The 72,089-nt window shown below is 34.1% G+C and overlaps 3 protein-coding genes and 1 pseudogene across 3 annotated transcripts; 3 read left to right on the forward strand and 1 right to left on the reverse strand.

The window, feature by feature from the left end:
• Positions 1–8,916: 8,916 nt before the first annotated feature.
• LOC137809008 (uncharacterized) lies at positions 8,917–9,639 on the forward strand. Its single transcript, XM_068610149.1, has one exon. The coding sequence runs from the start codon at positions 8,917–8,919 to the stop codon at positions 9,637–9,639; it is 723 nt and encodes a 240-aa protein (XP_068466250.1).
• A 2,192-nt stretch (positions 9,640–11,831) lies between these two features.
• LOC137809005 (uncharacterized) lies at positions 11,832–12,395 on the forward strand. The gene has a single exon (XM_068610148.1). The coding sequence runs from the start codon at positions 11,832–11,834 to the stop codon at positions 12,393–12,395; it is 564 nt and encodes a 187-aa protein (XP_068466249.1).
• A 33,738-nt stretch (positions 12,396–46,133) lies between these two features.
• On the forward strand, positions 46,134–46,688 carry LOC137809003 (uncharacterized). Its single transcript, XM_068610146.1, has one exon. The coding sequence runs from the start codon at positions 46,134–46,136 to the stop codon at positions 46,686–46,688; it is 555 nt and encodes a 184-aa protein (XP_068466247.1).
• Positions 46,689–56,731: 10,043 nt separating this feature from the next.
• Positions 56,732–58,624, reverse strand: LOC150028986 (uncharacterized; annotated as a pseudogene).
• Positions 58,625–72,089: the final 13,465 nt, after the last annotated feature.

Raw genomic sequence — 72,089 nt, forward strand, 5'->3', positions numbered from 1 at the left:
GCCTGTAAGATTACCAAAAAGTTCAGATTGATACCAACTTCTTAAATCAAATTAATTGGAAAATAAGATAAATTCTTCGTTCTGCTGCAAACCGATTCTGTTTAAATTTTAAAAAACAAATATGCGGTTGTTGTTTTATCTTCAATTATGGGAAATGAAACACCTAAACCCTTTCGAGTGTAAATTGATGGATAACACATGATTTCACCAAGCTCACATTTCTCCTTTTCTCCCCCACCAAAATAACAACCTGAAAATGCTAGCATATCCGGTTCAAGCCTGTCATAAATCAATCATGAACATTGTTGCCAGTGGCAATTATTATGACTTCCAAACTTGTGTCATTTATAATATTTCATAATTTTGAGAGAAACAAGAAGTTGAACATGATATCATGGAATTTGGCGAAGGAGAGAACAGAGACCTTATCGTTGATGAGGGTGTCATCGCGGTTGTAGTGGACGGAGGTGACGGGCATGGAGTGGTCGTTGATGATTTGGAAGCATTTTTCGATCTTCAAATCCGGCATAATCAACCCTTCTTCATTCAAGAAGACCTAGCCGCCACTGCAACAACAATTTTACCAACCCTTGCACATTCCGCCAGAACCCTCCCTTCACAATACGACATCCTCGACATCGTCAGCCACATCAACATTCTCACCGACTACCTCAGCCTCTGGCGGCGATGGCAATGGCGGACAGGACGAAGGACGATAATGAGAAGGGTTAGGGTAATGAGAGGGAGAGAGAAGACTTAGGGTTCTAAGAGATGGCTCGGAAAAGAGTTTGAAGGAATGCTCAATGTGAATCGTGAAAGGATTTGCAGTAAGGAGAGTGAGAGGATAAGGGTGAAGGAGTTAAAGTGTGAGGTCTCTAACGGGGAAAATTTGGAAAAAAGTAATGGTATGGAGGGGAAAAAAGGCGGGATAATATTTCTACGGAGAATTGTGACGTTTCTAAAAATGTTGTATTATGTGGATAATTGTGGCGGTTTTTAATAACCGCCATATTAAAACCGCCACAATTTACAAGTTTTTTAGTAGTGTTAGTAAAAAAGTATATTTTTTATATAAATTTTATACCATAATTAAATTTATAATAAATAACCAACTTTATAAATAAATTTAAGTTGAAAACAAAAATTTAAATTATAAAATTATTTGGAGCTATTGATAATTTCTTTTTATGAAAAATTATTGAATTTAAATTTAAAGATATTGATAAAAAAAAAGCCACATCACAAAATAAAATAAAGACAATGAAGTTATACTATGGTGTAATTTGTTTGGGTTTTTAGGTATCTAAAATCTAAACTAAGTAAATTAGGTTAACCTGAGTTTTCTTTATTTTTATTGGTAATTGTTCCCGTCGGTTGACGGGGTCGTCTTTATGCGTGGCTTGTCCTTACGAGCTAGGGCACCTTCATTCTACTCCGTTTGTGAGTACCTGAAAAGAAGTGAACAAAGGGGCGCCCTTGCGACCGTTTGCACTCCGGCAATCAAGTCAGCTAGCGAGAAACATCAAAGGGGACACACCTCCGTATCGAAACACTGTGACTGGATGCTCTGAAGGTGCTCGAAAATACTGAGTAACTAATAACTGTGTTGCCCTAATTGTTTGTGCGTACAATGGGTGCATCGTGGAACAACTAGGGTTTGTGACTCTGTGTAAACTGTGAGAATTAAGTCAAAACTCGGATCCCTTTCAAACATCCCAAAACCCCCTTCTTATACACCTCCCTCATTTAAAGCGCATTAAAGCGTATAAAAAACATGCCTTGAAACGTTCGAAACTTAACTGAAATAACGCGTACCTTAGCGAACTTTTAGGAAAGCCTCGATGTTTTCAGTGCTTATTGCCACCTGTTCTTCTGACTTGATTGCTACTCTACACAGTGGGCCTCACAGCGCCGTAACCCAACTTAGGGTTATTCCATTGTGTGAGTCCTCTTTCCTCAAAGTGCATCTGGCACGGGGGATGACTTTCTGGGTGTCAACTCATGCGCCCCAGCCTCTAGTCATTCGCCCTGGGAGTGAATCTACCTTTCTCTCGTACCATGCACGTGGTTCTCCCCTGGGCGTGGCCCTCTCATGGGTCGTATCGGCCCCAGGGTCTCCCATCAGTGGCATGGGTACTTCACGAGTCAGGTTACTCCCTACTGGTACTAGAACTATGGCCTTGAAACCACCTTTCTCTTCTTTTTATTACTGTTTTGGGCTACGTCTTAACCCGACGATGCTTCAACCTGGCGATACCCTCTTCTGGCAATGCCTTACTTTGGCGACGCCTTCTCTTGGCGACACCTCGTCTTGGCGACGCCCCCAAGTAGTCAGTCTGTTGACTTCCTTCCTTGGACTCCTCGAGTGGTCCCACTATATATTGACTTGGACTTAATCGTTGACTTTGACTTTGGTTAACGCCCGGGGACAGGACGGTTCATTAATTTATTTCAAATTCAATACTTAATCATGTTTTAGTATATGAAATTTAGAATAAATTATTTTAATTCTCAAAATTTTAAATTCAATCCCTCAATACTAAATTTGAAAGAATAAAATGTTTTTTTAAAAAATCCTCTTTAGTCCTTAATCAGGAAAATTAGAAAGACTAATAGAATTTTTTTAAAATTTAAGGGATTAAATTTTTTTTATTGAAATTTGAATAACTAAAACACATAGTTTACATGATTTTATGAATATACTTTAGTAAGCATTGTTTGTATCTTGTGACATTTTTAATTGTGGATAGTTTTTGTTTCTATGGAAAGTAGTAGGCCATAGGTTGGATGAGGCCCATACTTGGTAGCTGGGCCGCTTCTAGAATAAATGATGGACCACTCCACTTTTAGTCTTAATTTCATCAAATCATTACGAGGTTGTTTCTATTCTCCTGCTACATAGCAGCTGAAGAATTAAAAAATATCTAATAATGTTAAATTATAATTGACATTGATAAAAAAAAACTTTACATTAGTCTTTATTTTTTAAAAAGTATGTTTTTTTATTAAAAAAAATATTCTTTTCATTCATTTCCTTTTGCTATTGGTAAAACTCAACCCAATAAAAATTCAATCAATTTAATAATAATAATAGTAGTAATAGTAAATGATTTTAGGTGTGCTCCACATTTGGGTTATATCAAATTACTAGTTTAAAATATTAATAATATATTAATGGACTATTTCTCTCCACCTATCTATATAAATAAATTAACAGATTGAAAGATTAACTTTTTTTAATAGTGAAAATGCTATGATTTAATTGTAACTTGGTGTACTTAATTTGCAATACCAAAAAAATTGATAAAATTCACAATTATTAATTGTTAGCGTGATACAAATAGAAGCCTATTATTTATTAGGAATAATTTCAAAATTAATAAAAGTTATAAAATGTGTATATTTTGAAAATAATGTGTATGGTATTAATATATTTTTTCTTAAAAAACATGATTAAATAAATGTGGATTTAATAAAACTGAGAGATGAGTGAGGAAAGTAAATTATTTATGACGAAAATTCCTAAAGTGATGCAACAGTGGAGCCACCCAGCAGTAGCTTTCCCTGACGTGAAGTGGGAAATATGGAAATCCATTACACAAAAACAAAGGAAATAAAAGTAAAAATACAAAGGAGATTGCAAAGGTTTAGGGTTGAGAGGAATTAGAATCAGAAGTAGCTATTGCCTAGGAACAACTCATGTGGCAGGCAAGCCAAAAAGCCATGCCTGGAATCACTTCAAAAAGCTTCAACATTCATCATCTCTTGTTTCACAATTAACATCTCATACTTATCAAAACCTATACATAGCCAGCTAAGCATTTCTCTTTGCATTCTACACTCTCTATTCTCCTACATCACCATTTTTGGTCAATTTACCTACACTTTCTATTCTCAACCATTCAAAACATTGTTCTTCTCTTTCCACCTTCTATGCTTTTTCCTCCCACCATATGTCAATATTTTTCAAATACAAATCTTTTACAACTCAACCCTAAAATTTAGTAGATTTAATTCAAAACGTGGGAAGATCTAGTGTGACCCTTCATGCATGCTTATCACATGGTGAGGTATTAGAAAGTAAAATAAGAAATGATAGAAAAATGATGAGTTAGATGCATATAAAGAACACTTTAACAATATGAGCAATATAGTTGAGGTGTTAGATTGGGTAAAATCTTTTTACATTTTGCAGTTTCCACTTCAAGGCAAGTACGATAAAAAAAGAGTGTTATGAATGGGCCATTTTGACAACAAAAGAAGCATGTACAACCACCATAACATATATATCTGTCCTCCCATCCACACATATATATTGGAGTGACTTAGCTTTGTTCATGTGCGCCATATACTTTATTCTGCTTTAAACACAAACTACCCGACACAATCAAGTGAACAAGATGAAAATTATACCCTGTATTTTTTCTGTCTTGGCTGTTTCTTCAACAATGACAGCTCCATGCATATGTGTTTTTTTTTTTCCTTTTTTCAGTAGTTTCCGAGTTCCAACATGGATGTTCCATATTATGCTGCTGAATTGAAGCATCAAATACCCTCCCGTTTTCTTCCTCCAAACAAATGGAGCACACCATGTGCATAATCTCAGCTACCCTACGTAATTAATAATGTTCACTCGGTTTAACTCAACCTCCAAAACTAATCTTCACACTTTAGATCGAGTATTTCGACCTTATATAAGTAGTAATTAACATTAATGTCATATTGGCATCTAATTTTAGGAATCTTTCATAATCTAAAACTATACTCTATCTTGGATCCTACCTTGCATACGGACAAACACTCCCAACAGTGATTATTATCCTAGAAAGAGAAAACCCAGCTTTGTGTTTGTACATTTATTCTTGATGTTTCTCTTTCACGGCCAGGTTCTTTCTGTAGGATAGGGAAGGATCAATCAATTCTGAGCCATATATAGAAGAGTTTTTGTTGCATTATTTTCAAACCTCAATTTAACGGTTCACATAGTTTGGAATTCCTAATTGAAAACCAAATAGGTATCTAATAAAACAACGAATCTGCTATTTTTTCTTCTCTGGTGTAGACCCAGCATGCACCTACCTACCTGCACTTAACTTAAATGTCTTACACAAACCTACCATATGATTATTAGTTAACAGCTGTGTATTAGTAGTATGGTTTGAGACAACAAAGTAAAGGTTTGGCTTGATTAATATTAATTTCTTACAGCTAATTAATTACGTTTTCTATGCATGTTCTAGAGTCATGTTTCAATAAAATCTTGATCCCTTTGTTGCCAACAATGAGAGTTAGCTCAAATGCTATATGATCTGACAACGTTAACGAAAAGCTCTTTTTCTTGTGGTTTTTGGTTGTATCAACTACCCCAATTTGTCACTTTGGAATTGGATTTCGTAATTTGTTTTCCTTTTCTCCTTTCTAATGCTTTGTCAAGAAAAGACAGTGTTGGATGCTTGTAAGTAACATATTACTTAAATTCTCTTTCATTTGTATTTCACATTTTTTTGTATCTCACAACTTTCAACCAATATATATTGTTGTCAATCGTATAGTTGATTTGTGACTCTTTTCCTCGTTTGGGAATGAGTGTGTTAGAGAAGTATGCAACAAAATGTTTGTTATGTATAAGGAATGAATTACTCCTGAAATGGTTCTATTTATTTATTTGTTATTGTTAATAAAAAAAATGTCTTTGTTGGAAACATAAGAAATGAGAGAATGACATCCTCTTGAGCACTATAAACCATGTGCAAGAAGAATGGAAGCAGTGGTGTACAGAGATTTTGAGGGAGAAAGAAGAAGAAAAGTGAAAAATATTCTCTATTTCGCATTTTATTTTCAAATTTGTGAAATTATGGAAATGCAGTTTTTTCATTTCTTAGTGACATGACCTTTCCTGAGTGGTGCTCAAATAAAAGCATAATTTCATGTATGACTCTTCACAAGTTTCTTCGTAATGACTTTTGAAAAAAAAAATGATATGAAATGCATTTTTTCATAAATTAAAATTAAAAAGAATAAAAATTAATTTATATATGAATTATATTTAACTTATAGAAATACTCGTTTATTTTTTCTATTTGTTTCTTTTATTATAAAAATTATCGTGGAATTTTATTTACACATATCCTTATATAAGACATATTTAGTTTAAAGAGAAGAGTTCATTGCTTAACAATACCCACTAACATTTTTAAATCTTCTTAAACTTTATAAGGGGCTTTGTTTTACTAGTCAAACTTTTTAAAAGACCAAAATGTAGCACAATCATGTAAAATGACTAAAACCAAAAGTCCAAACTTTGACATAGGATTGAAGGATGTAGGAGAAGATTGAACGTTTCAATTTGGGAAGCTCTGCACTCATCACTAGTAAGTACAAACAAAAATATGAATTTATAAAATATTGGTTTAAGGAAAAACATTTCTACTTCGATTATTTCTGCAACCAAATAAAAAATATATATTATATTAGTTGTAGAAAGTCACCATCAACAGTGTAATGTCTTGCGTAAACTACAAAAATTATCTTTGTAACTCATGATGTAGAAATTAGATTTTACATTATAGTTGAATAAAGAGCTCCGGCGAGGGAAGGAAGTTTCGCAGACTGGCGGACACTTCGTTTTTCTTTATTAACTTTCCTGAATATTTTATGGAGAGAGATCTTTGGAAGGTTTTCCAAAGGTGGGGAAGGGTTATGGACGTCTTTGTTTCAAGAAAGCTCAATGCAAGGAATAGGAAGTTTGGTTTTGTAAGGTTCCAAGGTGTGAAGGATGTTTTTTCTCTGGAAAGAGAGTTGAGTGCATTCTGGATTGGCACTTGGAAGATGCAGGTGAACCTTCCCAAATATCAGAGGAAGGATGGACCAAGGAAGCAAAGGAATGAAGGGTCTAGATTAGGGTGGAACCCAAAACTGAGCACAACGAGCGGGAAGGGGAAGCAGACGGAGCAAGTTTCGTTCGCTCAAGTTGTTTTAGAGGGGGTAGTCAAGATCGGAACAGGCGAGAACGTGAGTAGCTCTCTGGGGGGTCAGGTCGATTATCAGTTTACAGTGGAGGTAGAATAGGATGATTCGTTAGAAGGAAGCTATGTTGGTAGTTTGAAAGAGCTTCCAAGCATGCATGTGATTAAGGAGAGCTTTGTGATGGGAGGTTTCAGCCTAGTCAAAGTGAGATATCTTGGTGGCAAGTTTGTTCTGCTTTCATGCGATGATGGAGGGAGTCTGCGGAACATCATAGCAGACAACAGGCCATGGTTCGACGAAGTTTTCTCAGCGGTTACCCCCTGGGATGGTTCGTTCGAACTGACAGAACGTTATGCATGGATTCGTTGTAGTGGAATCCCGTTACAGTTCTGGTGCAATCACAACTTTTCCAAAATAGGGGCCGTTGTGGGGGAGGTGGTGGAGGTTGACGAAGCAACTAAGAGAAGAGAAACAATGGAGTTTGCTCGGTTTAGAGTTAAAACAACGGTCAGAACAACAGTCAATATGGAGAAGGAGTTTTGTATCAATGGAAGGTCGTGTAAGGTGGCCTTCGTTGAAGAGGTGTGCGTCCCAGAGTGGAGACTTGGCAAGTGGGATGGCGGCGCTTCAGAGGTAGACATCGAAGCAAGCTCCGAAGAAGGAAGCGTAGGCGCTAGTTTGTGCGATTCTGTGGGGTCGGAGCTTGGGATGGCCGAAGATGGAGGTGTGGGCGCCGTCGGGGAAGGAGGAATGGAGGATGAAGAGACGGTTCAGGGCAAGTTGGATCCGGTTTGTCTTGGTAAGGGGCGCCAACTACATGAGGGATTGGTTCAAGATCATTTAAGAGGGTCATTGAATGTGCACGGTAATTCTTTGAGAGAGAAAGTGGTTTTAGTGGGTGGGCACGGTTCTCTTAGCTTTTCAAAGAAAGAGAAAGTGGAATCCTACGTAGAGGTGGCTAGTTCCAAGGAGACCAAGTCAGCAGATGAAAAGGCAAGGAGTAATGGTGGTATAGGCGTGAGTAGGCGCATTATGAGTGGTTCCGAGAGGGCTGGAGCGCCGTTCCAAGCGTTTCAAGCGCCGTTTCAAGAAGTAGGAGTGCAAGAAGTTAATGATTGTGGGCCCTCTTCTTTAAAGGAGTGTTCCCTTATGATTGGGTGCGTGGAAAATGGTGTTTTACGAGAGAAAAGAGAGGTGGGGAATTTAAAGTGTCAAAGTGCACTTATGAAGTCGTTCAAAAAGTTTTTGCGCGTCTAGGATGGTAGTCACGAAGAAGAAGAAGTAGGAGCCGGGATTGATTCAGAATAGACGAGTTTCGTGAGTAGGGTCGATGATTAGGTAGGGACAAGACCATCTTTGTACGAATTGGAACAGTCTGGGACCAGTGTGGCTAGAGATGGAGTTGACGAGCATTCGTTAATACTCGTAAAGATTCTCCCAAAGTCTCCAGTAGTCCAAGGTTTGACTGATAGCGGATCGGCAGACCCTAAAAAGTTAGATGAAGCGGAGGAGGCAAGGCGGTCAGAGGCGTCAAAGTCGAGAGAAGGCGGGTGCGCTTTCCATCCGGGAGGGCAGTCTGAGGTTTTGGGGGCGGGTATGGAAGATGAAGTGGAAGGTGGGGGCAACATCGTTGATATGGAGGGCAGGTCGTCGGGCTCGGATGGAGAAGTTGTAGGAAGACAGTCCTTAGTGGATCAAGTTTTTTTGGTTCACCAAATAGGCAGTTCGTCGAATTCGCTATTCACTTCTGACAGTGCAATTGAGAATTGTAACAGGATTTTTTGGGTGAAGACAGATAAGAATATGGCTGCAAGTGTCTGAGAGTAGGGAAAGAAGCTGGGTTTTCGTTTGCTGATCGAGAAGAGGCAGTTTTAAATGGTATTTATTCGTTATCTAATCAAGGCGGAGTGACTACGAGAAGGATGTGGAAAGAGAGGAGCAAGCTTGTTAATGAAGATTCTTAGTTTGAATATTAGAGGGGTAGGCGGGGCTGTTAAAAGGAATTATGTCAGGGATTTGATCAGTAGGGAGCAGGTGGACATGGTGTGTTTACAAGAGACAAAGTGTTCGGATTTTAGTAGGGAAAAGGTGTGTCTTATTTGGGGAACCAACGAAGTGGAATGGGTGGAAAACAAAGCAGTTAATAGTGCAGGTGGGGTGATTACGATGTGGAGCAACAAGGCATTTCAGTTGTCTAGTTTCGTAAATGGAAGGAACTTTTCGGTGTTAGAAGGGGCTTGGAAGAGGGGCTTTGGAACCCACGTAACCATTGTGAATATTTATTGTCCAGGATCTTTTCGGGAAAAGAAAGAGATGTGGAATGAGATAAGTAGTATTAGACAGGGTCAGTTAACGAAGGCTTGGTGCATCATTGGAGACTTTAATTGTATAAGAAGGCAGAAGGAAAGGAAGAGTTTGGTGTCGTGCTCTGACTACTCTAGAGAAATAAAGGGGTTTAATGATTTCATTGAAAGCTCTGAGTTGGTCGATATTCCGTTGGTGGGCAGGAAATTTACTTGGTTCAAGCCCAATGGTTTGGTGAAAAGCAGGATTGGCAGGGTGTTGGTTTCTAAGGAGTGGTTGGAGTTATGGCCAAACAACCAACAATTTGTCTTAAATAGATCAATCTCAGATCATTGTGCTGTTATTCTGAAGGAAGTCTCAGTGGATTGAGGTCCGAAGCCTTTTAGGTTTTTGGATGTTTGGATGAAGGATAGTAGTTTCAAGGAGTCTGTGAGTTCGAGCTGGTATGCTTACAAGGTGACAGGAGGGGGAATTTTTGTGTTTAAAAAGAAGCTGAAAAAGTTAAAAGCAGACCTAAAGGTGTGGAACAGGGAAGTATTCGGAGATGTGAATCAGGCTAGTAAGGAAATCTAGAAAAGGTTAGACGAGTTAGATTCTCGCGACGATGAAGACGGGTTGATGGAGTCAGAAAGGGATGAAAGAAAGTCTCTCTTTGCTAAACTAACCGAGTCCAAGTCCAAACAAGAGGCGATCTTATTTCAGAAAGCAAGGCAGAATTGGATAAAGCAAGGGGATCACAATACAAAGTTCTTTCATTCTGCAGTAAAGTGGAGGAGGGCAAGGAATCAGTTACATGGAATTATTGATAATAATAAATGGTGCAATGATAAGGAGGAGGCAAAGGATAAGGTTCGTAAGTACTTTGAAGAAAGGTTTGCCCGGAACGATGTTTGTCAGGTCACATTGGATAAGGTTAGATTCAATACCATATCGGAAGCTGATAATGTTATGTTAGTCAGCGATTTCTCAGAAGAAGAGGTGAGAGATGCGATCTGGGGGTGTGACAGTTCAAAAAGTCCTGGTCCCGACGGGTTTAACTTTGGTTTTATAAAATCTTGTTGGGACATTCTGAAGAAGGATGTGATGAACGCAGTAAAAGATTTTGCTGGTTTTGGATGTTGGCCAAGAGGATCAAACTCATCATTCCTTTGTTTGATTCCAAAAGTTGAAAATCCTCAACAGATGGGGGAGTTTAGACCTATCTCGTTAGTAGGTTGCCTGTATAAGATCATCTCTAAGGCGTTTTCCTTGCGCCTGAAAAAGGTGATCGGAAAAATTACTGACATAAGACAATCGACTTTTTTAGAAGGAAGAGGTTTGTTGGATAGCGTGCTTATTGCAAATGAGGTTCTTGAGGATTACAAGAGAAAGAGAAAACAAAGTATCTTCTTTAAAGTCGACTATGAGAAGGCATACGATTCGGTGAAATGGGAATTTTTATATTACATGCTAAGGAGGTTGGGTTTCTGCGCTCGTTAGATTCGATGGATTAAGGGATGCCTGGAGTCAGCATCGGTGTCGGTCCTAGTTAATGGAAGCCCTACTAGGGAGTTCTTTCCTAGAAAGGGTCTTCGTCAAGGCGACCCGCTTGCTCCTTTTCTCTTCCTTATTGTGGCGGAGGGGTTAGCTGGGGTGTCAATGGTAGCAGAGGAAAAGAAGCTGATTGACAGTTTGGAGGTTGGGAAGGATAAAGTAAAGGTAAATATGTTATAGTATGCGGACGATACCCTGTTCTTTTGTAAGGCAAATACCAAAAGTGTCTTTAAAATCAGGGCGATCCTGCAGTGTTTTGAGCTCTCTTCTGGGTTAAGGATTAATTTTGCGAAGAGTAGGATTGGAGGGACGGGGATGGACCAGGTCACACTTCAAAGATTTGCAGCGATTCTTAATTGCGATACGATGGTTACTCCGTTCATTTACTTGGGTCTGCCAGTTGGAGGGAGTCACAAGCGCGTTGTGTTTCGGAACGAGGTGATTGAGAAAGTGCAGGCTAGATTAAGCAGGTGGAAGGGAAGAAGTTTGTCGATGGCTGGGAGGATTTGTCTGATTAGGTATGTGCTTTCTTCTATTCCGTTATTTTTTATGTCGTTGTTCAGATTGCTTTCTGGGGTGGCAAGGAAGTTGGTCAAGTTGCAAAGGGATTTTCTTTGGGGTTCGGGTGCAAACGGGAGGAAGATCGCTTGGGCTCCCTGGAACCTGGTTTGTAAACCTCGTGAGTTTGGGGGGCTTGGAATAATAGATATGAGATTGTTTAATTTGGCTCTATTAGAGAAGTGGATATGGAGGTTGGGCTCGGCTGAGGTAGGCCTTTGGAAGGAAATCATTTTTTCTAAGTACGGTGGGTGGAGATATCTGGGAGAGGCAGGTAATGGTAGGAGTTGTTCTCTTTGGTGGAAGGATTTGAAGGAAGTTTGGTCTTCGGAGGGGTGGGGGAGATGTTTCGAAGACAGTTTTGAGTGGAAGGTAGGTGATGGGAAGGACATTTATTTCTGGAAGGATAGTTGGTTGATGGGTGAGGCGTTCCAAGACTTTTTTCAATTAGCTCTAACAAAAATGCAAAAATGTCGGAACTTGGGTCTTGGTCTAATGGGAGATGGGTTTGGGGACTTGTTTGGAGAAGGCCTTTTTTCGAATGGGAGAAGCCGGCGGCGGATCAGTTGAGTCAGCTCCTGCTTGGGGTTGAGGTTGCCATAGGAGAGACTGATAGATGGTTTTGGAAGGGTGGGGGTATTCAGTCTTTTACAGTTAGCTCTGCTTACAACCTTATCAGGAAGGATAATGAGGTGGTTTCCTCGCAGGTGTTTAGAAAGTTGTGGAGGAGTAAGGCAATTCCATCTGCAATGGTTTTGGCTTGGAGGATGATGGAAAACAAGCTTGCTACTAGGGTCAATCTTAGTAGAAGAGGGGTGCAGTTAGAAAGCTTGAGGTGCGTGTTGTGCGGGAAGGAGGAGGAATCGAGTAGGCATCTGTTCTTTGGATGTTTGTTTGCTTGGCGTGTTTGGTGTTTATGTTTTAAGTGGCTAGGAATCCTGTTTGTGACTCATATTGAGCCAAGGTTCAACTTTGATCAATTTAGTTTGAGCTTACCTTCGGAGACGGGTCTGGTTGTTTGGAACACGATCTAGGTAGGGGTGATTAGTGAGATTTGGAGCCACAGGAATCGTATAATTTTTAATAGAGGAGTGGCAGACGAGTATGAGGTCTTTGCGTTGGCACAGGTAAAGGCATGGTCTTGGGTCTCAACAAATTCCCGGTTAGTTTCGTTCTCCTATTCTGATTGGTGTTTGGCTCCTTTGGAGTATACGAGGTTAGTTTCTTGAGGTTTTTTCACTTGGTTTTTTAAGGGTAAGAAGAGTTGGGTTGGATTTTGAAAGTTAGTAGCTGTATAGCGTTATATGTATAAGGGTTGAACCACCCCTGAAGTGGTTCTATTTTATTTATTAATTATTGCCGATAAAAAAAACATTATAGTTGAATAAGGAATTCATGAAATATTTGTTATGGATTACAAAAATCACTTAAATAGAATATCTTATACATGTTAGAATTACTACAAGAAAAAATAGCTTAAAGTCGACAAACAATTGTAATAAATAAAAAAAAGCTCAGCGTTAATTAAAAATTATTGTTGATTTTGTGTTACATAAACAAGAGATACACTAATTAAAGTATTGAAACTAAGTTGGTAGCATTAATTTTGGAGACCAATGTAATTTTTAATTAAAACAGTTCAGTATTAATCATACAAATACTTTTTATTTTAAAATTTATTTAACTTAACATCAGCTTAGTTGATACAAAATAAAATTTATGTGTAAAATTAAATTAATTTGTGTTGATTTGACCAATTTTAATCACAATAATTTAAAAAGAAAAGTTTCTCATACAATGTCTCCAAAAAAATTGTAGTGGATGAAGGAGATGAGGGGAAGACTGTGAATGAAAGATATATGTATAAATGAAGGTGATGAGAGTAGATAAAGGAGATGGTGTGGATAAAGAAAATGAGTGTGGATAAAAGAGATGAGTATGAATGAGTGTGGTTGAAGGAGATTTGTGAGAAGATTTACATAGAATGTGAGAAGATTTACATAGAAAGTGAGAATAATTGTGAGTGAAAACATTTGTCTCTTTTAAATCTGAACCTTTGGAATAAAAATAATTTATGATTCCTATTCCTTACAAATATGCAAAAATTTAGAGTATTTAAATTAATGTTAAATAAGTAATAAGATAAATAAAATTATTGTCTTAATTACTATGGAAAAATTAGGTTTAGGGTTACTCATATTTTTCGTGAAGGGAATGTGTGTGCTGATAAGTTGCCTAATTTATGATTTATTCATAAAGAATCCTTTTATTGGTATAATAGGCTTCCATCTAGTCTGTTCTCAGAATTCTTTATTAATAGGTATAGTCTACCTATATATCGTTTTTGTTAACATATGAGTTTTGGTCTAGTCCTACCATATTTTTGTATTTTCTTTCTTTTTCTTTTTTTAATAATACTTTTTTCATGTGATGACAAATGATTGTTGTTACTTGAGGTGTCAGCCTAACTGAGATGTCAAATAGCATAGTGATGCCTAACATGAAAGCTTTTTATAAAAAATAAAATAAAATTATTATCCTCTTAACCGACACTAACTTAAAAATATATAAACAATATTAGCGTCAATTATGTTGATGCTAACCTCGTTTATTTTTAATATTTATGTTAGTTAACATCGGTTAAGTCGAAGTTAGTTTGACACTATCATAAATAGTTTTACTTATTCGAAAGAGTTAAAAGTAGTTATTGTCATCTTGCCAACTCTATTAGTGTCAAACATTAAGTACATTTTATTAGCATCGGCTTAACTGACACTAATCTGACATTAACATAAATATTTATTTATTAAAAAAAGTTAAAAAATAGTTAACATCAACTTAAAATTGGCTAGGTCGAATCCATCAACAAATAAATTAGTTAAGAAATATTTTATGTTTTTTAATTTTTTTATAAAAAATTTAACCTTTAACGTCGTGTTAGAGTCAACTCCGACTCTAGTAGCATCACAATTTTGCTTACACTAATATTTGAAAGTTAATTTGATATTTTCTTGTAGTTAATGGTAGTTTAGTCTTCATGTTATTGTTGTATTTACATATCTATACATTTGTGTTGTCTTGCATCTTTAAACTTTCTATTAAGGCTATTAGAAACTTTATTCCTCTTCCTTTCCATGTATCATCATCCTTTGTTTAATTTTCATCATACTATCTAGAGTTTGGTTTGTGATTGGAAGCTATTGTAGCATGGTACAATCTTAGTGAGTAATTTTTTTTTCCTTATCCAGTTTGTGACTCTGTTTGCAATCTTACTCGATTTATGCCCTTTCTCCATCATCTCAACTCTTTTTTCTCTGGTTTTGTTTCAGTTATCTACTATAAGAAATTTCGAAAGTTTCTTGTTACTCAATCATATGTTATCTATACATCATCCTTAAAAAGTGTGTCTTCCTCTAATTCATCAAGTATGACTCATTCCTTATGGATCCTTTATTCTCGTGCGCCACATCACCTGTCATATGATCCTATGTCTTTTTGTCCTTAAATTTCATCTCACCTATACCTAATATGACATTGATGGCTCCTGAATGTCATTAGCAAGTATTGGATTTACACTACTGCAAAATGATTTTAGACAATAGTTTTTAAAGCCCTTAGGCAGTGTTTTAAAATCATAGTCTATGTGTATGTCGTCTACAATTTTGAATTATAGACGACGACTAACCAATTGTAGTTTATAACACAACTATAGATAGCGGTTATTAACAGAACCACTATTGATACCATTTTCTGGATCTTTTATATAAGGAGTCATCATAGACTACAATTATATCTAAACTCGTAGTCTATGATCCATTATAAGCAGCAGTTTTATCCATAACCACGCCTATAGTGTCTCATAAACTACTGTTTATGTTATACCCGTAGTCTATAATGAGTTTTTTTTATATATAAAAATCAGTTTGTTTAATGAGTTTCCTCTTCTTATTTAATCTATGCATTTTAAAAGCTCAGTCAGAAAATCAAATTCACATTTATTCAAACAATTATATATATATATATATATATATTTTGATAAATCATTTATATCCACAAATATATATCTACTCCTATCTATTTGGATAGATAATTTCTTATACATTAGAAGCATGCAATATAACATAACACTTAAGAAGATATAAACTTATTCATCATCTATCCTAGAATGTTATTGAACCTGATAAAATATGTGGCCAAACATTCCTCACATAGTCCAATGAGGCCGAATTTAGTGGTTCAACATCCATAAAATACTGCAATACATAATAAGTAGAAATTACTGTTTAAAGTTCAGATAGTTTATTATAAACAATAATTTAAATATACTCGCTTCCAACCTCCGTTAATGCCAAGTGTTATAGTGATAGTCATCCATTGCATAACATCGTAGCCACACTCATACCCTCTCGGTTGTTTATTACACTACAATTCAATATTAATTAAAAGTTAATATTGATATTTTGACAAACAATGAAGAGAGGAAGACAAAAAGTTAATTAATGAAAATTACAAACATTTAGGATCAACCATGTAAGCTTAAGACACTTTGAACTTTGTTGACTTCTCAGTATGATATATTTATGGCATGAGTTAATTAAAAAAAAAACTTGTTAGAAGAAGTTTAAGTATTATACACAAGTAAATTGATAATGTAACTACATATCCACTATTTGCTTAAAACATGAACTTTCTAAAATAAAATAATATTTATCGAGAGTCGAACACCCCCGGATCCAATACCAACATGTATAACACAATTTGTTTAAATACATCAAATCCAATATAAATCAATCAATTATAATTTACAAATCTAACTTTACAAATATAACTAATAATCTAACTAATTAATAATTTCAACCTAACAATTCCAATCTAACAATTTAAACAAAAAATAAATTATACTTATAATTTAAAATATAATAACCTAATTAAAAATAATAACTTTACATCAAATTCAATATAAATTAATAATAACTACAAAAAAACATATAAATTAACATACTCATGAAAAATAATTATTATAAAAACAAAAATATTTAAATATTTATATAACAATATAAAATAAAAAAATTTACTAAACTGATGGTGGTGGGTAGCGGTAGCACGGGAGGGACAATGCAAGGTGCGGAGGAGACCAAAAAGCAGTAGAGAAGTCTAGGAGATGGAAGCCCAAGAAGGAAGCAACATAGAAGAGCAATGAAAGGGAAAACGAGACAACGACGATGTAGGGAAGAAGGAAATGGGAGGAAGAGAATGAAAATAAACGCGTAATGAGGCGTGCATTTCCCAATAGGGTTAAAATAAACAACACATAGACAACGATTTTACCTAATAATCGTAGTCTATGCCAAAATTTGAACAATAGACTACGTTTTGTCCAAAACTGTAGTCTATGTCAAGCTTAAACCATGGTTTATATGAACAACCATAGTCTATGCCTAAAATTTGAACAATGGATTGCAGTTTTATCTTGAACCCTATTATTAGACGACACTACTACTTGAATCAGCGTCTATAGACATTGTTAAACGCGCTTTTTGCACTAGTGCTATCTCCATATCTACTTTGTCCCTTTCATATGTCTACTATATTCCCAATCTTACTTTGAATATTGTCTTTGTTGGTCAATTATGTGACTTTGGTCACTCAATTTTGTTTTTCTCCACAAATTGTTATGTGCAAGATCCTCAATTCGGGAGGTTGATTGGGACAAGTTGTAGATAGATGGGACTTTATATATTGGATGAGTTGAAGGTTCCAACTATTGCAACCTCCACTTTTTTGCATTTTGAATTCTGCACTATATATCTTCTATTTATGACATTCTCATCTTGAACATGTTTCTTCCTCTAGGTTAAAACACTTAGTCTGCACTAGAGTTTTAAGCAAGTTACAAATCATTGATATTTCTTATTGTTTTGGTTGTAAAGTTTCCCAATTTATCATTTTACCTTTCACCAATAGTGTTTCAACCTCTCATGCACCTTTTGACTTTGTTCATTATGATGTATAGAGTCTATCATCGATTCTGACAAAAGGGTGGATTTCGCTATTATGTCTCTTTTATTGATGATCATACTCGTTATTGTCGGGTTTATCTTTCCAAGTACCTCTTGTGATTGTTGATCCTTCATCTTCTTGGTATCCTCCAAGTGTTTGCAAATCCCCAAATCACATGATTTTTTAATTCTTTTTATTTTTCTTCCTTTGTTTCCTTCTTAACTACAATTCATATTTTGTTTGAACCCTCTTCCTATAAAGAGGTTGTCCTAAATCCATTTGGAATATGCTATGTAAGAGGACTTGGTATTTCTTCCTTTAGAAAATAAGTCATTGGCTCTCGATGGGACTACAAGATTAAATCGAAGTCAGATAGGTATATTGAACATTCACTACAAGAAAATCATAAAATATAAACTAATTTTAGAGACAAAAAATAATTAGTTGCTATAGTGACTAAATTAGAGACCATTTTAGAGACTAAAAAAACCTTTGGTTTCTAAATTAGTTTCTATTATTGTTAAATGGTTTCTAAATTGGTATCTAATTAACTACCAATATTTTTGCTACCAAATTTAGAATCTAAATAATTGGTAGTTAAAATCTTGGTAGCTAATTAGATACCAATTTAGAAACTATTTAACAATAATAGAAACTAATTTAAAAATCAATTGTTTTTTAGTTTCTAAAATGGTCTCTAATTTAGTCACTATAACAACTAAATATTTTTGGTATCTAAATGGTTTCTATTTCATGATTTTCTTGTAGTGATTGCACTAGCTGAAGGATTCTCGCAAAATATAGGGAATAGGTTATGCATAAACATTTACCTTATTTATGAAGAGGATTACTGATGAGTACAAGAAAATCATGAAATAGAAATTAATTTTAGAGACAAAAAAATAATTAGTTGCTATAGTAACTAAATTAGAGACCATTTTAGAAACTAAACAAATTTTGGTTTCTAAATTGGTTTCTATTATTGCTAAATGGTTTCTAAATTGGTATCTAATTAGCTACCAAGGTTTTAACTACCAAATATTTAGATTCTAAATTTGGTAGCAAAAACCTTGCTTGCTAATTAGATACCAATTTAGAAACCATTTAACAATAATATAAACTAATTTAGAAACCAATTGTTTTTAGTCTCTAATTTAGTCACTATAGTAACTAATTATTTTGTCTCTAAAATTGGTTTCTATTTCATGATTTTCTTGTAGTGATAATTTTATTCACACTTAATAGCTTTAATCATAGATTCGTTGACTGTAATCATGAATAAATCTATTATTTTAATTAAGATTCATCAAATTGATTTTATTTGGGCCTTAACCGTTATTTTTGTTAGTTTTGTATTTTTAGAGTAGATGGTCTAATATTTCTAAGGATAGACGATCTGAATGAAGCGTTTTATGACTATAACTGAGCCAAATATGTGAAAGCCCAAGTTGATTCTTTGAATCAAAACAGAAAACAAAATCTAAGGAGAAGAATAAAAGAAAAAAATCTACAATATACCATAAACAAAATTAGAAGCAAATCCTCAACAAAATAAAAAAAAAACATCGTAATAAAACTGGAAATAGAATAAGGTACTGAATAAATTAGTGGACACATATTTCATTAATGAGATTCAATTGTCTTTGGCTAGCGCATGTTTGGTCAATTCAATTCTATTTAGATGATTGAATGAATGATATATTTATTAATTGATAAAGAATTCATTGCTGGAAAAGCTTTAGAGTCAACTTGTTTTTGTTTTTTTGTTTTATATTCTCTACTTTATTTTTTTTGCACAACAATCTCAACCCCTTTTATTTTCATTATTATTTCTAACTCTTTTAACTGTAGATAGAGATGACAATGTGGGCTGGCCCGCCCCGCGTAGAATATGTGGGTTGATTTTATTGGCTTGCATGAAGGTTAGTTTGCGGGTCTACGGACCAATTTGCGGGTCTACGGACCAACTCGCATAAGAAATACTTTTTTTTAAATTAATGAAAAATAAATTTTTCTATATCAATTTTGAATAAATTTAATTTTTTGTCTTATTTAGATGAATTAGGTAAATGGTTTCACAATATTATTTGTTGAACAAGGAAGTTTTGATGAATTCCAAATTTGTCAGGAAGACCTGTTGTTGTGTGTGTGTCTAGTTAGGTAGATTTTGTATTGTTAATTTGCATCCAGTTATTGTCCAAGTTAATATGATTTGAAATCTCGTTTAAATGTTTTGTTTTTCAAATCCGTGTTTATTTTAATTAGTTGATTCATATTTTAATCAGTTGTAACAACTTTTGTTTAAGTCTAGTGATTACAACAAGTATTTTAACAAATTAATTTATTGTATCAATCGGTTAAAAACACTTAAAGGTTTTTATAGAATTTAAAAAATATTTTTTTTCTTTTTGTCTTTTCTGTTAAGTCAAATCAACAAGTTATTTTGATAAATGAACCAGTTTTTTATATGGTGATTTCAACATCAAATGAAAACAATCAGTTAGTTTCAAAAATCAATTAAATGATTTTAACATAATACTGTTATGTTTTTCAAACTATTTTAATTGATTTAAACTGATTTCATCAAAGGATCAAACTGTTTTAACAATCTTTCAAAAGTCTATATAAAGATGTTTTTCTGATCATTAAAAAAAAGAATTGCATAACACTTTTCAAGAGAGAAAATCAAATTGTTTTAGAATCATTCTTGAAGATTGCATTTCAATCTTGGGTCATTGTTGTAGTGTGAAATAGGTTATGGGTTAACATTTCTGTTGTTCTTCAATTGTATATAACCCATGTGTATTCAAAATTCATTTTTCTTTACGGTACTATATTGTAAACAGATTCAAATAGGTTTCTGAAATTTGTGTATTGTTAAGAGTGTTGTGTGTTCTTGAAGGGTTCAAGATCAATATTCTTTGCTATTTTTGTAATCTAGTTTGTTTCCATTAGTAATATTCTCAATGGTGTGTGGACTACTGGATATAGCTCTTGGTTAAGAGTGAACCAGTATAATTCTTTTGTGTGATCTCTCTCTTTCTCTTTCGTACTCGGATATTAGTGATATAAACTATTTTCAGTGTTTTGCACATAAAACAATCAATTGATTTCTAAAATCAACAAATCTTACAAAATCAATTCACCCCCTCTTGTCTCAAGCCACATATTCTGATGGAGGAGGGCCAAGCACATCTAGCCAAGGCAGCCAAAGCCCAAACCATGAAGAGCGTCTAGACCAAGGAGAGAGTCTAGCTCCAAGGAATGAGCGTCTAGGACGTGAAGAAGGGAGGCTACCCATGGAGCGTCTAGATGTGGAACTAGACCGTCTAGGTCCTCTCACAAGGTCAATGGCTAAGCATGTACAAGCACAAGTGGATGAAGCCACGGATGGAAGAGAGAAAGCCTTGTATATGTTGCATAAAGGCCCAATAGGGGTACTTAGTAGATAGGGTAGTGTAGAAAGCACATTTGAAGGAAACATTCTAGAACCTTGCTAGGTGTGACCGGTCATAGCACATGGCCTAAGCTTTGCATTTCATTTGGTTTACATTTCATTATGTATTAGCTTAAGAATCACGGCCATCTAGCTTATAAATAGGGAGGCCATCTCTTTGTATTTGCAAGTTTATTGTGAGTAAAGTTATGCTGCCCATTTGTGCTCAACTTTGCTTCTCCCTAGAATCCTAGGCTCTAAACTTCAATTCCTTCATCTTTTCCCTTGGGCTGGCCGAACCACCCAATACCCATACTTAACATGCACCTACAAGATCAACACCACTCTTAGGAGGATCTTGCACACCTTCATTCATTGCTTCCGCCCCATTACTCTACATTGATTCAAGAAGAACTTCATGAAATGCCATCATTTGGTATCATGAGCTTTGGTTCTTCAAGATGAGTAGCTCTTGGTCTTTTCAATTTTAGTTCTTCTTTATTTCATTTTGTCATTTAATTTCCATACTTGTCTTGCTGTTTTTTACATTTTAATTTGTTCTTGGTGTGCTTTGTGGAAGATCCAACCGAAGCACTCTTGTTCAATTGATCTTGAACAAGTTCTTGTGCAATTTGTGATAGGATTCCATACACCTTTGAGTTGCTATTTTCTTTTAGGCTTTTGAGTCTTTATTGCTTTCATTATTTGGTTCATATTATGCTCTGAGTCTTTAATTTTCTGAATCCATACATGTTTTGTCAAGTCATGTTCATCCTTATTGTCAACAATTCATAGTAGTCCTTTTATTTGGCTTGATTGTTTCTTGATTTGGGGTCTCTTTATTTGCTTGAATCTGCTGTTCTTTGCTCCTTTGGTGCCTTTTTAATTTTAGTATTGAGTTCATATTGTGTTTAGATCCTACACAATTCTATTTCACAAATTTCCATTGTGTCTAAACTTTGGTATCTTGCTGTTTTTTGTTTCCAGTTTTCAGATTCCCCTGTTTTCACCTTCTCTGTTTTGGCTGTTTTGATCCAGAAAAATATTTCCACTCATAGGAAAATTTTGATTCTCTGGAAAATGCAAGTTTAAAGTGTTATAGAAAGGACAAAAAAAGAATTAGGTCAAAAGAAGCAACAGAAAAAAAATGATAAATCTTTTAAAATCAGAGTGCAAATCTGAGGCGCTCCAGCTGGCCTAACTGAACACCAAAATTGCAAAATTTATTAAAAACAAATGGTGCATGCGTTTTGAGTGATTCCAAAGCCAGATTTTAGATAAGATCCTGAATATCTTGCATATCAAATTTCAGAGTCAAATTTTAAAAATACAGCTCAGCATAAATCGGGGAACAAACACATTTCTGGCCCACAACATTTTCCAGTGGTGCTGTTTTTTTTATTTGGTCATCTAATCTAGTGCTTTTCTTTAGGAATTCTTTTGTGTGCCAACCTTTAATTGAGTACCTTTATTTGTTTGCTTTAATAACTTGACTCTCTTTCTAGTTGTCATAATCTAATTCCTTTTGGTGGTACTGTTTTATTCAATTAAATTTGTTTCTTGCTTTTGTTCTTTGACCTCTAATTTGGGTGCTGGAATTTATTCTTCTTTGGTGCTTATGTGAATGGGAACTTGATTTGGTTAAGGTTTAGCCCTTTGCTAGGTGCTGGAAATTGGAGAATTAAAGACCATCATTCTAAGGAGAAGACAAGGCCAAAGCCAAAACAAACATTCTTGAAAAACACTACAAACACTTGGAAGATCAACAAGCAAAGACAACAAGGAAGTGCACTAACCAAAAAGAGGATCAACAAAGGGAGTTCTCTTATTTCCTTTGCAACTTGGTTTATTGTTAATTACCTTGTTAATTACATTTTAGACGGTGAGTGTGTCTTCAAGGGCTCAAAGTGTCCAAGAAGCCTCACCTAGGGCCGAATAGTATAGCATTCTTGATTAGTAATTGTTACTTGTTTGTAATTGCTTTTCTTTTGCTTTCATAGCTACACTTTGCATGGTTAGTTTTGTTTAAATTTGTGTTAAACTGACTAGTTTCTTTGCATAGATAGCTTACATTGTTTTCTTGCATTTATTTCTCAACTTATTTGTGTTCTAAGTGTTTCACTAAGAGAAAGTCTTGTGTGAAGATATTGGAGGTAGTTTTTGGCAAGGAAAAGGCTTGGTACTTAAGTAGTCCTTTGTGACTCACCTCCCTTACCTGGAAAACTACCTTCTTTAACTTTCCTAAACTTTCTCAAAGTAAAACACCTATATACACAAAGTTTTAGCCATGTCTTCTTCTTCTCACTCTCCAAAGTCTATTGAAAGTGAAGTAAAATCTTTGAAAACTCTTTTAAAAGAAGTATCCCAAGCGGTACAATTGATATCTTTTAGACAATTGGAGAATGAGAACAAAATCAATGAGTTGGCTAAAGCTCAAGAAGAGAAATCACAAAAAACACAAAAATAAAAAAAAACGCTTACTCATGCATATCAAAGTATTGAGTCTCTAGGGGAGGGAAGCCGTAGAATCAATGATTATTACCAACCACCCCCTAGAAGAACTAGGGAACAAGAGGTGCCAAGGGAAACTAGAGTAGACCTACCTCATTTTCATGGTAAGGAAAATGTAGAAATATATCTAGATTGGGAGATGAAGGTAGAGCAACTCTTTGCTTGCCATAGGGTAAGTGAGGAACGTAAGGTACCCTTAGCCACCCTTAGTTTCCAAGGGAACGCCATGTATTGGTGGACCTCTCTCGAAAGAGAAAGACGTCTTCATAGGGAACCTTCCATTACATATTGGAATGACCTTAGGGGAGCCCTAAGACGTCGACATATACCTTCCTACTACCATAGGGAGTTGATGGACAAGCTCCAAAGACTCCAACAAAAGAACATGAGTGTGGAAGAGTATAGGCAAAAAATGGAGCTCTACATGATGAGAGCATCCATTAGAGAAGAGGAGGAAACCACAATAGCTAGGTTCCTTAGTGGCCTATCACTTGAGATAAGAGATAGAGTAGAGCTCTTACCTTATCAAGACTTGAATGATTTGGTTCAACTTTGCATTAAAGTTGAACAACAAAACTTGCGCAAAACATCAAGTCAAAAGGTGAGCCCCTATTCTAGCTTTTATCCCAAGAAAGAATTTAGAAGGGAGGGTAGTACATCCAAGGAAAAACCAAAAGAGCCTACCAAGCCCTTCACCAAAGAAACCTCAACCCCACCCATCCGAGCTAGAGATGTTAAGTGTTTCAAGTGCTATGGTAGGGGGCATGTGCAAGCACAATGTCCAAACCAAAGGACTTTGTTTCTTAAAGGTGTAGATGAGTACACTAGTGGCGAGGATGAGCCTAGTGAGAGAGAGGAAGGGGGAGAGGATGAGAGGGTAGCTCCACTAGAGGGAGAATTGCTTATGATTAGGAGAACCCTCAACAATCACCCTAGCACATCCATTGAAACACAAAGAGAGAACATATTTCATACAAGATGCAATGTTTTAGAAAACATATGCTCTCTCATTGTGGATAGTGGATCTAGTTGTAATTGTTGTAGTGCTAGGATGGTTGAAAAGCTTAAGCTACAAGTGGTTCCTCATCCAAAACCTTACAAACTTCAATGGCTTAATGAAAATGGGGAACTACATGTAGACAAGCAAGTGGAAATCAAGTTTTCCATAGGGAACTACAAGGACAAAGTTTTATGTGATGTAGTGCCTATGGAAGCTTGTCATATTTTATTAGGGAGACCATGGCAATTTGATAAGAAAACCTTGCATGATGGTCTCACTAACGAAATTTCCTTCACCCACAAGTATAAAAAGTTTGTACTTAGTCCTTTACCACATTCTCAAGTGGTAAAAGACCAAATACAAATGAAGCAAAAGAGGGATGAGGAAAACAAAAAAAAAAAGCGCTAGAAAAAGAGAAAATCCTTAGGGATAGGAAGGCGTGGGAGAAGAGTGTTCCTTCCCACAAGGTTGGTCAACAAGAAAAACCTCTTGAAAACGTTTTTGAAAATTTGCTTCTTGTTGAACAACCAAGCCTTATCTTTTGTAAAGGAGCACTTACATGCACTGCCACAAGTAGTGAACTTATGAATGTACCTCCTCAAATCGAAAATCTTTTGAGTGAATTTGAAGATCTATTCTCACATGAGGGACCCATTGGGCTTCCTCCTCTAAGGGGAATAGAACATCAAATTGACTTTATCTCGGGGGCAAGCCTACCAAATAGGCCTGCTTATAGAACCAACCCCGAGGAAACCAAGGAGATAGAATCACAAGTTCAAGACTTGTTGGAGAAGGGATGGGTTCAAAAGAGCCTAAGCCCTTGTGTTGTACCTGTCTTGTTGGTGCCAAAAAAAGATGGAAAATGGCGCATGTGTTGTGATTGTCGAGCAATCAACAACATCACCATCAAGTATAGGCATCCAATTCCAAGGCTTGATGATATGCTTGATGAATTGCATGGGTCAACTCTATTCTCCAAAATTGACCTTAAAAGTGGATATCACCAAATTCGAATCAAGGAGGGTGATGAGTGGAAAACCGCTTTTAAGACCAAATTTGGATTATACGAGTGGTTGGTGATGCCCTTTGGGCTTACTAATGCCCCAAGTACATTCATGAGGCTAATGAATCACACCTTGAGGGATTGTATAGGTAAATATGTAGTAGTTTACTTTGATGATATTTTAGTATATAGTAAAACCTTAGAAGACCATCTAAGTCACCTTAGGGAAGTTCTTCTAGTTCTTAGGAAAAATAGTCTTTTTGCAAATAGGGATAAGTGTACCTTTTGTGTAGATAGTGTAGTCTTCTTAGGCTTCATAGTAAACAATAAGGGGGTGCATGTAGATCCCGAGAAAATCAAAGCCATCCGCGAGTGGCCAACTCCACAAAATGTAAGTGATGTAAGAAGTTTTCATGGGTTAGCTAGCTTCTATAGAAGGTTTGTGCCTAATTTTTCTAGCCTAGCATCTCCTTTGAATGAACTTGTTAAAAAAGATGTTGCATTTTGTTGGAATGAAAAGCATGAGCAAGCCTTTCAAAGGCTAAAAGCTCAACTCACCAATGCACCCATCCTATCTCTCCCAAATTTTTCCAAAACTTTTGAGATAGAGTGTGATGCATCGGGGGTAGGCATAGGTGCGGTTTTGTTGCAAGGTGGACACCCCATTGCTTATTTTAGTGAAAAACTTCATGGTGCCACCCTCAACTACCCCACCTATGACAAAGAGCTCTATGCTCTTGTGCGAGCCCTAAAGACTTGGGAACACTACCTTGTGTCCAAAGAATTTGTCATCCATAGTGATCACGAGTCTTTAAAATATTTAAAGGGCCAACACAAGCTCAACAAGAGACATGCTAAATGGATGGAATTTCTTGAACAATTTCCTTATGTAATCAAATACAAGAAAGGAAGCACCAATATAGTGGTCGATGCTCTTTCAAGACGGCATACACTCCTTTTAAAATTGGGTGCCCAAATTCTTGGATTTGACCACATAAGAGAGCTTTACCAAGAAGATCAAGAACTCTCATCCATCTATGCCCAATGTCTACATAGAGCGCAAGGAGGTTACTATGTGTCCGAGGGATATCTTTTTAAAGAAGGAAAACTTTGCATTCCCCAAGGAACACATAGAAAACTCCTTGTCAAAGAATCACATGAGGGGGGACTCATGGGCCATTTTGGAGTTGATAAGACTCTAGATCTTTTAAAAGCAAAATTTTGTTGGCCACACATGAGGAAAGATATCCAACGACATTCTTCTAGATGTATCTCATGTTTAAAAGCAAAGTCTAGAACAATGCCGCATGGACTCTACACCCCTTTGCCGATTGCAAATGCTCCTTGGGAAGACATTTGCATGGATTTCATTTTAGGACTTCCTAGGACTGCAAGGGGCCATGACTCTATCTTTGTGGTGGTGGACCGCTTTAGCAAAATGTCCCACTTTATTCCATGCCACAAAGTAGATGATGCTCAAAATATTTCTAAACTCTTCTTTAGAGAAGTGGTGAGACTCCTTGGTCTCCCTAGAAGTATAGTGTCCGATAGAGATCCCAAGTTTATAAGCCACTTTTGGAAAACTCTTTGGGGTAAACTTGGAACACGACTACAATTTTCAACTTCTTGTCATCCTCAAACGGATGGGCAAACCGAAGTAGTCAATAGATCTCTTGGAACTATGCTTAGGGCTATCATGAAGGGCAGCCACAAATCTTGGGATGAGTACCTTCCCCACATTGAATTTGCTTACAATAGAGTAGTTCACAAGACTACTAATGCTTCTCCTTTTGAGGTAGTATATGGTTTTAATCCTCTCACACCCATGGATCTAATACCCCTTCCTAATCCACAAGATTTTGTGCATAAGGAAGGAGTAATCAAAGCTGATTTTATCAAGAAAATGCATGAGAAGATTAAAATCCAAATACAAAAACAAAATGAGAAGTACACAAAATATAACAATAAAGGGAAGAAAGAAATAATTTTTGAGGAAGGAGACTTAGTTTGGCTTCACCTTCGCAAAGATAGATTTCCAACTCAAAGGAAGTCCAAACTAAGTCCCCGAGGAGATGGACCTTTCCAAGTTCTCAAGCGAGTCAACAACAATGCATATAAATTGGACCTACCTCTTGAATATGGAGTACATGACACTTTTAATGTAATTGATCTTTCTCCATTTGTAGGTACCAATGACGATGACGAGCTGGATTTGAGGACAAATCCTTTCCAAGGGGGAGGGGATGATGGAGGAGGGCCAAGCACATCTAGCCAAGGCAGCCAAAGCCCAAACCATGAAGAGCGTCTAGACCAAGGAGAGCGTCTAGCTCCAAGGAATGAGCGTCTAGGACGTGAAGAAGGGAGGCTACCCATGGAGCGTCTAGATGTGGAACTAGACCGTCTAGGTCCTCTCACAAGGTCAATGGCTAAGCATGTACAAGCACAAGTGGATGAAGCCACGGATGGAAGAGAGAAAGCCTTGTATATGTTGCATAAAGGCCCAATAGGGGTACTTAGTAGATAGGGTAGTGTAGAAAGCACATTTGAAGGAAACATTCTAGAACCTTGCTAGGTGTGACCGGTCATAGCACATGGCCTAAGCTTTGCATTTCATTTGGTTTACATTTCATTATGTATTAGCTTAAGAATCACGGCCATCTAGCTTATAAATAGGGAGGCCATCTCTTTGTATTTGCAAGTTTATTGTGAGTAAAGTTATGCTGCCCATTTGTGCTCAACTTTGCTTCTCCCTAGAATCCTAGGCTCTAAACTTCAATTCCTTCATCTTTTCCCTTGGGTTGGCCGAACCACCCAATACCCATACTTAACATGCACCTACAAGATCAACACCACTCTTAGGAGGATCTTGCACACCTTCATTCATTGCTTCCACCCCATTACTCTACATTGATTCAAGAAGAACTTCATGAACGCCATCATATTCTAACATTATTCTCACGAAACATAATAAGATATGGGTAAAACTTATGGAAATTCAAAGACTTCCGAGGTTATAGAATTTGAAAATTAAAATTTGCGTTTCGGATTGTACAATATTCCAGATTTCACAATCCAAAATACAAATTTGTATTATGGATTGTAGAATTTGGAATGGACAATTTAAAAAAATTTTAGAATATGAAGTTGCTTAAAGAAGTTATGAGGGTGTAGAAAGAAATTTATAGATTTTTAAGTTATGTGGGTTATAAGGGTCACGTTTTTTGTTAGCGGGCGTGGCCTGCATTATCCGTCATGCTTTACCATCCCTAACCGCATATAAGTTTATGACTATAATAATACTATCATCTATTTGGTATTAGATGGTCTAGCATTCCATTAGACGGTCTATGTGCTAAAATGACAACTATTAAATTTAATACCATTATGAAGAAATCCATTTTAAATTTGGTTATCAGGACTCAAACCCAAGTCCTTCCAATAACCAGGGAAGCATTAACCACTAGACCAAACAAGTTCTTTGATTATATTATCATTTTTATTATACTTATTATTATTAATATAATTTATACATATTAATATGATTATTATTAATAATAATAAAATAAATTATATTTATATTATTAATATTATTCATATTATAATTAATATTATTATTAATATTAATATTATTATTAATATTAATATTATTATTAATATTATTATAAATATTGATAAATATTGTTAATACTATTAATATTGTTAATACTATTAATATATTGTTAATACTATTAATATATTGTTAATAATAATAAGTATAATAAAAATCATAATAATAATAAAGAATTTGCTTGGTGTAATAGTTAAATTATTTTTAATTACTGAAGGAACATGACTTCAAATACCATTCACTGCAAATTTTATTTTATGGTGCCATATTCTCGCTCCATGATGCCAAAAGTTACAATCAGTATATAATACCTGTTTACATACAAAATTTAATTCGTATATAATTTGCGTTTTTTTTTTTATTATAGTGAATATAATTTTTTTTTATAAACATAATTTTGTTTATGTATATTTTGTTTATGTATATTTATGTATAGACAAATAAAAGTCAAGATATTTATATTTAGCATTTATACATACTGTTTAAGGAACTTATAAAGTATTATGTACATATTAAAACAAAAAGACACTCTAATTTTTTTAAAAGAAGAATATATAATTAAATCATACTCGAATAGGCAATAATACTTTTAATATTATATAATACATTAAATAAAGTAACATAAAATTATATACAAAATCAAGTTTTTAAACAAACATAATAAAATAATAATAATACTAAAATTGAATAATGATAACCATAAATAAATCACATATAAGTGACTCACTCTTTTGTAACTTAACTTTCATTTGAAGAAGAAAAAGACATGTAATCACTCACCACCTATTAAATCCATCACCATCAATTGAGACAGATTAATTCCATTAGTTTTCATCTAACACTTGGATCAATCTCCATATGACATGTCACAGAATTGTTGGCACTCATATAAATCCTTTGGTAATGAAAATATATTTGAATAAAACTATAAAAGATCAAAGGTATTTTATTTAAAGAAATAGTCATTTTAAATTTGTATAAACAAGGAGATCCAAAGATAAAATGATTAAGCTTTTCATGCAACCCTTTAGTTATTCTTTATTTATTTATTTAGCACTTATAGTATTAAATTTAAATTAAATACTATATGTTGTCCACATACACAAACTGAGAAATCAGAATCAGCTTTGGTGGCTGGGGCTCAATGCATGAGAAACCAAACACCACACTTTAGAACAAAGCCTTCACAAAGTTGGTTTGCTTTGTACTCTTGAATCTTGATCATAAAAAATAAAGTTGTTTTTCTTATCTTACAAAATAAACACTTAAATAAAGGATTGGATTGCGACACACCATATATAACTTATTATACTAGATGAAGAGGTTTCACACACAAAAATATCCTAATAGGGGTTGCCTTGTGAGAGCACATAAACCAGTGGTGGAAATAAAAACATAACTTTTTCTATCTTTTTTTTTTATTATTAAGAAGGAAAAGGAGCATCCACACAGAATATCATATATATCTTGGTGTCAAATTGGAGATAGATTGTGTATATTTTATTTCATATTATTATGGATAAGATGAAACTAATTTATTATTATGTTTTAATAAATTAAATTCTGATTTAATAAAAGATTAATTAATAGTTTTTTTATGAACATCTAATTATTTTTAAGTATACTCTAAAAAAAAATTAAATTATATAGTAAGCTAACTTTTAAGCAAAAGTATATCGAAGTAAGATATGAGTATATTAACCCTTTAATCCCACATAATTATAAATACAACTATTACAATTAAATTATTTTCTATGTTCTATGAGTAAACTATTATTTGAAAAAAAAGAGGATAAATATACCATGACTGAATTTTAACTTTTTAAATTGAGATTAAATAACTTATATATAAATTTACATCTAAAGTTAAATGAACATGTAACTCAATTCATTGCTTTTATATAAGCTCAAAAAATAAATTAATTTGACTTAATTTTTAAAACAAGGAGTAAATTACCATCTTTATCTTTATTTGGACAACACATAATATTTGTAAGAATAAATTTATTTATATTAAATATAGGATTTTAATGTAAAAGAAGAAGACCGAAAAAAAAATAAAGTTTTAAATAGATTTTTAAAAAAATCATTTTTCATTTCAATTCAAAATTACATTTCCTTATGTTTTAACCTTTATTAACTCTGTCCAAAAATTTAGGTTGACTAGTCATTTAAATCGATTACACCTTTCAAGATGTAGCCGTAGATAAATCAAGATAGGTTACAGTAAGTTATCATTTTCCCTATTGTTAAGTCTATCTCTTTTTCTTTCGTTGTTTGAGTCTAAGAAATGGGCAATGTAGTTTGAATAAATGGACTTACTATGTTATAATATTTAGGTAAAATAACTTTTAAACAATTATTATTTATGTATTTTTTAAGTTTTATTTCCTGCTATGTAAATTATTTGTCTTTGTTATGAATTGATCAGGTAAAAGTTATTTTCAAATGTTCAGTTATTTCTAACGTCTCTTTATGCCATGTTAGACGAAGTTTTCACAGTAGAATCTTTTTTGACCATGACCATTAGATAAAGTTTTGTAGATTTTTTTAGATGAAGGTTTTATGTTCTTCTGTTTCTTGTCTTATACAATTGAAGATTCAATTCTTTGACTTGTAAGATGAAATATTTCAAAACAAAACTTTCTTTTGTCTATCATTACTTGTCAAGCGTTAAAATTATTTAAACCATCTAAATATAATGTTGATCATATTAAAATAATATATTATATTTTTGGAATGCTAAAGAGAATCTTAACATCACATTCATCTTAACTAAACAACTTGAAAAAAAATTAACTTAAATTAACTTCTTTTAACCGAGGTAACTTGCAATGCAAGAAATTTACCTCTACAATTCAAAGGTCTCCAAGAAAGTTTATATAACTTCCAAAACTTCAACATGTAGTCAACATCTCTCCTTTGATAGGCTACCCATTTCCTATCATGACACAAAGAGACGTTAGAAATAACTGAACATGAGAAAATAACTCTCGTGTGATCAATTCATAACAAGGACAAATAATTTGTATTGCAAGAGATAAAACTTACAAAAAAAATGCATAAATAATAATTGTTTGAATCAAGTTATTTTACTTAAATATTATAACATAGTAAGACTATTTAGAGTCTTAACTAATCATTTGACAAGAATTTATATTTAATATTATAAGACAAATCGAATAATGATTAGAAGGAATAATTAGAGTTTTTCTTATGAGGTTACTTATTTGAATAAGAACAAAAAGATCCTAAATTATTAACCATTGAAAACCTTCCACGTGTAATTTATTGAATCATATTTTACCAATTACGTGGGAGATTTATCTATTATGAACTAACCATTAAAAAAAAGAATCCAATTCAAAGCAAAATGAAGAACTAGAATTCAAATTGAGAGAAGTGAAATCATAATAAACTTTGCTATAAATAAGAATAATACCATAACATGGATACCATCAAAAGAAAGAAAAAGACATATCAACACATCGATCTTCAAAAGTATTTAGGTAAGGGAATGAGACAATTTTGTATATGTATAATATTCTACTTGTATTCTTCTCGTCAAGTGAGATGTCTCTAACCTTATTATTCTATTTGATTGATATTTATTTGACTTAAAATGGATATTCTCTATTTATTTTACGTGTGACTTTACACTATTTTAAAAAAGTGGAAATTTAAATTATATATAAAAGGAGGTTTTACCTTGGAGATTTCAATAAGTAGTATTTGAATCAAATTAGATCGTCATTTAAATTAAAATTCATTTATCTTAAAGAATCAATACATGAATTATTTAAATTGATGAATTATTTAAATTGATGCATGTGAATAAAATAGTGCATTGGATTATATATTCATATATGTAAATCATGTGTGCGATACAAATTATTATATGATGATTACTCTTGCTTCCTTATTTTCTTTCTGGGTATATTATTTTGTCTTTATAAAATGTAGAGAAATTTTAAATACATGGCATCTCCATTTGTGGGAAATTCTCTGTCATGGTAAATACTACAATTCTAGGATTGGAGTGGAATGTGAACGCATAGAATAATACAAACATTCAAAGGATAATGATATTTTTTGTTAAGATTATCGGATGAAACCATGATCGATAACTGTTGTTTGTATTGTGCCAATAACTAAGACGCATGTTAATCCATTCTACACCATATCAATGGATCAAATCTCATAAATATAATATGAACAAGAGGTTGAAATTTTATATATATATATATATATATATATATATTTATGTGTATCTTTTTTTAAAATATGCAAAAATAAATATATATTTTGTTATATAAATCTCTCTAAATGAATTTGTTCTTGCCGGCTGACCTAGGTCGAGCACTGGTGGTGGATGCTACCTTACTCTATCTTTGCCACAATTATGACTTCGAAGCTCTTGAAATTCTCCAACGGAGGGTGTTCCACCTATAGATTACACTTCGATGATTAAGTCAATGATAACACTTATTTAATAGTATGCCGTGTATATAGCATAGGATCAACTTACCTGGTGGCTAGGGTCTCAAGGCCCTTTTATAACAATCGTCAAGAATTGATAACTGCATAATTAATCTGTTAATATTTTTCCTCGTATTTTTGGGTTATATCTTCACAGAGTATCGTCTCTGACTATTTTTTGTTTGTTTCAAATAACTAACTGAATCAGTTATAATACACATTTACTGTTTGAGTTGTGTTAATTTTACCAAAGATGAATGTTCGTTTGGAGATATTGGGTCTTTTCGTTCTTGAGCCAATTTCGGAAGTTATTATGTACTCAACGTGTACCGTTCTGGCTAATGAGCCAAAGACTCAAGTATTCAGACTATGGATCAAGTGTATCATGATCGGACCAAGGGTCAAGCATATCGAATGGTCGGGCCATGGGACAAGTATGCCGAACAGTACAAAACTATTTGTGAATTTCAATTATTGTTAAAAGGTAGAATCAAGATAGATATGATGCATTATAAAACATTAAGGTAACCATTTGAAGCATAAACTAGTTTTCTATTGTCTAATGAATGAACTTCATATACTTACAAATCTAAATTAATAGTTTTGTCTCATGAAATTATAATTTTTGATATATTTTGAGAAATGAAAAAAAAGTACTTGCCTAACGCTTACCAGATATGAACTCGTGTAAAAGAGTTTCATATTCTCTGAATTCTTCCAATCTTTTTTTTATTAACCAAGCGTAGTTTGTACAAGAAGGAAAATTTTACTTATAAGTGGAGATATTTGGCTACCATGTTACAAAAATGGGTAAGAAACAACGTAAACACAAGACTAATGGTTAATATAAACACAACATTGTTCTTAAAGGAACGAACTTCCCTTACTTAGTTGTCTTGTCATCGGTCTTCGGTCTTTCGTCTTGTCATCCTTTTAGTCTTCTCGATAGGGGTACCTACGATGACACTCCAACACTCAAGTTAGTTTTAAGGGTTAGAGTGTTAGATATTCAAGATAGGAATTTCATTACCTTCCTTCTAAGAGAGGATTGCCTATTTATAGTTACAATTTTGGGTCTTGGGGTGTAGGACTAGCGGAATTGGACCAATGAAGCTTAATTGTCCATTGATCATGATTTTCGTGTAATGACTGTTTAATGATGTATATGTATGTGGGTTTTCGACCTCCCAGTAATACAATATATTAAATTAAAGTATTTATGAATAATTTAAATATTTTTTATTTTCTAAAAATAATAAAAGACCGATTATTTAATTTTAAAAAAATAATTAAAATAAAATAAAGATTAGTTTATCATTCGCACAAGAAGATAAGTAGATTTCATAGAAATAAAATGAATTGGATTAAAATAAATAAAAAATAAATAAGTGAAGTTAGTGAGGGAGGGTAAAAGAAAAAAAAGTGAGAGAAAGAGAGGAAAAGCGAGAGAGAAAAAAATATAATAATAATATTTAAACATTTTGGTCCAATTTCAATGTTTTCTTAGTATTTACACACTCTTGATGTAATATGAGTGTTTCCTATGTATCAAGGTAAGGAGACGAGCTATTTATTATTTTTATACTATTTTAATTGTTTAATCCAGCGATTGGTTTGTCTGAGGTCAACCAGCGAGAACATTTGGTGCCCACCGTGGGGCCTGATAAAATATGATCCCATCCATGTTTACCACTGAGCCTTCCGACGTGATGAGAAACATGAGGCAAGGTCTGCTGGGATCCGAAGGAAGCGATGCCCCCGCCTTACAGCAACTCATGGAGGTCATGAGGGCCCTCTAAGAGGCGAACGAAGAGTAATGACGAGAGAAAGAGCGAAGCCAAGGTCGAGCAGAAGCCCGAGCTGAGCAAGAGCTCCTTCAAGATCGTTTGATGGCAGAAATCGAGGCCTCTCAGATAGCAATGGAGGAACACGCGCAAACCAATGAGGAGTTGCACAAAACCAATGAGGAATTATGGAAGAGCCTGCACCAACATGGTCGACGTTCCACCAGGGAACGGTCTCTGAATTTTTCATCAAAAGATGACCCCAAGCCATTCTCGCAGGAAATCATGGATGAGCTCGTGTCACCTCATTATATCACACCTAAAATCGCCTTTTTCTCGGGAGTAGGAGACCCTGACAATCATCTCACGAAATTCATGGCTCAAATGATCATCTCAGGAGGATCGGATGCCATTTCATGTAAGATGCTCATGGGTACTTTTACAAGTACAGTGGTTTAGTGGAATTTTGGATGGTCACATCACTTCTTTCCCCCAGTTCTTTAAGATGTTTAGAGAACATTTCTCGACCAACAAGGTCAAATCGCCAAGGTTGTACAAACTTTTCTACGTCAGACAAAGGAAGGGAGAGGCACTAAAAGATTATCTAAATAGGTTTTGTGCGGTTGTAGTAAGGCTTCAAACACACGATGAAGATATGATGGTGGCCGCCTTTGTACAAGGGATGGCAGCAGGATCGTTCAGCGATTCGTTAATCAAGAATCCAGCGGAGATATTCTCCGAGGTACGTGAACAAGTTGTTGCTCACATCAAGGCAGAAGAGGCCGTACTCAGAAAGAATGGCAGCTCGCGCTCAAAGCAACCTAGGCCCAAGGAGAGCAACCGAGATCAGTCCCTAAGGGTCAATGAAACCTCCGCTGAGAAGAGAACAGACTCGAGGTACGTCCCATATGTAGCCAAGAGAGATGAGCCCAAGACGAAGGCTAGGGAAGGGTCAACAACCATACCCAAATTCGAGTATGCTATAAAGATCTCTTAAGCATGCTAGGGGTAACGAATAAACTAATGTTTCCCCATATGACAAATCGATTCTTGGGATCGCAAAGAGATGCTTGGTGCGAATTCCACTGAGCATTTGGGCACAACATCGAACAATGCATAACCTTAGGTTTCCAACTGGCTAGCCTGGTCAAAGAGGGATTCTTGAAGGAGTATCTCGAAGCTAACCAAGAAGAACCAAAGGGAGAGGCTGCTATAAAGGACCAAAAACATGAGACATCGGTCCACGGGAATTTGAACACCATTGCGGGAGGATTTTTTGAAGGAGAAAGCTCGGCCTCCATACTTAAACGATACGCGGGAGTAGTGATTCGCCTGGATACAAGGATACCTGATCATCCCCCGAAGCCCACTCTCTACTTTGTGGGTTCTGACTTGGAAGACGTGTTTCCTCATGAGATGATCTAGTGGTGATATTCGTTGTTACTATAGGACAAAAGGTGCACAGAGTTTTGGTCAACCAGGGAAGCTCGATCGATGTGATGTTCTGGGGAACATTCACCTACTTGCAGTTATCCCCTGATTAGTTGAGGCCATACGATGGTTGTTTGGTCGGTTTCTCGGGAGATCAGGTAGAAGTACGAGGATACGTTGAGCTGAGAACGACCTTCTCCAATGAAAGTGCGGCCAGGACGATTACCATCAGGTACATTGTTGTTAACGTGTCTTCTGCTTACAACTTACTTTTAGGGCGACCTTCCTTGAATAGGTTTGGTGTGGTAGCCTCAACTGCCCATATGAAGATGAAGTTGCCTTTTCTTGAAGGAGGGGTGATCACCATAAAGGTCAATCAAAAGATGGAATGAAAATGTTATGAGAGTAGTTTGAAGAATTAAAAGGGAACTTACGAAATTGTCATTCAAGCAAGAGAGCTAGGATGGATTGTGGAGGTAGATGTGCAAGGAGTTAGAAGATAAGATAGCCGATGTGATATCGGAAAACGTGAATGTTTTTGCATGGTCATCGATAGACATGCTCGGGATAGACCCATATTTTCTATGCCATCTGCTTACCACGGATGAAAAGGTCAAACCCGTGGTTCAGAGGCGAAGAAAATTCAATAAAGACAAACGCCTCATCATCCGAGAGAAAACTTAGAAGCTCTTTCATGCTGGCCACATAAGGGAGATTCAATACCCTGATTCGTTGACAAATATTGTGTTGGTAAAGAAGGCCAACGGAAAGTGAAGGATGTGTGTTGACTTCACTGATTTGTTCAAGGCTTGTCCCAAGGATATTCTTACCCACTCCCGAGCATAGACTCCTTGGTTGACAACACTTCATGTTATCGGTTATTAAGTTTCCTAGACGCACTCTCAGGGTATAATAAGATTTGTATGCACCCAAAGGACGAGAGTAAGACAACCTTTATGGATGAGGTCGTTAGTTACTGCTACAAGGTTATGTCCTTTAGCCTGAAATTTTTTGGCACAACTTATCAAAGGCTGATGGATCGGATCCTTTCCCCCAATGCTCGGGCGAAACGTTCAAGTATATGTAGACGACATGGTCGTCACGTCGGAAAGGAAAGATCAACATATTGCCAAATTGGAAGAACTATTTGCAACAATAGCGAAGTACAATGTAAAGCTTAATCTAGATAAATGTGTGTTAGGGGTGGAAACAGGAAAGTTTTTTAGCTTCCTGTTGATTGAAAGGGGCATAAAGGCAAACCCCGACAAATGCGCGACAATCATAGGGATGAGAAGCCCGACCAATGTGAAGGAAGTACACTAGCTATCTGGGTGCATGGCCACCCTCTCTCGTTTCTTGTCGGCCAGTGGAGATAAGGTGATACAAACCAAAGCAACCAGCAGATGACTAAGTACACATCAAGCACTTCACAAAAAGGTCAGTCATCTCACTATACAAAGTTGGACCCCACCAAACCACGAGAAAGCATCAACAAAAAAGAAGAAGCTATAAACTAGAATATCAGAAGTTATTCCTTCTAGTATTTTCCATAAGAGAAAAGTTATGTAAATAAATTGGACTCACTTCGGGGGTCCAAAATAGCAAGATAGGCTAGAATAGGTGCCTATAGCATAATAGAGGGTGTAGTTATCATTTTAGTTTATGCCTAACCCTTTAGGAAGGAAATTTGACCTAGTTTCTAGAAAGACAAGTCTAGGGTGCGGTTTTGACTTAGTCAAACCCTAAAGGCAACCCCTCACACGTTTACTACCCTACCTTTGCCCTTTTTGCCCACCAAGACACCCATTCCTAAAAATAGGGCGCCTTACTCCTTGTATTTACATGTTGAATTTTATAAAAGGAAAACTCTGCACAAATTGTATGAGGCTTCTTAGCTCTAAGCATTAATCTTGAGTGAGTTGAGAGCTCTCAAGTGGCGACCCTCTACACTCATCTTGGAGGAAACCATACTCCAAGTGGCATGTCCCTTCTCAATTCACACCATAAGCTTTCTTCCCTTTATCCATTCTTCCATTTTCCATTACACTTTTATCTTTGTGTTGGTATTCTTGTTTTGTTTCATTTCCTTTTCGGTTTCCTTCCATATCTTGTGTTTCCTTTCATGTCTTTTACATTCCACACCATACATCATGTTCACCTTATTATGTGATTTTCCTTTTTGCCTTTGAAAGTGAACTTTCACACTTACTTAACCACTTGGTTAAGTTCGTGTTCAATAGGGATCTTCCCTAGGTCTCACCATATACTTGTTAAAAATATCAATCATAAGTAAAGTGTCACCTCTAAAATGGAAAAATCTAAAATCAACTCACATCATAAGGGGTACCCCTACTTTCAATGTTTTAAGATGAAAAATCATTTCCTGTGGACTAGTGAATGCGAAGAATTTTTCGCCAAGTTGAAGGAATACTTGGCAAGTCCCCCTGTTCTTGGTAAGCCAATCCCGGGAATCCCTATTCATCTTTAGTTTGCGATTACAGATCGGGGAATCAGCTCAGTCATTCTGCAAGATCATGATAGAGTCCAAAAGCCAGTCTACTTTGTGAGTAAGGTACTGCATGGACTAGAAACTCGATATCAAGCTATTGAAAAGGCCGGCTTAGCTGTGGTGTTCACAGCTTGGCGACTTCGCCCTTATTTCCAAAGCTTTACTATGATCGTGATGGTTGATCTACCAATTCGCAAGGTCCTCCAGAAGCCCGATATACCAAGGCGAATGGTGCATTGGGTGGTGGAGTTATCTGAGTTCGACATACGGTATGAACCACGGGGGCTGATTAAGGGTCATGTATACACCGACTTCATGGTAGAACTTGTTGAACCAAGTGGTGTTCAAGCTTTGAAGAATCCAAAATCCTTTGAAGGATGTTGAAAGGTTGTGCTTGCTGTTGCTGAGTTGTCTTAGATAGGATCTGGGGTAGTTTGAGTTTTGTAATTCACCCTTGATCGAATCCAAAGCATAGGCATTCTCAATCTTTTTAAAAGAAAAGTGTTTTTCAAACTAAGTGAAAAACAACCAATTGTTTTGTCAAAACAACCGATTGTTTTATACTCAGGTGCTTTTAGAAAAGATTGAAAACGGTATTTCAAATGATTGAGCTGTTAAAACCAAAACAACCGATTGATTCGAGAAAAAAACCGATTGTTTGTTTTGGTACCATAACAGAAAAATGGTTTTTGTTTTGACTGAGCTTTAAATGTTTTTAACTGATTACGCTCCAGTCTTTAATGCTTTCACCAATCTTTTAAATGCAATGAATAAGTTTGTTAAGATTTGATAACAAACAATATCTTTGAATACATTCAGAAAAACATATTTGAGTAAAAAACAATTAACACAAGTTTTTAAAAAGAGTTGAGATTGCTTAGAGATTGAGATTGATCAAAGTGTGTGAGATAGAATTTCTGCTTGTATTGATTTCAGATTTGCTTCTTTAACAAGTGTAATCCTTGTATTTGTTGAACAAGAATCTTTGTGTGTTTGCTGAGAAGTGTTGTGTGTTCTTAAGGAGATCAAGATCAGCATTCTTAGTGTTGGTGTGTTGGCCAAGAGAAGTGTGTGTCTTAAGGGGATCAAGGTGACTTTCTTGGTTGTGTTGTAAGTGATCTAGGTTTGATTGCTTAGTGGTGTTCCTCAGTGGTTTCTGAGAAGACTAGATGTAGCTCTGGGTTTAGAGTGAACCAGTATAAATCTCTGTGTGCATTTTTCTCTGTCCCTTAACTCTTTAAATTCAGTTTTGATATTTGTAAACTGGTATAAACAACCAATTGTTTCTGCGAAACAACCGATTGTTTTGTTGGTGCTGTGCTTTTAGCTTTGTGTTTTGAAAAACTGATTTCTTTATCAAGATATTCTCGAAGTAATTTCATTCTAGGCTTAAAAGGTTTCGAAATCCCTCTTTAAACCATTCATCCCCCTCTAGTTTAAAGCCATACATTCTAACAATTGGCATCAAAAGCTTGGTTCTTGAAAGTTATTCAAGTTGATCCAAAAAAATAAAAATAAAATAAAATAAAAAATTTTATGGCTGGAAAACAATCTTTGGAGGAAGGTGCTTCAATCTACAAACCACCTTTATTCTGTGGATTGAATTACAAGTATTGGGAAGCCAGAATGAAAATCTTTGTGGAATCTATTGATCAAGGAATTTGGGATTCAATTGAGAATGGTCCTTACATTCCAAAGTTTAAAAAGAATGGTTCTTTCATTACAAAACCTTTATCTCAATGGACCAATGATGAATGTAAAATGGCCAAGCTTGATTGTACTGCTCAAAACATAATAGCTTCTGCACTAGATACTAATGAGTTTTTCAGGATATCAAAATGCAAAACAGCTAAAGAGATGTGGGACGCACTCAAGGCTGCTCATGGAAACAATGAACCAAAGGAGGAAAAGTCAAAGAGTCAAGAAAGAAGGAAAAGAAGGCAAAACAAGAAAAGCCTCAACCTCTGCTTCATGGCCAAAAAGGAGGATGACTCAAGTAGTGTAAGTTCATCTAACTCCTCAAACTCTGAAAATTATGGTCAATTACTTCAAGCCTTTCAAGAAACGCATGAAGAAGCCAACTGATTGGCCCTCTTGAACAATCGATTAAAAGAAAAGAATAGCTGGCTTGAAAACAGAGTAAGATCACTGGAAGAGGAATTAGAAAATTCAAAAACAGATTTTGAAAACCTTGAAATCATTTACAGAAACTCCTCTTGTAAGTGTAATACTCTTGTTTGTGAAAATTGCGAAAATCTTGAAAATAAGGTTCACTATCTTGTTAACACTGTGGATAAGCTTTCTAAAGGTCAATCCAACTTTGAGAGTGTCTTAGCATCTCAAAACTGTGTTTTTGGAAAAGCTGGATTGGGTTTTAATCCACAAAACAAACAAGATAAATTTTCAAAATCATTTTCGAAAATGCCAGAAAAACAACCGATTGGACCATCGAAACAACCGATTGTTACATGCTTCTATTGCATGAAAAGAGGTCATTCCGTGAGGTTCTGTAAAATCAGAAAATCTGTTGTTCCTAGAGGCTTTATGAAGTGGATTCCTAAGTGCAATAAAGATTCAATTGATGAATATAAACAAAATGGACCCACATTCATAAGGGGACCAAATCTTTGTACTTGAAAATCTTTTTTGTAGGAAATCTAGGAGGAGAGCAAGCAACAATGGTACTTGGGCAGTGGATGCTCCAAGCACATGACAGGGGACAAATCAAAGTTCTTGAGCATCTCCTTTAAGCAAGAAGGGCATGTCACCTATGGGGACAACAATAAAGGAAGGATTCTTGGGAGAGGATCCATAGGAGACAAAGACATCTTGGTCATCCAAGATGTGCTCTATGTGGAAGGTCTAAAGCACAATTTGCTGAGCATTAGCCAACTATGTGACAAGGGATATCAAGTGATGTTCAAGTCAAACACATGTGAAATCTATCTACCCAACACAAAAGAGGTAATGTTGGTAGGTAAGAGAGTAAATAATGTGTATCTTCTAGATATCTCTTCACCATGTTCAATTGGATGTCTTCTATCCAAGCAAGATGAATCTTGGCTTTGGCATAGAAGAATTGCTCATATTCACATGAATCACTTGAACAAGCTAATTTCAAGGGATCTTGTGATTGGGCTACCAAAGCTCAAGTTTGAGAGGGATCACATTTGTGAAACGTGCCAAAAAGGGAAACAAGTGAAAAGTTCTTTTAAAATAAAAAATGTTGTTTCTTCTTTAAAACCCCTTGAACTTCTTCACATGGATCTCTTTTGACCCTCAAGAACTATGAGTCTTGGTAGAAATTATTATGCTCTTGTTATTGTTGATGACTTTTCTAGGTTCACTTTGACTCTTTTCTTGGAATCAAAGAGTGATGCATTTTCTGCATTCAAGAAGCTAGCAAGAAGGTTACAAAATACTAAGAACTACTACATAGGCTCTATTAGAAGTGATCATGGAGGAGAATTCCAAAATGAGAAGTTCAGCAAGTTCTGTGAGAAAATGGGGATTCTGCACAACTTCTCAGCTCCAAGAACTCCACAGCAGAATGGTGTGGTAGAGAGGAAGAACAGGTCTCTTGAAGAGCTAGCAAGGACAATGCTTAGTGAATCATCTCTTCCTAAGTACTTTTGGGAGGATGCAGTGAGCACTTCTTGTTATGTGATGAATAGAGTGCTTATTAGGCCCATTTTGAAGAAAAATCCATATGAACTCTTCAATGGAAAGAAGCCTAACATCAACCATCTCAGAGTTTTTGGCTGCAGTTGTTTCGTTCTCAACAATGGAAAGGAAAACTTGGGGAAGTTTGATGAGAAAGCGGATCTTGGCATCTTCATAGGGTATTCTCTCACTAGTCATGCATATAGAATCTACAATAAGAGGTTGATGACGGTAGAAGAATTAGTTCACGTTGTCTTTGATGGGGTAGATCACAGAAACATCCAAATCCCGAAAACCAGAGCTAAAGAGGACGAACAAAGCATCAGTTTGGAGAAGCTGGAAATTTGTGCAGAAAAACAACCGGTTGATTCGCAGAAACAACCGATTGAAATTCTACAACAGAGTGAGTTGCCCAAAGAGTGGAGGGTTCCTAAAGATCTGTCAGTGGAAAACATCATAGGGCAGATAAAGGAAGGTGTCTCCACATGAAGCTCCATCTCAAACTTCTGCAGGCACACAACTTTCGTCTCACAAATTGTACCAAAGTCAATTGATGAAGCTCTCAAGGATGAGAAGTGGGTTGAAGCTATGCATGAAGAATTGAATCAGTTTGCAAGGAATGAGGTATGGTTTCTTTTCCCTAGAACAGATGAGATGAACATTATAGGTTCGGGGTAGGTATTCAGAAACAAGTTGGATGAAGATGGTGTGATCACAGGGAACAAAGCAAGGCTAGTTGCCAAAGGCTACAATCAAGAGGAGGGCATAGATTATGGTGAAACTTTTGCCCCTGTTGCTAGGTTGGATGCTGTGAGGCTGCTGTTGGATTTTGCTTGTATGAGTGGTTTCAAACTCTTCCAAGTGGATGTCAAGAGTGCTTTCTTGAATGGCTACATCAATGAGGAAGTGTATGTGGATCAACCACCGGGTTTTGAAGATCATAAGCATCCCAACCATGTCTTCAAGTTTAAGAAAGCTTTGTATGGACTGAAGCAAGCTCCAAGGAAGTGGTATGAGAGGCTTAGCAACTTTCTGCTATCACATGGTTATGAAAGGGGAATGGTAGACAAGACTCTCTTCATCAAAAAGTCAAATTCAGAAATAATTCTTGTACAAATCTATGTTGCTAACATCATCTTTGGTGCTACACAAGATAGGTTGTGTGAAGAATTTGTGGCTGCAATGAAAGGTGAGTTTAAAATGTCTATGATAGGAGAATTGTCTTTCTTTCTTGGATTGCAGGTTAAGCAAACAAAGGATGAGATCTTTCTATTTCAATCAAAGTATTGCAAGGAGATTCTCAAGAAATTTGAAATGGAAAGCTGTAAAGAAGCAAGCACTCCAATGCCATCAAGCTGCTATATGGATGTTGATTCTGCTGGAAAGAGTGTAGATCAAACCAAATACAGAGGATTGATTGGCTCATTGCTATATCTAATAGCTAATGGGTCGGACATCATGTTTGTCGTGTGCCTTTGTGCTAGATATCAAGCAAATCCTAAAGAGTCACACTTCAAAGCTGCAAAAAGAATTCTGAAATATCTAAAAGGAACATCAACTGTTGAATTATGGTATCCTTCTCACTCTCCAATTCATTTAATTGGTTATTCAGATTCTGACTTTGCTGGTTGCAAGCTAGATAGGAAGAGTACAAGTGGCACTTTCCACCTTCTTGGCTCAAGCCTAATCTCATGGCATAACAAAAAGCAAGCATATGTTACTCTCTCTACTGCTGAGGCTGAGTATATAGCTGTTGGAAGTTGTTGTGCACAAATTTTATGGCTCAAACAACAACTTGCAGACTTTGGATTAAAGATCAGCAAAGTCTCTTTCATGTGTGATAACACAAGTGCCATCAATCTTACCAAAAATCAAATTCAGCACTCAAGGACCAAACATATTGAGATAAGACATCATTTCATCAGGGATCATGTAAACAATGGGAATTGTGAAGTGAAGTTTGTGGAGACCATACTGCAACTAGCTGACATCTTCACGAAACCACTACCAAAAGAGAGGTTTTTCTTCCTAAGAAATGAGTTAGGTATCCTTGATCTTAATAATCTCTCCTAAATCTGTGTCGTTTCTGTTAAAGTCTATTTGTGAAGACAAATAGGAGGAGAATTAATTGGTCTTGTGTATCCTTATCTGAAACTGTTTAATTCTGTTAAAATCTTTGATATAAAATTGTTTTCTCCTGCTGGTGATAAAAACAACTGATTGTTTCGAGTAAACAACCGATTGTTTATCAGATTTTATGTTTTAAATGTGTGAAAACTAACCTGCTGTTGTAAGAAGCATTGGATGGTAGATATGCTATTTTTTGCAGGTACTGCTTTAGATTCAATCAAGTCAAACACAAGCACCAGGGATTTATCTTTATCAAATAAGGGGAGATTGTTGAACCAAGTGGTGTTCAAGCTTTGAAGAATCCAAAACCCTTTGAAGGATGTTGAAGGGTTGTGCTTGCTGTTGCTGAGTTGTCTTAGATAGGATCTGGGGTAGTTTGAGTTTTGTAATTCACCCTTGATCGAATCCAAAGCATAGGCATTCTCAATCTTTTTAAAAGAAAAGTGTTTTTCAAACTAAGTGAAAAACAACTGATTGTTTTGTCGAAACAACCGATTGTTTTGTCGAAACAACCGATTGTTTTGTCGAAACAACAACCGATTGTTTCTGCGAAACAACCGATTGTTTTGTTGGTGCTGTGCTTTTAGCTTTGTGTTTTGAAAAACTGATTTCTTTATCAAGATATTCTCGAAGTAATTTCATTCAAGGCTTAAAATTTTTCGAAATCCCTCTTTAAACCATTCACCCCTGCTCTAGTTTAAAGCCATACATTCTAACAGAACTTTCATCTGAGGACTTCCAGTCCAATCCCAATGAGTTCCAGTGGGTTTCATGGATCCTCCAACCAACAAGGGAGTGGAGCTAAGTCATTTTAGAAGGAACAAGCGGGCTCTTAATCGAACAAGCCCTTAGGTTTCCGTTTAAAGCGAGCAAAAATCAAGTCGAGTACGAGGCCTAGATAGCAGGGATGTTGCTAGCCAAATAATTGGGAGCTTAGAGCTTGTTAGTGAAAAGTGACTCATTGCTCGTCATCGGGCAAGTCACATACGAGTATCAGACTAAGGACTCGCAATTAGCTTCATACCTCAGGTATGTAAGGATCTTGAGGGCAGTTTTCTCTATGTTTGACCTTGCTCATGTTCCCAGAGAGCACAACTCCCAAGCAGACTTGTTGTCTAGGCTAGCTAGTTCAGAGAAGGGAGGTCAGTAGAGGTCAGTGATTCAGGAGACATTAAAGTCACCTAGGACAACTGTAGAAGGGTTGTCCGAGGTCGACCACATGGAGGTCTTAGGGATCCCCTTAGGAAAGGGGAGAAGGCATCAATTGATGATTCAAGAAACCTTGAAAGTCCCAAGAATAACCATCCATGAGTTATTCGAGGATGAATTTCTTGAAGTTTTGCAGGGCAACACCACAAAGACTTGGGTAACACCCTACAAGCGTTACCTCGATGATGGGTTACTTTCCGCTAAGCCTGCAGAGGCCAAGATTGTTTTGATGAATGCTAGTCGGTATACCCTGATAGATGGAAACCTTTTTCGCCACGGTTATACCCACTCAATCTTCACATGTGTAAGCGGAGATCAATGCACCCGCATAATGGTTGAGCTTCATGAAGGCATTTGTGGCAGTCACATAGGAGGGCAAGCTCTCTCATTGAAAGTTATCCGAGCTGGGTATTATTGGTCGATGGTGAAGGACGATTGTGTGAGATACGTCCAACATAGTGAGCAATGTCAGAAGCACGTTTATTGGTACCATGTGCCAACTGAGGACCTGCGATCAATTTATATATCCCATGGCCTTTCCACTTGTGGGGGAGAGACATTTTAGGTCCTTTCCCTTTGGCGATATGTCAAATGAAGTACCTCATTATGGCCATTGAGTACTTCATCAAATGGATTGAAGTTGAGCCAGTTCCACAAATAACTGCTCATAAGTTCCAGCATTTTGTGTGGAATAACATTGTGTACCGTTTTGGGATTTCGAGACACCTAGTGTCCGACAACGAAACTCAATTCACTAGTCAACAGTTGGGTAAGTTGTGCTTGGAGCTCGGGACAAAACAGGTGTTCACTTCGGTAGAACACCCCCACTTGAGCCTTCTCCATCTAGATTCGTTTAGCTTCTTCATATAGATCGGTCAGGCGCTTGGCTTCAGCTCGGGTATGGTCGTTGAGGCGGTTGATTTCAGCCTAGAGACGTTATACTTCCTTCTGAAGTTCCACGCTTTCCTTGACCTATTGATCATTAGCAGCCTTCTGATCTTGGGCCTTAGCAATAACCAGGCAACCCATGGCAAACGCCTTCCCAAATTGCTTCATGGTGTCACGAAGAAGGTGATTCTGGTCATGGACCATGAGCCTAGCCCTATCCTCGTTGGGCAGAAAGAAAGTCTCGCCATGGGTTGGAACGTCAAAATTGGGGTCCCATGGGCTTTTCCCCATTGAGCTCTCGATCTCGCATTCCTGAATGACGACAACCTCTTGGTGTGGAGCTCGGCCATCTGAATGAGAATGCTCGGCAGGAGGAACACTCGCCTTCCTTTTTTTTCTTGAAGACTAGCCTGTAGGTGGTTTCCTCGTCCTGATCGATGGGGGGCTGAGTAATCATAGCTAGAGTCTTCCTTTTATGCATCAAAGATTCCTTGGGCATGCTAGCAGTTGCCCACATCTTTTTAGCTTGCTTCTCTTTGCTGATGTTGAACAACATTCTCTCTGCAAAGAAAACAAGTAAATGATTAATGACAGTAATAGACTTGACTCTACTAAAGGTGGGAAATGAGAAGTACCAATATAGGCTTTCAAGGCACCAAGGATATACTCTTTGGTTAGCAGATAAGAGGTGTCAAAGACAACCTTCAAGCTTGTCAAAAAATCACATATCCCCTGATCTTTTGGTGACAAGTCCTTCAGTCGTCGAGCACTTTGGAATCTGGGTTCAGGGGTCCAATAGGATCAGATCTCCTGTGGAAGCTAGATTTTAAGGAATTTACCTTTAAAAATTTTGTATGATGATTGGAAGAGGGTGAGCAAAGCTCTTCCAGGGCACCATTTAAGGAAACCCATAACTGATAGCCTGAATATTTGGCCTTAAAGAAATATAGAAAAACTTCCACAGTCGGCAATATGTCGATCTGTGAACATAAGATTTTAAAGGCACGAATAAATGCCCAGCTATTTGGATGTAGCTGGGCAAGAGCTACATTGATCTCGATTAGTAGCTCCTTTTCAAAAATGGACAAAGGAAGACGCAGGAGATTTTTCTTAAAGAACGTGGCATAAAAGAAACAAAATGGACCATCAGGGTCTGACGATTCATCATAACAAATAGGCTCATTTTCCCTACATTCTACCATTTTTACAAATCCTTCATGTCTTTTACTCAAGGTACAACCATTTTCTCTCAACTCCCTAATACGTGAACGAGTGGTGTAATAAGAGTTTTTTTTAAAAAAAATATCCCTTTTAGCCCAGGAGTACATAAAACCTTAATCCATCGCAGTTATAGTTAGAACACAAGCATAAACACAAACAAAATACAAGCACATTTTAGGCTAGGCAAAGTAAGCAAATCGAAACGAGATTTCAGTTCAGGCAATGCAATCTGCAAGATGAGTAAACAAATGGCAATAGAGATTAGTGGAGGAAAGATACTTAGTGCGACAGTGGTGGGTGATAGCTCAATGGTGAGAAGAAATGCGAAAAAGGCTTTTGGAGTAATGGAAGTTCTGAGAATAGAAGGGTTGTGAGTGAAGAAAGAGGAAATGGGTTTTTAATTATTTGAAAGAGGAAGATGAAGCGACAGTGCTCCCTCGTCGTTGATGCACATGCCACATGGACGCTTCAGATTTAGTGCGGTAAGATATCTCATCAGGAAAACGCTTTGGTCACCGCACCTCACCTGCCTTCTGTGGAAGCGTCACGTCAGTTGCCAACGCTGGAAAGACTCTTCGCCTAGCCAAGCTCAGCTCGAGCCTGGGGGGCTTGTGTATTGGTCAGGAGTGCTCGGGACCTTAGTCCAATCGTTTAGGTATGGTCAGCTCAGTTGTGGGCGAGTATGGGCCCAAAAGGCGGGTCACGAGCTCGACCCAAATGCTGGTAGTCATCTCAAAAAAGATAATTAAAATAGGGATAATTAAAAAGATAATTGGTTATAATACATATCTTTACTAAAACAAATAAAAGTTGTGGGATATAAAGTAGTTAACACCCGAGAATAAAGGTGCATATAAGCAGAATATTTTTTTGTTATGATTATATGCTTTCTGTTGAGATTATGGTCTCATTAGTGAAAACTGTTGAAGGTGTTGGTTTATTAGTGTCTAAGTTCAAGAGGGGGGGTGAATTGACCTTATAAAATTTTCAATTAGATTCAGATTTTTCACAAAACAGAGAAAAGGAATTGATATATTTTGGAAAAAACATATTTATTTTTTTCGCTTACTTCAACAAGACCACATTCTAGTTATATAATTTTTAGATATTAAGAGTATTTAACAGTAAGCCATGCATCACATTAATATGCACAGATGAAAAACAAATAGTTGAATCAAGAGACGTTTTTGAATATCAAACCACACACTTGAATGAACCGTGTCAATTGATAGACTTGATTTTTATAAAACAATGTACTTCAATTATCTCCAAATTAGTCACTCAGATTACAACAAAATATAAAGATCGGTTTTCCAGAAATCAAGAACATTAAGAACAGACCTAGAAAGAACATATTCAATTTTAATTGAACATGTTTATTTTCTGTCAGATCAACACACAAAACTGTAAATTGTTGATCAAGAGTGATCAAGTGCTTTGAAGAATTCAAATCCAAAGTGTTTGATGGAAGGTTGGTGTTGCTGCTGTGTTTGGGTGGGATCTGGGTATAATAGAATGTGATCCACTCCTTTGTTGAATCTAAAGCTGATGTGATTTAAAACCTTTTTTAGATCAAGTGTTTTTTCAACTAAGTGAAAAACAACCTGTTGTTTTGTCGAACCAACCGGTTGTTTTACTCTTAGGAGTTTTGAAAAGGTTGAAAACTGTTTTAGTTTGGTTGACTTAACTGTCAAGCCAAACAATCGGTTGTTTCGTGGTTTCAACCGATTGTTTCTTTGAAAATCCTAACAAAATTCAGTTTTGAATGATTGAATGTGCTTTAAATGTTTTTCAATTGAATACGCTCCTTCATTAATTGCTTTGACAAATCTTTGGAAAACATAAATGGTTTGAGATATATGTGAACTATTGTTTGATTTATGTATTAAGTATTGACTATTGTAACAAAGATACATTTGTTTCACTAATGATCTAAGTCACATAAAGTAAAATATTCGATGGTGAGAAGTTGATGGGAGAGTTCTTACACACCATGTAGATACACAACTTGGGCTGTAATGAACTTACTATGATCCATTCTCTTAGGTTCGCTTGTGAATCTAACTCTTGTGTATTGAATCAGATATTAGTCTTTAGTAAGACATACTTAATAGGAGCCTTTTGGAAGGTGTTAGTTGATATTGCACTTGTTGAATATTTTTAAGTATACATCAATGTGTAGTCTATATTGTTGTTGTACATTGATATTTGAAGGAGATCGAATGGTTGTGCTCTATTGATTAAAATGTCTTCTTTTATATATATTCTTGTGTTGAAAAATTATTTCAATATTTTACCCTTACATATTTTATTTGTGTTGTGAACTACGATGATTGTATTATATACATGAATATATATGAGTACATGTGCACGATGAATATTTGGAAGAGAATGCATATTTGACTTTCCTTTTATGAATAATTCATACGATTCACTAATGAATTTATAATATAATGGATAGTTAATTTTTAGGGTGCTACATTTCTCATAATACAAGTTACATTTTCAAGTTTCCAGTAGAGTGTGAACACCCCAAATAGCTTAGTAAGCTTTAAAGGACAAGGATCAATACTTCTAACATTTACAATATCCCTAATAAGTCTCATCATTATCATAGTCATTATTTTTGCAACCTCTACTCATGTTAACTCATTATATATGTCTCTACAATAATCTATATTTGAAATATATAATCAAATTATAATCCTAATAGTAAAATACGTATATTTATATGTATTTTATAATATATATATATATATATATATATATATAAAATGTTAAATAAGTAATAAAGTTATTATATTTTGATAAAAGTAAATAAAGTTATAATTTTTTAAAAAAAATAAAAGTTTTCATGTTAGGCATCACTATGCAACTTGATATCTCAGCTATGTTGACACCTCAAGTAACAACAATCATTTGCCATGAAAAAATAAATATTATTAAAAAAAAGAATACAAAAATATGGGGGACTAAACCAAAACCCATATGTTAACAAAAACGATACATAAGTAGACTCTATTCATAAAGAATTCTAAAAACAAACTAGATGGTAGCCTATTATACCAATGAAAAAATTCTCTATGAATAAATTATAAATTAGCCAACTTATAACAAACGCATTTCCTTCACGAAAAATATGAGTAACCCTAAACTTTATTTTCCCTCAGTAATTAAGAGAAGTATTTCATCGATTATGAAACATCCAAGAAACATTAGTCCTAGCAGTAAACACAACACAAAGCAAAGTAGAATCACATTCCAACTAGACATTAGTAAATCCCATCTTTTGAACTTCCTCCATAGCATGCATAATCCCATAAAACTCAGCGAACAGAGCTGTCTGAACTTCAAAAAACGCAGAGAAAACTCCAATAAACCTCCCGTACTCCCACGAAAAATACCTTCACGGAAAAGTTATAAATTATAACTTGAATTATTAAGTTAGTAAAAAAAATTACTTATAATTTAATAAAATTAGTAACAAAAGATGTTATAATATATAATAAATATAAATTTATTTTGAAAATATATAAGAATATCCGAGTATAGTATAGTGGAAAGCAAACCCTTGGTAAACTATAGTTTATGATATAATTTTATTATGAGAATATTTATAAAAAGAAAATATTAAAAAAAGAAAAATGAGGTGAAAAGAAGGAGGGTATGGTGTAGATAGTGAGAGATCCTTCCCTAAATTCCGAGCGCCACTCTGATAGGGACTGATCGGACAGGTTGCTCTTGTCTTTTTCCCCTCTTTCTCATCCCATCTCTCTCTCCCTTATTCTATTTTCTTTTTTCAACAACAGAGTTAAAACTGTTGCTGTTTCATGCACACTGCAAAACCACAACCACTGTTTCTTCACAACTTCGGATTCTTCTCATCAAACACCCAAATCACGTGTATATTATCAAAATAATATGAATGTCCATGTTTTTTTTTAAATGAAGGTCTCAGTTAAAGAACTGTGGTTATACATATAATAATTACACTACATTGTTCATATAATTAATTATTAAAATAATTGTATCTTTTGATAGTGTCAATCAACTTATATTTCACACAGAGATGCTGAGGTTTCCTTAGAGGTAGAACAGACATATTGTACCGAATTTACTGAAACAAATAGTTTTAAAAAATTTAAATATATGAATAAGTTGCATAAAATTAAAAAAACAGTATTTTCAAATATAAATTTAAATTAAAAGAAATCATTTTCAAAGTTTATATTTTTTTTTAATCGTCCTTCAAAATACAAGAAAAAAAAAAGTTTTAGCGAAGATTATTTACGGAGGTTAATATAAATTTAGGAATTGATTTAATTAACGGAGATTTTTTAAAACCTAAGCAAAATAAAGGAGATTTTTTTAATCTTCATTAAATTTCAATGGTTTGTTTTAAAACCTCAGCAAAATAACAGATATTTTTTTAACCTTCGTTAAATTATAAAGATTTATTCTAAAACTTCAGCAAAATAATGGAAGTTTTTTTAACTTTCAATAAGTTCTAAAGGTTTATTCTACAACCTCAACAAATTAACAGAGAAGTCTTTTTAACCGTTGTTAAGTTTCAAAGGTTTATTCTAAAATCTCAACAAAATAATGAAGGTCTTTTTAACCTTCAAAGTCCAAAAATTTATTGTAGAACCTTAATAAAACACTCCAGATTTTTCAAAATTCAATAAATAAATATAATTAAATCTATTTATAAATAAATAATTAAAAACTATATAATTTTAATATATTTTATAACTAAATTCTCTAAAATTTTGAAAGTTAACTTCACATTACAAATAAGTTTTCTATAGTTTCAAAATTTACTTTAAAAACTCAGCAAAATAACATTGGATTATAAGTATTTCAACAACTAATCTTGGATAATAAGTATTTCAACAGTATTTGCATATTTCTTATGATTCATGGTAGTTTGTTTATATAATTCTTAGCTTTTTTGTTACAAAGTCATACTTTAAAAAACCTAACTTATTTTGTTTTAGCTTTTGATGTACGTATATTTTATGTGCAATTTTAGTTTTAGTTATAATTTTTAATATTTAATTCTCATATTTTTGAATGATTTTAAATTAATGCCTTTATTTTAAGATGCATTTAATAATTAATTCATTGTGAAAGTGAGAAGTAATAAAGTTAATTAATATGTTATTGCAATCTTTAGCCAATAACACACATGGCTTTGAAGCCCACATTTGAAAGATAATGCAACTATTTAGGGTATATAGAGCAGTGTGATATCAAATGATGGATTTCCTATGAGCTCTTCTTGGATGTTTGTGGAAGATGATGCGGAAGCTTAATGGAAGAGATGAACAAGGTCCTCCTAAGAGGTGTGGTGACCTTGAAGGTGCATGAAGAGTGTGGAAATGGGGAGGTTCGACCAGCCCCTTTGAAGGTGGTGAAATGAAGATTAAAACCTAGAAGCTAGGCAAGGAGTAATGTATGACACTAAATTGGCAGCATAACAATACTCTATTCAATCTTGAAAATACAAGGTGTAGGCTCCTCTTTTTATAGGCTAAAGAAGATCATAATGCAACCCTAATGCTAAACAAAATGAAATGCAAATTACATCACATGGGCACATGGAGCACATGGTCGGTCCTAGTGGGAGAAATCTTCTAGAAACCGTGAGCAATCTAGGGTAAATCAAAAGGAGACAAGTTTATGCTTTTCAACACTACACTAAATACTAAGCTACCCCTAATGGGCCTTCATGTAGCATGTACAAGTTCCTTTCTCTACCATCCTAATGCGTGGAGATGCTTGGCCATGGACCTAGTGATAGGTCCTAGACGCTCTAGTCTTCCTCCTAGACGCTCCCTTTCTAGACACCCTTCATCTTAGGGTAGACGCTCTTCACCTTGTGCTAGACGCTCCCCACTTGGCTCTAGACATTCTAGACTTGGCTCTTGTCTTCCATGGGGTGGTGAGCTTGGCTCTCCTCCATCAAACACTAGTTGTTTTCAAGTTAGGTAACACTAGCTTGTAACTCAAGTTGGGGAGTAAGGTGATGGAAGAAGTAATATTGGACCAAGAATAATATAGTGTCTTATTAAGTGTTTCTTCTCCTTAGATATAATAGACATAAGTGTGTTTGAATTGTGATTCCTTGTTAGGACTGCCATCAATAATCATTGAGCATGTGTCGGATCGGAGAGTAGTGTGTCTACGGTGGAAAAGAAATCAGGAGGATCGTTAGAGAAGGTGGAAAATGGAGTTGAAGGTTATTTCAAACGGCAAGTCATTTTACGAAAATTTTGAAACCCGTGATATTTTATGGAGGTTTTGAAACCCATGGTATTTTACGGAGGTTCTTAAACCAATGGTATTTAACAGGGGTGTTGAAAGACTTTTCCTGAGGTTTAAAAAAACCTCGGAAAACACATTCCTCATGGATGGTTTAGCGGGAGAAACTGCAATTCTGGATAAATGACTTAATAGAGGTTTTAACATTGGATAATGGAAAATTAAATCCCATTAAAACTATTTTTTCTTTTTTTTTTCAAAATTGTATTTAAAAAAGCTGAATTTTGTTGTTTTTATCTATATTTGAAAGTGTGTTTTCATGCACAACTTTTTTTTTTAAGTTTTGCAAATAATAACAACACAGGTGGAAGACGAGTTGCTTTTAACCAAAGAAATTAATTAAATTTAAATGTTTAAATTTAAAAATGAGTTTAAAAGAAAATTAGTATACTTTTTATTATTATTAAATTTAAAAATCCTTTTACAAAAATCAGTCTGAAAGCACGACTTTCAAAAAACAAAGTACCTATGATTTAGAAAAGAAATTGTAGTCATACTTTCAAATATGAATTTAAGAAAAATAACACAACGAAATAGATCGAAATTTAAAATATGATTTATGTTTCTTTTATTCAAATTCGTGTTTGTAAATTTAATTTTTTTATTTTGAAATCATACTTATAACCACCACTTATTTATATGTACAAATTTTTAAAATCATACTAAAAATAACACATTTTTAGTAAAAATCAGCCATAATAGTTTTTCCTATTTAGTGACAGGGAGATATTAAATGGTATCAATAATAAGATATGACAATAGATGAATATATTTTGTGTGATATATGATAAAAAATAAATATCACTCACTATTCAAGATTTGATTGATATAGTTCCAAGAAAGTATTTTACAATCAAGATTCAAGAAAAAAATAGTAAAGAAAAAAATAAACCAATAAACGAAAATAATTTGAAACCAAATATTACGATCGTTAAATTAATGATTTGATGTTTAATATTTTTAACCTTCTACGGAAGGTTTCGCAGTGTCCAAAGGGAGAATAAAATAAAAAACAAGACATAGAAAGATAAAATCACAAACTGGTAACAAAACTCACTCAATAAATAGAAAAAAAAATGTATCTATAAAATCTTCTAGAAGAAAAAAATTAATATGATTTTTCAAAAATTAAAATTAATTTATATATAAACTGATTTATAGAAAAAAAATTCATTTTTAAAAATTTATTTTTAAGTTGTGAATAAATTAATTTTAACTGATAAAAAAATCATTTAACTTTTTCAATTTTCTTCCCTGAAAATCTTAAATAAGTTGTTCATACATATAAATAAGATATATTCACCCAAATTTTAATTTAATATCATCATGAATTATTTGATATTTTAAATGACCGATTTAGTTTTTGTGTCTTTATAGAAATATTATTACAAGAATGTTATTTTCTTAAGAAATATTTCATATAATATCCAATCATTTGGATGTATTTATCTAAAACAAATACATTCAAATTTTTTTCATATTGCATGATAATGTTCTTTATGATTGAAGTTAACACCCTTCTATCACTACAAGAAAACCACTTATTAGAGTGGGCCAAAAACGGACGCAAAACATTGAAAACGGACGCTTATGCGTCAGTTTTGTGTCCGCTGGGCATCCCACGAGAAAAGGCTGGAAGCAAATTAAAAATAGCGTGGGCCACTATATTGGACGCACATTGCGTCGGCCTAACCCACGCAAAGTGGACGCAAAACGCATAAGATAAATATGGTGTTTGCGTCGGCTAGGCCCATGCAAATGAGATCAGATTTTGCGTCGGCCTGGCCCACACAAAAGTCGACGCATAAAAAAAAAGTTAGCGTGGGCCACTGGCCGACGCATATAGGGAAGAAAAAAAAATTATTTTTTTGCAAACCAGATTACCTGTAAAGAAAAAATCTCAACCAAATCACATTCAGAAAATATCTATCATCCACAAACACATCCAAAGTATGAATACTTTTACAATTAAAATTGTACTTTACAAATTTAACTAGAAGTAGCAGCAAAATGAATTCCATAGTGATAGGATAAACCTGTAAAAAAATGTAAAGAATATAAATAAATAAATGAAATAATTAAAATACTTAGTGTATAATAAAAATGTAAAATAGTTAAACTTACATTATAGAATGCACTTTAAGGAACAAGTTGATCATCCTGTTCTGGATCATACTAATGATCGAATTGTGTTGTGCTTTTCTCACGTTCCATTGAGATAAGTTTATCTTTTATAACCTTCAGCTCATCCTCCAAGTGTGCATACTTCTGACTCCACATACTAAGTTCAGCACGAAGCATTTGATTTTCAACCACATGTGTAGATTGTGAAGTACTAGAAGCAGAGGCTTGGGTGAGAGAAGAGACTCCGTGGCGGATGTTAGCAGCCAAGTCTGTTGTACCATACATTCGACCTCTACTCTTTCCTCCAGCAGTTTCTTTCCATGTTTGAAGCTTAGTTGCAGGATCAAGTTGGTGAACATCGGTATTAGAATCCTGAGAACTATTTACTTGAAGAGCCTTCAAGCGCTCATGATAGTTTTCCTACACAAATCATTAGGAAATGAAAATGTTAGAAAATTAAAATATAAATATAAAACAAATTAAAAGAATAACTTACATAAGTTTCTCTCGCACGAGAATCAACCCATTCACCCTTCTTATTTGTGTGGGTGGCCATAAATAGTTCATCAGGTTCTGGAGGACGACCATATTGACGTTCCTAATAATGTTGTACAATTAAAAGCATTATAGGTAGCAAATGTAAAATGATTTCATGTAAGGCAGTGACAAGTACTTACCTAGATAACTGCAATATCTGAATGTGATTTTCTACCTGTAGAGTGCAGTGCTCCACCACGAGCTGAACTCCTATTGGCTTTATTTTGAGTTGATTTATTTTTGAATTGTTGTGAGTCCCAATAGTTTAGAAGTTCAACCCATGCTTGCTCTCCTATCCAATTAGGGCAGACACCCTTTGTCCTAGCCTTGGTCAACATGTCACAAAGTCTTTTTTTGACTTTAGACTCGTAGACTTTTTTAATTTGGCATTCATCATGGGGTGCCCAAGTGACTCTAGTCTGTTAAAAAGAAGAAAATAGTTACTTTGAGTCCACAAGAAAAAGAAGAAAACAAGTGACTGTAGTTTGTCAAAAATTAAAATTACCTGAAAGTCAGTCCACCATTTCAGTTTGTCCTCCTCAGGCATGGCATCATAATGATGATATGGACCTCTAAATTGAGATCGAATGCAATGTCCAATGGCCTCACTAGCAAAATGATTTGGCGTCCAACTACAAATATAAACAAATAAAATTACAAACATAGTAATATAAAGATAAAATTAAATATACATTTAGGATGACTTACCCTCTACAAAGAAGTCGGATGATGACCCTACCAGTAGGGTCACGCTAGACCTCCTCAGAGGGGAGGTCATGCTCTGAAGCAGCAGTGGCACCATGGTCAACATGGTCAGAGAGGCCTTGCACATAGGCAGCAGTAGTCGGGTCAGATGGAGAAGATGTGGTGTGGAGAATGGGATGAGGAGTAGTCTGCACAAATGTACCAGGGGTGGTCTGAAACAAATGTACCAGGGGTGGTCTGAACAAATGTACCAGGGGTGGCCTGCACAAAAGTACCCGGGGTGGACTGCACAAATGTACCAAGGGTAGGCTGGAGTGGAAAACTCTGAGTCTGGTGGAGTGGTGTAGGGACACTCTGATGGTAAGTCGGAGCAGAGAATGATGGTCTTGGTGGTACTGGAATACTAAGAGGGTGTGAAGATGATGAAACATGTGTGTGATGAGGTGATATAGTGGGGTGGGGATAAGCATGCCGGAATTCTCCATGCCCAGAGGACAAGGGGATGGAGGAAGACGGGCTAGAAGATGGTGTCGAGGAATGGGATGAAATATATGGACTACCAGGATCAGACGGTGGTAAAATACCAGAATAAGGGATGTTTCCCAGGTCTATAGCTAGCTCACCGTGCATCGATGTAGAAACTCCACGTCTCGGCTGCCCACGCCTAACAATCATACCATCCCTCCCTCTAGTCCAAACCATTTTTCCTGAAAAATCATCCGTTCATAATATTAGTATAAATATGTAATGATCACATGTTTTGTTTATAATTGACTACAAGTATATACATTAGTCTTCATTGTTATCAAAATCAGAATCGTCAGTGAGTATGTGATGTTCTGAATAATCTTCATTTAAGAGGTCAACATCTTCATCATCGTCATCATTACGTGCTTCAATATCATCATCGTCATCAACTACTTCGACATTAGATGTGTCAGCTAAACATTGTAAATGTTCAATTCTTGTAATTGGTAACACATTAGACGTCTCCTCAGCTTGATACGGCAATTCATCGTTGATGTTGTCAACTTGCCCAATTTTTTTTACTCTCTCCGCCCCTATTTCATTTAAACACCCACGTCACTAAATGAAATTTATTCTTTGCATCATCAATATTTTTTTTTCAAACACTACAAAAATTAAAAACTTCATAATTATTAAAAATTCTAAATAAATAAAAATTTAAATTATTTAAACCACTACATTAGCTTTACTTTACTTGTCTCTACTGGAAGTTAGCCTTTTTTATTTGACGTACAAAGCAAAATGATGTTAACACAAATTAGGGAAAAAAAAATTAAGCACCATGAGGAGAAAATAATTTGTACCACTACTCATGTGCCAAATTGTAAAAATTAATAATACAAGATATACCTAAAGGGTTCTGGCCTTTGGTCACTGGCCCAATATTCAGAAGCATAATGCATTAAGGAGCTTAATCACAGAGAGCTAATTACCCGATAAAGTAGAATTAACACAGACAAAGACCTAGAGGTAATGCCCAAGGACCCATTATTTCAATTCAAAATAAAGTTGTTAACTTTGATAACAAATGATTAAACATTGATTAAACATTGCACTATCAATTATTATAAGAAAAAAAAAAGAACTCAACACAAAATATTTGGTAGAATAATTAAGTTTCATTGACGGGATTCGTTTAATAATTTTAACCAGTGGCTTAACAAAAGAATTATTTACAACAATTGTTCAGGAAAATAAAAGTGGATGAATCCAAATTCAAAATAGGAAAGACGAAATTGAACACTGTTGAGAAACTGCACGAGGCTCATATAAAGTAAAATCAATTGGGGAACTCAAACTCAAACTGCATTCAGGCATAAACTCACACTCAAAACAGAACTCACAAGTAAAATCAATAATACCAGCAACCACAGCTCAATAATCCAACTCAAAAATCAGTTCAGTAATCCAAATAAAAAATACTCAAATCTGAACCTGAGTAGGAGACTAGGCAGGCGGATGAAGCTACGCAGTGGAGGAGGAGTGACGGTCGCGGAGGAGGGCGACGCGGCTGGACGCGGAGGAGGGCGACGCAGCTGGACGCGGCGAACAGCGACTCAGAGCAACGATCGAGAGTTGAGGCGGAGGAGGGAAGAAGGAGATGTGGAGGGAAGAGTAAATGTTAGGGTTTCAATTGGGGAGAACTGGGACGGTTGGAAAACCGGGAACCAAAATTTTATTTATATTTAAAATATTTAAAATTAATTCAATTTTTAAAAAATAAATTAAATTCTTTTTATATAACAAAAAACTTAATTTAATATAAAAAAAATTTATTATACAACAAAAACTTTGATTAATTTATAAAAAACAATTTAATTTAATTTATACAATACAAAAATTAATTATATTTATACATAAAAATATTTAATTTAATTATACAATAAAAATTTACTTTTATTTATATAAAATAATTTATTTTAATTTCTACAACATAAAGTTAATTTAAATTGTAAAAAAAAATTATTTAATTTATATTTAATTTATACAAAAATATTTAATTTAATTTAGACAATAAAAATTTACTTTTATTTATATAAAATAATTTCTTTTTAATTTATACAACATAAATTTAATTTAAATTGTAAAAAAAATTATTTAATTTATATTTAATTTATATAAAAAAATTAATTTAATTTAGACAATAAAATTTACTTTTATTTATATAAAATAATTTATTTTAATTTCTACAACATAAAATTAATTCAAATTGTAAAAAAAATTATTTCATTTATATTTAATTTATACAAAAATATTTAATTTAATTTAGACAATAAAAATTAACTTTAATTTATATAAAATAATTTAATTTAATTTCTACAACATAAAATTAATTTAAATTGTAAAAAAAACTTTATTTAATTTATACAACAATAAAAAAATTTAATTTATACAAAAACTAAAATTAGTATAATTTTTATGTCACATAACATCTACTACCACAAATATCAATGAACCTTATTATTGAAATTGCTCACGATACCCTCATCATCCCTTCTAACTTATAATTCAAAATCTAATAATGAACTATATTCCATGATTCTAAGGTAATTCTATAATTATCACGAAATGAATCATATTTCTTAAATTAACAATGGACTAGGGTTATTAACTTGTTCCTGCTAAGGAGATGAGATCTAGAAAACTATTGAAGTCTTTGTCTTCGTGTTGGGTGCTTGACTAGGGTCCTTCTCTCCTCGGTCAGGTTCCCACTGGTCTCTGTCAGGTACACCAGGTCTCGGATAGCCAAGTGGGTCCCGGTCAGGGAGACCATCTGTCGGTCTCACCCATACCGGTACATAACTTATAATCCAAAATGTAATCATGAACTCTATTCCATGATTTTAAGTTCATTCTATATCACACCCAGTCGAAACTTACTTAATTATGTTACATTTATTAAGAACTAAGTCTATTAAAATTACTATGTCAAAGACCAATTATTTAGTACATTGGAAAACTATATTAACACACTTATAAGAAATATTGCATACGTGTCATCTCGTTACTTACAACTTATGACATCATTATGTGCTTCAGTTGGAAAACATTAATGTTTTTTCGATATCATACTCAGTAACTATAACAATGACATTTATAGAGCATGTAGTCAACTTTGGAACACTTTTGATATTGTATCAATCTAACAATTAAGAATAAGTTACTTACTCACGCACTTAGTCTTAATATGTTTGTATCATATACATTTTCGCTAATTCTTTAAGATGATCTTATGCTTCATTTATGAGAAATAACATCTTTAAAATTATAATGGATATCAAAACAAAAATCCTACTTCATTCATCAATTGCACACATATAACATTTAAATTTATTTAAGTTACTAATCAAAAGTTTTATCTAATTTTTTTTTTCTTAAACCAAATAAAACTTTTTTAGATCAAGTTTATTCTCTATTTTTAAATAGATCCATTACCATTTGTATTAATTAATTACTTCATTTTAAATTTATATTCTGAAATTTATGTATAAAATATTTTATATAATATTTAAATAAATATTTTCTTTTACTCAATTAATTTAATATTTAAATAATTTATTATAACATTAAAGAAATAATTTTAAAACAAATATAATAAAGAATTAAATATACATTAAATAAATTTAAATTTTAAATTCCTAAACATGCGTGGGCCAAGCGGACGCATATGCGTGGGCTGTGGCCGACGCAAAACCGACGCAAGCTGACTTTTTATTAAAAAAAAATTCAAATCCATTTCTGCGTCCGCTTTGCGTCCCATTTCATTTTTGTGTGGGCTTTTAGTGAATTTGGCCGACGCCAGTACCGTCGGCAAGTGGCCCACGCAAAAAAATGGAAGCTAAATGAAGGTTTTCTTGTAGTGTATCCTAAAATAACAATAAGAAATCTTTAACACACTCTATTTGGATCTGGATGTTTATTGTTCATCCGGATGGATTTAAACTGGTGAATTTTGTTTGTATCCACTTATTTACGTGAATTTGAGAGCGTAAATTTGTGGGAAAACTTCATCCTCGCATATAACTGAAAATGTGCAAAGAAAGTCATAGAGTTGTAGTATTTGACGTTGTTACCCTTTGATGTTTTGAACCAAGCCACGTGACTTGCTTAGCACAGTACCTAGCATAACAAAGATTCCTAGGCAAAGTCCCTTCCTATGTATGTAGAAGAAGATTTAGATTCCTGACTTCTTTGACTGAGCTAAGTGGTGTGATTGAGGGTGTAGGTGAAGATTTATTATGGTGTTAAATACGGTGAACGAGGTGGAGTTGAATTGTTGAGCTTCTTATCATTGTTGTTGTCCTGAGCTAGTGCAAGAGTAACGTGTGATCTTCTTCGTCTAGTGAGGTTGTGAGTAGTGAGGTTCTTAGTGAAGTATTAGTTGTGACTGATACTATGTTGGTTGCTCCCTAGTTATAGTGGTGGTTTGGTGTTGTTTGGTGTATTGAGCTAAGATTTCATGGATCACATTGTGGTAATGGATTTATAAACATTTGAAAACGAATTAGTCTATATGAAATAACCACAAATGTGATTATCCATGTCATTCACACGAATCAAAATCAATTATGCAGTTTTTATGAAGCGATAATCGATGTTGATTGGGTGATGATAATCAATTATGTGTGTAATTTTATGGGATAATCAATTATCCATTTTCCATAATAGATTATGTTTTTTACAAGGTAATTGATTATGTCCATGCCATAATCAATTAAGGTTGTTGTTTTGTCTTTCTATGATTTTGGTTCTCATTTCTCCACAGTTATGGTTGTTGGTATGTTCTGTAAAATTGGTTTTGAAAGTTGACATTAGTTACATCTTCATGGATTTATGTTTATATGTTTGTTTTGGGTGAATGATTTTTATGTAGTTGTGTAGGTTATATTGTTGTGATGGTTGTGAGTTGTTGTTGGTGTTGTGGTGTTACTGTGTTTTGGTCCTTTGGACATGCCTTGACGAGGTTTATAACCTAGATTTACGAGCAAGTTTTATATTTTGATGGTTTGGAGTCATGTACTCATATGTGTATATGGAATATGTGATTTTATATATGTGTGTTTTGTCTCTGTGGTACTTCATTTGTGGTTGATGAAGAGATTTGAAAGGAAATTAAAAAATGTGCAACCAAATTTAGTTTAGTACAAATGTGATGCATGTGTGATATTATGGATATGTGTGGAAATTATTTTGTGTTCTATATTTTCTTATCAATAAATTGGAAACAAATTTTGGTTGTATTTGAGTTTGTGGAAAAAAATTGGTTGATATGAGTGTTTTTTATGTAAAATATTATGCTATAGAATTTTTATTTTTTTTATCATTTCAGCGGTATGAATGCGCGAAAATGATAGTTAATTATTATTTTTTATATTAAAGTATGTTTAGAACATATGTTTTTGTATTTAATTCATTTGTATCATAAGAAAAGTTTGAATAAATAAAAAAAATCATAATGCTTAAGCTAACACTAGCTCTAACCCCAACACCTAACCCTAACCCTACCCATAAACCTTAACTCTAACCTTAAATCTAACCATAACCACTATAACTTAATAACCCTAACCATAAACATACACTCAAACATTACCCCTACCCTTTAACCCCTAATTCTAAACCCTAATCTTAACCCTTAACCCTAACATTACTCATTAACCTCTAGCCTTAACCCTAAACCTTACCCTTAAACCATAATCCTACCACATACCATAAACCCTAGTACTAACCCTACGTTATCCATAACTCTAATCATAAACCCTAACCTTAAACCTAACTCAAACATATAACCTAAACCTTGATGGAGATCAAGCCCAAGAGAACATGGAGGCCACTCATCAAGCTCAAGAAGAGGTGGAGGCACAAATGGAGGACGCCCATGGAGGTCAAAGTCCACCTCAAAGGATTACAAGAAGCATGTTCAAAGCCTTGGGAGCTAGAGGACATTTATTTTCTCTTTTTGTAGTGTCTTTAGTTGAAGGTGCTTAGAGGGAAAACTTAGAAACCTCTTTTGTTATAGCATCTTTTAGGTTTTAGTTAGGAGCTTTAGGGGGGTGTATTAGTAGATAGGTGTAGGAGTAGAATAGGGGGTGCCAAAGTGAAGGAAAGGATCACACCTTCCTTGCCTTGCTTTTGAGCGCCGATTCTAGCTTGTTTTGGAGGGAATTTTGATTTGTTTTAGCTTTCAATTTTCAGCACCTTAGGCTATAAATAGAGGTGCCTTCCTTGTAAATTTCAGATTTGAATTCATCTAAAGAAACTATACTCAAAATTGGAGTGAGCATTTGGAGAGCTTTTGAGCTTCTACTCTAGTCTTATCTTGAAGGACCATGGTTTCCTCAAGTGGCGGCTTCCACACTCATCTAGGAGCATCCATACTTCTAGTGGCGTGATCATCCAACCTATCTTCCATCTTCATGAGCATTCTCTTCTCCTTCCTTTCTTCTCTTTCAATTACTCTTGTTGTTTTGTGTTCTTGAGCATTTTTTGGTTCGGCTGTCCTTAATTTTCCAGCACCTATGTTTTGGTGTTCTAAATTCTGTTCGGTACATTTGTTTGTGGTTTAATTCTGTTTGGTCTTCTCTTTTATAATTCCTTTGTTGATTCAATTTGACAATATTTGGTTCATCCAAATGAGTTTGGGAATTGGTACTTGTATTGGTGAGTTCTTGACTTAGAACCATGATCCAACTTCTAAGAAAGTGCCTCTATATTTTCCAGCTCAAGGTGATTCCTCAAAGTGTCAAGAATCTTGTTCTATGTGGCTATTGGAATCACATCATGTGGTATCATGAGTCTTAGGTTCATTCTTGTTAATTGTTGAGTTGTGTGCACTTTAATTTCAAGAGCTCTTTAATTTCTTGCAATTTTAGTTACTGTTTTAGAATTTTAATTGAGTATTCTTGCTGTTTTTCTTTTGCTCCAAGTGTTTGTGGAAAGGTTTATGGCACTCATAATTCTTATGAGTATGGTTGCTCTTTTGGAATGGCATTATCCTTCCTAGAGTTTACCTTAAGCTTCCTTTCACTTGTTGTTAAAATTTGTGATGTGTCTTTTAATTTTGTAATCATGTCAAGTTTTGTCTTAGTCATGTTATTCCATAATTGTCATTACTTCTAGTAGTACTTTTCTTGTTTTGATTGTTTCTTGCTTTAGTGTCATATAATTTTCTGAATTGATGTTGATCCTTTGTGCATTTTCTTTTTAGAATTGAGTTCATACTTGTATTCTAGACCTATACAAGTTCCAATACATCATTTTCTATTATGTCTTTGCTAGTTCATCATCCTGTTTTTTATTCCTATTAGGATTTCTCTGTTTCTGAAAAAAGTGCTTACTGTTTTTCCTTATTGCAACTGATTTACGTACTGTAAAATTCTGAAATTCTGGATTTGAGATATTCAAAGTGTTAGAAAGGAATAGAAAAAAGAATCATTCAAAAATATGAAGTACACAAAAAATGATAAATAAAATAAAAAAAGTGTACATTCCTGCCGAAAAAAATACGGTAATCTGGCAGTGATTTTAAAAAATTTATTTCTCTCAATTGGCTTACTGTTTTTAATTGATTCCAGTGCCATTTTTGAGTTAACATCTTGAAGTTTCTGTGGTATAAATTTCATAATCCAGTTCGCTCTACAACGTTCCAGTTAAATCAGTGAATATCAAACACAGTTTGCATAAAAAAAAAAAAAATTCCAGTAGCTAAAATTTTTGTTTTCTTCATCTACTCTAGTGCTTTTCCTTAGGTATTCTTTTGTGTGCCTACTTTTCTCATTGAGTTCTTTATTTTCTTGATTGTCTTTCATTCTTATTCTTTGAGTTTGTCTTACATATAGTATTCCTTTTGCAATTACCTTTTCCTTGCTTATACCTTTTCTTGTTTGTCTTTATTGTTTCTTTGGTTTTGTGGTGGTTTGCTCTTAAGATTGGTGTGCTTGCTTTGACATATTTCATTTGAGGATTCCAAGGCCTCAAGATCAGATTGATGCAAGAACATTATTTCTTTGAGAGTGACCTCTTTTTCTACCTCAAACATATAACCTAAACCTTAAGCCTAAATCTAGCCCCAAACATAAACTCCAACCCTAACTCTAACTCTGAACACAACTCCTATCCATAAAATCTTACCTTATCTCTAACCATACATGTTAACCTTAACCATAAACCTTAAACCTAAACATAAACCCTAACCATCAACTTTACCCTAAAATTATGGTTTTTTTATGTAGTAATTGAAGTTATATGGTTGTCTATGTTCAAGGATTTGTGTACATGGATAACGATAACCATTGGTCTATGTATTTTGACGACATTGAGATGCCACGCACAAATAATATGAATGATGATGTTGTTGATGTGGACTTCAATCCAATTTCATACCTACAAGAACAAATAAAAATGCACATGAAACTAGAAGCATTGATAATCCTTTGCATGGTTGCATATGGATTGAAAGTGTTGCATGTGTTAACAAAAACAAGAAACTTCATACTAGAGTTCGTACCACAAAAAGAGCGTTGTCGACAAGAATTGATATCACACTTGGTCCATATTGAAAGATGTTGTGACATTATTCACACATGGGTCCAAAAGCATTTATTCAGTTATGTGAACGAATAGGAGAAACTAGGATTTAAAGGATGCATTTCAATTAATAGTTGAGGAACAAATCGCTAAATATTTACACATCATTGGCCATAACGTCAAGAATCAGAGTGTTTCGTTCTTTTTTTCATTGATTCAGAGAAACAATGTCTCATTTCATAATGTCTTCAATGCAATTTTAATGTTGGAGGAAGAGATCTTAATTCAACTATCTAGGATCAAGGTGCAACCTCATATCTTAAACAAGAGTCGATTTTATCCATACTTTAAGGTACCAATATGAGAAACACTAGTTCAATAATTAAGTAATGTTGTATGACTTTTTGTTATTTATGAATGTGAGTTTTTTGCAAATTAGGATTGTTTAGGTGTTATAGATGACACTCATGTTCGTGTCAAGGTACGAGCAGATGTTCCTCATTTTCATAGAAGAAAAGATTGGCCAACTCCTAATGTATTCGTAGCTTGTGATTTTGACATAAATTCACATATGTTATGGTCAGGGGGTAAGGAATAACCTATGATTAGAGGATACTGAAAGATGAATTTGTACGAGAGGATCCATTGATCATATTAGAAGGTAGTTTAAAGTGTTTTGGAGTCAACAATATGAATTGGGTTAAACTATTACTTATGACTAATTATTACAATGAATTCAAATTATTTAAGGAAAATACTACCTCGGGGATGCCAATTTTATGTTGAAACTCCAAGTTATAACATCATATCGTGGAGTTCGATACCATTTGAAATAGTACTCTCACAGAGATTCATAGGATGTCCGCGAATTGTTTAATCATTTTCATTTATCACTTAAAAATGTAATTGAAAGAATATTTGGTGTGCTGAAGAAACATTCCTAATTATAGCTAGTGGAATTGAGCCTCGTTACTCATTTGATACGATGACAATTAGAATTTTAACATGTTGTATTCTTCATAAATTTCTTCACGGTTTCAACAACGATGGGTTTTTACTTGAAGAAGTTGACTGTGAAATGATGAAACCGGATTTAGATGTATCACACTCGCAAGTTCGTGAGGATGACTATAGGCTCGGATCACAAATTAGGGATAATATGGCCAATGAAATGTGGAGAGTTATGCAAACAATAAAATTTATGTAATAAAAGATATTATTAGTCAGAAGTTATGTTCATTTGATATTCACATTCGTGCACATTGCTCAAAATAGCCAAAATCAACTACCTGAACAATGTTTTCAAGTTTATAATAACCTAAATTTACCATACCAAACTCAATTATACAAAGTTCAGTGTACCATTCGAAACAAAATTAAGGATACCCAAAATGAACCTATCATACCAAGTTTCATGGATATAATGAATCCAACCTTTCGTCGATCAACAATACGACAATAACGATACAATATTTCCATAAATTTAACCAATTCTAAATACTCAAAGAAAAACCTTTATAACTCAAACATCCTGTTGTGAACTTCAACTAACTCAAAATCTTAATTCAAAACACAATATAACATTTTAGTTTTATTGAATTCATGCTGAACACATCACAATTTTACCAACTTGCAAATTATTTCATCTATTCAAACTTCACAATTAACTAAAGAATTTACTCCAATTCAACAGGCAAACAAAACATCAACCAAGGGACCATATCAATTCAAATTTCACATATGCAACCTCATAACTATTCTTCATAAACCTTTCTAACTAAATAGTCACCCAAACCAATTTCGACATCAAAAGATTATTAAAGATAATTTTTCTTATAAACCAATATTTACATCAAAAGATTATTAAAGATATTTCCCTTACCTAGAAATCTAATTACTCCAAAAATCTCAATTTCAGAGATGAAGCTTAAACCTACTCACAAAAAACATTGATGACCAAACTAAGTTATTGTATGATCCTAGATTAGTAGAGATTCACGTTTTTCCATCAAAATGCACATGTAAACTCATATTCCTAGGAAAACAAACCATACACGTGTAAACGACCCAAGGAAAATGGGATAAAGAAAATCTTACTCTAAACAAAAAATTAATTGATAGTTATTATTATTCTCCTCTTTGTTAGCTTCAATGTGATGAACTCAAATTTTGAAAAAGATGAACGATTAACTCAAAAATTTAGAAATATGACAAAGAAAAATTATTTTAGAGAGACGATGATTTTTATAAAATGAAGTTTGAATAGTTAATTTTTATTTATTTATAAGTTTTTAACTTAAACAATAAAATATTTAAACTTAGTTTCATTTTAACCACTTTTATTCGCTTCTTTGTTTTCTTTATCATCCCACTTACCAGAGGAGTGAGAGTGGTGATTGTTTGAATGCCTTCAAAGGAAGGGGCCATGACACATTTATTGATTCTAGGAACCACTGAAATTTCGACTAAACTCAATCAATTGAGAGTTAGGATTAGAGAAAGCATTAGAAAATCAAAGACGAGCACTGGAAGCAAGGGGATCTACTGCTTCATTGAGGAGAAAAGAATCATAGATATGGGAAACAAGCAGTCTTTATCCTGTCTATCCAGCCAGGAATGAACCAAGTCTCTTAAAGATGGGATAAGATTAGTCAAGTCTAGGAGAACTTTCCTTAATCAGTTGACCTTACTTTATAATTTTAACGTACTTTCTTTCTTACTATGTCATAGGCCTTCGCCACTTCAAATGACCTTTATTTTTAATTCACTCCAAAGATATATTTGAATTATTTTTATAATGACTAGTTAGAGTAAACAAATTTATCATGATTTAAAAAATGTACAAGATTATTTCACCTTCATTAATATTTATTTAAATCCTCAACCTTAATCCCTAACTATAATTATTTTAAATCTTTAGTTTTCTTTATATGAGTGTATTAAATTCACTATCATAACAAATTATTTTTGCAATGAAATTTAGAATTAATATCTATTACATTTCTAAATATATAGGTATAGTTTGTATTTTTCTGTGAATAAAAAATTATATTTTAGATTAAGTTAAGAAATACATATATTGTAGCTAGCTGCACCCTTGCCATCCAATTGTACATAGCTGCACCGGTGATTTTTTGTTTTTTTATTTTTATGTTTTAAAAATAGTTTATTAAAGAAAGGAAAATGGACCCCTCTTCCGGTATTTCAGGAGATCACTAAATATAGGATGACATGTTTTAATTGCCTTCCATGGCAATATTAATTGAGTCCATATTTGTAATAAAAGCGTGAATAAAAGTCAGAGTTTTTATTGCATTTTATGAATTAAATCTAACTTTTCTAATATATAAAACAATATACGTGTCGTTTAAAACATTTAAATTCGTTGAGTTGAGTGAAATTTTAAGTAAAGAGTTTAAATTTAATTTTATCACATTTAGAGTAATAAAAATATTATATTTCAATGACTTCATTATTTTTTGAGAGTGATTCCATACATCCCAAATTTGTGGGAAAAAAAATAGTCCTTAAATTCTATCTTGTTAATTGATTTTTTTAGTAAGGGAGAATATGTTAACAATTCTCATGTCAAATTTAATAACACAACAATAGTTTTTGAGTTTCTTGGATAACATTTTTTGTTCTTCTTAAATTTAAACATTATTTTAATCTTTCAAATTTTAAAATTGATATTTATTTCTTTAAATTTGAGAATAATATTTTTAGTTCTTAAATTTAAAATTAATATTTTCTTCACATACAATGATATAAAAATAGTTTGTAGGATCCAATATATTTAAATTTAGATAATAGAATTTAAATTAAATGGAGAATGAAAAAAAAATTAGAAAAAAATAAAGTTTAAAATTATTATTTTTTTATTTACTATATTTTAATAGTTTATCTTTTTCACGATCAAATCTCATCTCTTTAAGAAGACATTAAAAGGTAGATTGACTTATCATAATCTTGATTTGTATAAATGTTTTTAGATGTTAAAGTTAATTTTCTCTCTTCTTAATTGTTATCACTCAAGCAACATAAACCCTAAATCATAATGCATATGTTCAATGGTGCATTCATAATTTAAGAGACTTTATTTAGTGAAGACTAGTGAATTGATGATGTCTTCCTAAATGTTAGGTCTCTATTTTTATAAATTATTTATTGATTGGTATGTTGTAATATGAATTAGTTATGTGATTAACTTATGTATATATGGAGTTATTGCATTGATAAGTGAATTTATATGTATTATGATTGGATTAAGTGACAAAAGATTGATACATAAGATTGATATCTTAGCAAAATTACGTTATTAGTACTAAGTACATAGTTTATTAAAAGGAAAGTATCCTAATTTAACTTATAATTTAAATCATATAAATTAATATATTAAGTTATGAAAAAGTTGAAAGATATTTTTGTATCAAAATTTGTATAGTAAATATAAGGAACAACTTTAATATAAGAACGTGATATTAATTGCAAATATTATATATATATATATATATATTATTTTTTTAATATGTGATTCGATAAATTTATGAGTTTTTTATGAGATATATTTTATTTTAAAATTAAGAGAAATGTTAGAAATAATTTTTTAAAAATTATTTAACTTTAAGAAAAAAAAACTAATTAGCATGTTTAAGAATCTCTTCATGGACATATTCAAAGTTTTAATATAAAATAAATATTTAAAAGAACTAATAAGTCTGGTCAAACTTATAGATAGATAGAAAAACTTAACACAACTAAATTATAAAACTAGTGACTTCGGCAAATATGAACTTTTCTTAGCTTATTTCTACCCGAAGGGTAATAAATTTGCAATAAAAAACTGCATTACTTGAACCTAAAAATCGTAACTAAATTTTATTCTAAAATAACTAACCTAATACGAGAATATTACTTGAATGTGAAATAAAAATACTCACATATTAATTGAACCTTTAAAATCTATCACACATATTTAATTTTGAAATAAAAAATTGTGGCAGTAGAAGAATCCAAAAGTTTGTGTTTATTATAAGCAATTTAATATCACTCATCCATATGAAAATCATTAAAAATCAAAGCAGTAGGAGTAATCTTTTCAAGTATTAAATTGATG

The sequence above is a fragment of the Phaseolus vulgaris genome, chromosome 2 (genome assembly GCF_051622355.1).
Source record: "Phaseolus vulgaris cultivar YP4 chromosome 2, ASM5162235v1, whole genome shotgun sequence".
NCBI lineage: Eukaryota > Viridiplantae > Streptophyta > Magnoliopsida > Fabales > Fabaceae > Phaseolus > Phaseolus vulgaris.

Excerpts from the sequence above, each read along its gene's own strand:
- LOC137809008 (XM_068610149.1), top strand. The coding sequence starts at position 8,917 with ATGAAGATTCTTAGTTTGAATATTAGAGGGGTAGGCGGGGCTGTTAAA.
- LOC137809003 (XM_068610146.1), top strand. The coding sequence starts at position 46,134 with ATGGAGGTCTTAGGGATCCCCTTAGGAAAGGGGAGAAGGCATCAATTG.
- LOC137809005 (XM_068610148.1), top strand. The coding sequence starts at position 11,832 with ATGTCGGAACTTGGGTCTTGGTCTAATGGGAGATGGGTTTGGGGACTT.